Source organism: Vigna umbellata, chromosome 1 (assembly GCF_029865625.1).
Source record: "Vigna umbellata cultivar VRB3 chromosome 1, Vumbellata_1.0, whole genome shotgun sequence".
Taxonomy (NCBI): Eukaryota; Viridiplantae; Streptophyta; class Magnoliopsida; order Fabales; family Fabaceae; genus Vigna; species Vigna umbellata.
The window spans coordinates 23,651,672-23,722,467 of record NC_142165.1 but is presented as its reverse complement, the minus strand read 5'-3'; the positions used below and the strand labels follow the sequence as shown (position 1 = coordinate 23,722,467).

General features: G+C 39.1%; 7 protein-coding genes and 2 pseudogenes across 15 annotated transcripts; 4 read left to right on the top strand and 5 right to left on the bottom strand.

Annotated features, from left to right (window-relative positions):
* Positions 1 to 4,988: 4,988 nt before the first annotated feature.
* On the bottom strand, positions 4,989 to 8,574 carry LOC148204955 (uncharacterized). Its single transcript, XM_088101185.1, has 3 exons — positions 6,362 to 8,574; positions 5,722 to 6,283; positions 4,989 to 5,647 (listed from the first exon to the last, which is right to left on the bottom strand). The coding sequence occupies exon 1, from the start codon at positions 8,200 to 8,202 to the stop codon at positions 7,270 to 7,272; it is 933 nt and encodes a 310-aa protein (XP_087957311.1). The 5' UTR covers positions 8,203 to 8,574; the 3' UTR covers positions 4,989 to 5,647; positions 5,722 to 6,283; positions 6,362 to 7,269.
* Positions 8,575 to 9,254: 680 nt separating this feature from the next.
* LOC124826197 (uncharacterized) lies at positions 9,255 to 10,657 on the top strand. Its single transcript, XM_088101193.1, has one exon. It carries the CDS (start codon positions 10,158 to 10,160, stop codon positions 10,605 to 10,607), a length of 450 nt encoding a protein of 149 aa, XP_087957319.1. The 5' UTR covers positions 9,255 to 10,157; the 3' UTR covers positions 10,608 to 10,657.
* Positions 10,658 to 28,951: 18,294 nt separating this feature from the next.
* On the top strand, positions 28,952 to 34,193 carry LOC148204954 (putative pentatricopeptide repeat-containing protein At2g01510). 8 transcript variants are annotated; one of them, XR_015782737.1, is made up of 4 exons: positions 28,953 to 29,502; positions 29,681 to 32,200; positions 32,512 to 32,837; positions 34,003 to 34,193. XR_015782737.1 is itself a non-coding variant. In XM_088101120.1 (3 exons), the coding sequence occupies exons 2-3, from the start codon at positions 29,775 to 29,777 to the stop codon at positions 34,032 to 34,034; spliced, it is 2,445 nt and encodes an 814-aa protein (XP_087957246.1). In that variant the 5' UTR covers positions 28,952 to 29,502; positions 29,681 to 29,774; the 3' UTR covers positions 34,035 to 34,193. The 8 variants fall into 8 exon arrangements, 6 of the variants coding, with proteins under 6 accessions (XP_087957246.1, XP_087957253.1, XP_087957252.1 ...); XR_015782738.1 differs by having other exon boundaries at positions 33,976 to 34,193; XM_088101120.1 differs by lacking the exon at positions 32,512 to 32,837 and having other exon boundaries at positions 28,952 to 29,502; positions 29,681 to 32,187.
* Positions 34,022 to 37,460, top strand: LOC124846053 (sialyltransferase-like protein 1). The gene is made up of 11 exons (XM_088101131.1): positions 34,022 to 34,379; positions 34,466 to 34,542; positions 34,779 to 34,865; positions 34,983 to 35,060; positions 35,150 to 35,241; positions 35,334 to 35,535; positions 35,792 to 35,882; positions 35,964 to 36,022; positions 36,157 to 36,305; positions 36,479 to 36,560; positions 36,642 to 37,460. Exons 1-11 carry the CDS (start codon positions 34,262 to 34,264, stop codon positions 37,032 to 37,034), a joined length of 1,428 nt encoding a protein of 475 aa, XP_087957257.1. The 5' UTR covers positions 34,022 to 34,261; the 3' UTR covers positions 37,035 to 37,460.
* A 6,007-nt stretch (positions 37,461 to 43,467) lies between these two features.
* Positions 43,468 to 44,545, top strand: LOC148204953 (putative pentatricopeptide repeat-containing protein At2g01510 pseudogene; annotated as a pseudogene).
* LOC148204952 (putative pentatricopeptide repeat-containing protein At2g01510 pseudogene) lies at positions 44,463 to 47,242 on the bottom strand (annotated as a pseudogene).
* An 872-nt stretch (positions 47,243 to 48,114) lies between these two features.
* On the bottom strand, positions 48,115 to 59,170 carry LOC124846054 (sialyltransferase-like protein 1). Of its 2 annotated transcripts, none has more exons than XM_088101152.1 (12): positions 58,823 to 59,170; positions 51,196 to 51,599; positions 51,033 to 51,109; positions 50,710 to 50,796; positions 50,515 to 50,592; positions 50,334 to 50,425; positions 50,040 to 50,241; positions 49,693 to 49,783; positions 49,553 to 49,611; positions 49,270 to 49,418; positions 49,015 to 49,096; positions 48,115 to 48,933 (listed from the first exon to the last, which is right to left on the bottom strand). In XM_088101152.1, the coding sequence occupies exons 2-12, from the start codon at positions 51,311 to 51,313 to the stop codon at positions 48,541 to 48,543; spliced, it is 1,428 nt and encodes a 475-aa protein (XP_087957278.1). In that variant the 5' UTR covers positions 51,314 to 51,599; positions 58,823 to 59,170; the 3' UTR covers positions 48,115 to 48,540. The 2 variants fall into 2 exon arrangements, with proteins under 2 accessions (XP_087957278.1, XP_087957272.1); XM_088101146.1 differs by having other exon boundaries at positions 51,196 to 51,572.
* Positions 55,458 to 58,806, bottom strand: LOC148204951 (uncharacterized). Its single transcript, XM_088101181.1, has 2 exons — positions 55,882 to 58,806; positions 55,458 to 55,645 (listed from the first exon to the last, which is right to left on the bottom strand). Exons 1-2 carry the CDS (start codon positions 56,846 to 56,848, stop codon positions 55,608 to 55,610), a joined length of 1,005 nt encoding a protein of 334 aa, XP_087957307.1. The 5' UTR covers positions 56,849 to 58,806; the 3' UTR covers positions 55,458 to 55,607.
* Positions 59,171 to 60,355: 1,185 nt separating the features above from the next.
* On the bottom strand, positions 60,356 to 70,401 carry LOC124826752 (group 2 truncated hemoglobin 3-2). Its single transcript, XM_088101189.1, has 4 exons — positions 70,213 to 70,401; positions 69,745 to 69,875; positions 60,679 to 60,823; positions 60,356 to 60,610 (listed from the first exon to the last, which is right to left on the bottom strand). Exons 1-4 carry the CDS (start codon positions 70,347 to 70,349, stop codon positions 60,517 to 60,519), a joined length of 507 nt encoding a protein of 168 aa, XP_087957315.1. The 5' UTR covers positions 70,350 to 70,401; the 3' UTR covers positions 60,356 to 60,516.
* Positions 70,402 to 70,796: the final 395 nt, after the last annotated feature.

The following is a 70,796-nucleotide window of genomic DNA, read 5'->3' as shown; positions in this document are numbered from 1 at the left end:
GACTGAGTACCTGTGTTGGACTTTCTGTACAAATTCCAATTTTCTCTCGGGTAATCGTTTACAGTGTCCTTGTAATCGATTACAGTGTCAAAGAAGGTGTAAACTTGATTTCCAAGGCATAATTTGAAAGGTCTTTGAGTCTAGATTCCAACAAAACAAGAATCAACTCATTTGGAGTTCGGTGGAGAAAGATATGAGCAAAAGAACAAGCAAAGGTGAGAGTTGGCAAAAATATATGAAACGCTAACTTGAAACAATAAACTGTACCAACTCAGATGTCCAAAAATTACAAATTAGTAGTCATTGGAAAGATTTTTGAGTCTAGTTTCTAATAAAAAAAGAATCACATCATTTGGAGGTCGGTGGGAAAAGTTATCAGTAAAATAGCCAGCAAAGGTCAAAGTTGACAGCATGTTATCTCACCCAAGTTGCTCACCTCATAAACATTGTTTCTTTCCTCCATCATGGGGTGCCAAAACATCACTTCCCACCACTGAAACACAAGGAACAGCCTAAGACAAGTGCAAAAGTGCCTAAAAGTCACTTCTTTTTCCAATGGTGACCCCTGTTCACCTGATGAGTACCTGTGTTGGACTTTCTGTACAAATTCCAATTTTCTCTCGGGTAATCGTTTACAGTGTCCTTGTAATCGATTACAGTGTCAAAGAAGGTGTAAACTTGATTTCCAAGGCATAATTTGAAAGGTCTTTGAGTCTAGATTCCAACAAAACAAGAATCAACTCATTTGGAGTTCGGTGGAGAAAGATATGAGCAAAAGAACAAGCAAAGGTGAGAGTTGGCAAAAATATATGAAACGCTAACTTGAAACAATAAACTGTACCAACTCAGATGTCCAAAAATTACAAATTAGTAGTCATTGGAAAGACTTTTGAGTCTAGTTTCTAATAAAAAAGAATCACATCATTTGGAGGTCGGTGGGAAAAGTTATCAGTAAAATAGCCAGCAAAGGTCAAAGTTGACAGCATGTTATCTCACCCAAGTTGCTCACCTCATAAACATTGTTTCTTTCCTCCATCATGGGGTGCCAAAACATCACTTCCCACCACTGAAACACAAGGAACAGCCTAAGACAAGTGCAAAAGTGCCTAAAAGTCACTTCTTTTTCCAATGGTGACCCCTGTTCACCTGACTGAGTACCTGTGTTGGACTTTCTGTACAAATTCCAATTTTCTCTCGGGTAATCGTTTACAGTGTCCTTGTAATCGATTACAGTGTCAAAGAAGGTGTAAACTTGATTTCCAAGGCATAATTTGAAAGGTCTTTGAGTCTAGATTCCAACAAAACAAGAATCAACTCATTTGGAGTTCGGTGGAGAAAGATATGAGCAAAAGAACAAGCAAAGGTGAGAGTTGGCAAAAATATATGAAACGCTAACTTGAAACAATAAACTGTACCAACTCAGATGTCCAAAAATTACAAATTAGTAGTCATTGGAAAGATTTTTGAGTCTAGTTTCTAATAAAAAAAGAATCACATCATTTGGAGGTCGGTGGGAAAAGTTATCAGTATAATAGCAAGCAAAGGTCAAAGTTGACAGCATGTTATCTCACCCAAGTTGCTCATCTCATAAACATTGTTTCTTTCTCCATCACGGGGTGCCAAAACATCACTTCTCACCCTATACTCACACTTAAACAACAAAATCAAGTTAAAACCATGGGATTTATGCCAATCATACTGGTTTTCACAATGGTCGCCCACGTTAACCTGACTAACTACCTCTGTTGGACTTTTTGTACAAAACCTTATTTTCTCACGGGTAATCGTTTAGGAGGGAGTTGTAAACGATTACCACAGCCTTTCTTCAGCACTCTCAGTCATCCCTTGCACAAGTTGCTCCCCCCACTCATGAGGGGTCACTCCACACTCCTTGGGGCATAATCACATCACCAACCACCCTCTCCCACCACTGAAACACCAGGACCAGCCTAAGACAAGTGCAAAAGTGCCTAAAAGTCACTTTTTTTGACAATGGTCACCCCTGTGAATCTGACTGATTACCTGTGTTGGACTTTCTGTACAAAACCTTATTTTCTCTCGGGTAATCGTTTACCAGGCACTTGTAAACGATTACCACATCCTTTTTTCAGCACTCTCAGTCATCCCTTGCACAAGTTGCTCCCCCCACTGATGAGGGGTCACTCCACACTCCTTGGGACACAATCACATCACCAACCACCCTCTCCCACCACTGAAACACCAGGACCAGCCTAAGACAAGTGCAAAAGTGCCTAAAAGTCACTTTTTTTGACAATGGTCACCCCTGTGAATCTGACTGACTACCTGTGTTGGACTTTCTGTACAAAACCTTATTTTCTCTCGGGTAATCGTTTACAGGGAGTTGTAAATGATTACCACAGCCTTTCTTCAGCACTCTCAGTCATCCCTTGCACAAGTTGCTCCCCCCACTCATGAGGGGTCACTCAACACTCCTTGGCCTCACAGGACATCACCCCCCACTCAAATTATGATTCAAATGAACTGGTTTTCTCATAAGTCACCCATACCCATAATGACCACTCAAACACCAACATCTTACAAACAAGCCTGCAACTTAGCAAACACAAAACTTTACCACATTCTAAAATCCACAAACCCACAACTCATAATAACAATGGTATTCAAAAAATAAAATGAGACCAACTCAAACAAAAACTCAAATTTTATATCATTCAAATAAATCCGATACATTACACTTTGTTTTCTTAATCTATTTACAATGATTACAATGATCATTTACTTTCCATTAATCAACTAAATACACATATCACTCATTTTTTATTCTAAGCACTACGGTTCCAGTGTATGGAATCCTAAGTGCTCTTCCCTTGTAACGCATTCGGGATCCAACCCTAACATACGTCTTCAAAGGTTGTTCATTTCCGTCGTCGGACAATGGTCACCGGACCTTGCCATTCAGCACGATAACTTGTACGAAAAACACCACCTTTACGAAAATGGAGGGAGACAACACCACGCACACAGAACAATCACATACAAAGCTAAGTCAAGAGGCACGAAACACGTTCAGGAGACGGGACCTTCACGAGACGGGAACTTCGTTTCCAATGAAACAGAGAAAGGGGTATTTTCGAATTTTCAGTTAAAAGAAGGGTTACGGACTTCCATTTCGAAGGTTTTTATAAAATATTTTTTTAAACCAAACCAATGAAAATAGGACACGTGGCGTTGTCAAAAAAGTGTTAAGAAATGGTTGTTGGAATATCGCGGTCCAGTATAATAGGTTGAGGGGTTCACTGAAAATCGTTTGAGAAGTAAAATTCTGATGTAAAAATGGGCATTTGAATCTTGGGGTGGGGTCAGGTGAGTAATTAAAGAACCTTCACTTTGCATGGAAGAGATAAAGTTTGTGTGAGAGAGAGAGAGTTGTAAGTGGTGGGCCCATGAGTGGTTAAATTAAGTAAGATAAATGTATATAGGTGAGAGGTTTACGTAAGGGTAAGTGAAAATGAGTTGTTTTTATTTTGGTGGATTTGGAGTCCACTTGGATAGCTATATAGGATTTATTTTATTTTAATAACGATTCGGTGCTGTAGATGGTACACATTTTATTTTTCATATAATAAATTTAGCAACTCTTCCAAAAAATAATAATAATGGCAGTCATCGTGGTTTATTTGCTCAAACAGTATTTCTGATTAAAGATGGTCAAATAAGAGGTCGAAATACAAATATTAAATTTTTGATTTAATTGATTCAGAGGTCCCTATTTGTGCAGTTTTGCGTTAAGTAGGTCTATATATTTTGAAGTAGTTCAATTTGGTCCCTAATTTTGAAAAATAGAAACAATCAAGTTCGTGTCGTTAAATTTTGTGAATGGCGTTTAATTGTTGCCTGGTGGCTAGGTAGGGTAGCATTTGAAAACACGTGGCACATATATAGTTTACTAGGTGGAGTTAAATTATTTCTTAGTTTCAGAAGCACGTGGGACATAAAGTATGTTTGGATTTCATTAAATCCCTTAAGTGAAACTCAAAATCCCTAATTGAAAAGGGTGCGAAAAGGGTCTTTGTACTCGTTCTTCTTCGAAGGATGTTGGTTCAGTATTATTTGCGAGAGGGGTGGGTCTGGTGATGATCAAGGTTGTAGTCATTCTTCTTGGAAGAGGATGTCGAAGGAGTACTCTTGCTCTTCGTCGACATGCAGGCGGAAGGAAAACCCTATAGTTTCTTCACTGATTTGCTATTGAAGAATCGAACTGCCAAAACTATGAAGAATCGAGGCAAGCAATTTTGGGGATGCTCCAAGTATAAGGTATGTTAGATTGAACCTAATTAATTAGTGATAGTGTTTTTTAGAACACAACATTGTAATTGACAGTTGTGTTTGCAGAATGGTGTTGAAGACGCCGGTTGCAACTTCTTTAAATGATGCACATATGTTGAAAGTGACGAAAGTGGTAGTTACCTGAAGAGCGAAGGGAACAAAGAAACTTTGGTCAATAGTGAAGAAATGGAGAGTACTAGGAAAATGCTAGTTAAGATACATAAATCATTGTTAATTGTTCAAAAGTGGATGAAGTTGTTGATATTGTTGGTTTGTGTTTTATGTGTCATAGAGATGATTTTAGTTTCAATGTTGCTGAGAATGGGATGAAAGTGTATGAGATGAGAACATATGTATTGATAAGAGTAAATGAAAATTGTTCTTTTTAATCTGAAAACTTTGTTGAATGAGAATTTGTCTTTTCTCCAAATATACAACTTGTGAATGAAGTATACATATTAAACTTAATCTAACATATGGCGTCTCTTCCAATGAAGATAATTTAACAACACCCTACCGTTCGGTCCTTCTCTCTCTCCCTTACCGCCTCCGTTCGGTATTATTATAGATACCATTCAGACCCCCATACAAACCGTTCGGACCCCCTCAACTCCTAACAAAGGGTCCACACGAGTAAATATTAAAGTGCTGAAATTGTAAATGGTTCACACGAGTAAGGCTCAAAATACCATTGCATTCAATACAGTAAGTCAAAAGGGTTACAAAAGTCTTCAGAACTGTAAATGGTTCACAAGACAAAATAGTAAAGTGCTGAAATTGTTTAGCAGTACAAAAATATTAAGTAATCCCCTCCTATGCTTCACCCTCATTTGTTGATGCCAGGATTGGTTCATTTGCTGGGTTACTTTGTTGTGTTTGGTTCATCTGGCAAGAAGTCCTATTGTGACCCATTTGCCTACAAATGCCACATCTTTTATGTATACCACCCTTCCTCATTCTTGTATTGTCCCTGATCAACTCCCATTCTGCCAACCTCCTTTTCTTCTTTGGTCTCCCTAGCAATGCTCTCTTTGTTGGACGGAAGACATCATTACTTGGTGTAATCTGCCACATCTCTTTACCATTGATTGGATACACAATTGAAGAGTATATCTCTTAATATGTTTCCTTCCTAAACCAACAAGGTATGAAGTCCCATGCATCTAAATTGAGAAACTTCATAGCAACCAACGCATGACAACATGGAATGTCTGTGATAGCCCATTTCCTGCATGTACATTCATATTTGTCGAGATCAACTACAAACTTGTCCCCAACTCGGGACATAAACCCTAAACCCTAAACATGACGAACTTCAAACAACTTCTCTGCTGACCAGCTGCAAAACCAAAAATTTTATTCAGTAGGTTGAAAATTGAAAACACATGTTACAAATTACAAAATTTAGCATACATAGGAATCCAAAACTTAGTTAACTGGGACTCCTTATTGAGTCTAGTCTTGATTTTAGGACAAATGACCCCCGACAATGATTGACTTTTTGTTCTATTACTTGCCCATCTCTTCATCAAGTAAATCTGGATCTCCTCCATCATGGTTATGATTGGCTTAGACCTTGTATGCACCATAACACTGTTGAATGCCTCTGATATGTTGTTTACCAATGTATCACATTTACATGTGGTGGTAAACCTTGATCTGGACCAGTATCTACATGGTAGATTAATATCAACTTATGAAATATTAGAACTATGCATTGCATCAAACACAACATATATTGCAAAACAAACCTAGGAGGTATTTTAATCAGATATTTATAAGCTTCATTGTTGACCTCTTTTATATTTCTCATTTCGTTTTCTCATGTTTGTGGATGGGTTGTTGTAGCTGCCTTCCACATCAACCGTTTGAGCTGCTTGCCAGGGAATTTTTTTCTGAAATTAGCATATAGGTGCCTAACTCAAAAACGTTGATCAACTCTTGGAACCACTTCTTGAATAGCTTGCAATAGGCCCTGTTATTTCAATAACAATGTAAATAACCATATTGGGGAAATAGTCATATGCATTGTTAGAGGTCTTATTTCAATTACCTTTTGTTGATCTGATATGAATGTATATGATGCACATACTGGCTCCCCACCGAGGTCTTCAACCAAAAGTTCCATAAACCATTTTCACATGGCCTTGTTCTCTACTTCCACAAGGGCATATGCAATAGGTAGCATTTGGTCATTTGCGTCTCTTTCAACAGTAATTAACAATTCACCACCATATTTACCTTTCAAAAATGCACCATCCTGCCCTATAATAGACTTGCAGGACACGAAACTGTCCTTGCAAGCCTTCAGACAAACATAAAACCTCTTGAATATAGGTCCACCCTCATTTGGTTCAACTTCAACCTTTAGAGTAGATCCAAGATTACGAGTTAGGACCTCATTTGCATAATCGTAGATCCTTTTATATTGCTCTTTGAAAGACCCATCAACATGGTCTGAAGCAATGGATTTTGCCCTATAAGCCATGGATCTAAATACACCTACATTCCACTTTCTATTTATCTTGTCAACAATATCCACTCCCTTAACTTTGGGATTTTGTCTAACAGTTTTCTCCAATCTCTTATTCAGCCATTTTGCATTAAGTAATTTCACTTTGTGCTCTCTACTACAAGTGTGGTTGTCAACAATAGTCCTTAATTGCCATGTTTGTATTGCATCCAAGGGCACTTACCTTTAGCACCCATACATTTCGCCCTAATTCTTTTCTTATTATTTTTAACATATCTTATATTTCTACCATTTTCTATTGCATAGGTTTTTATGGCATCCAACAAATCTTGCTTATGAGACAAATCTTATATTTCTACCATTTCGCCCAAATTCCACTTGTAGTCCACCATTGATTTAGGCATAGTAAATGTGACAAACTTGCCATAACTCTCTTCTTCATCATCTTCTCCATCACTTTCTGCTCAACTAACTAATTCTTCAGATTCTCATTCATCATCGAACAAACCTCTTTCATCATCAGTATTTATGTCATCATCAACATCACTATCAAACATGTCAGTAGATGATGCTCCATTATATTCCACATCAACTTCTACATCACCCAACCAATTTACATCTAATACATCTTCTTGTATATCACAGTCAACCAGGTCTTCCATATAGTCATCATTAACATGAAGATTGCCATCAACATTGGTATCCTTACCACTTGAACTCCAACTACGAGTAGTAGCACCATCTCCTTCACATTCACCCACATCAAACTGGGTTTCAATTTCACCTTCAACAACACCATCACCCTCACATCTTTGTTCTTCAACAGGAACACTATTTTCACCTACTATTTTAGTCTGCTGTTCACACTCACCAGCCTTTTCACACTCACTATCTTGTTGTTCACACTGACCACCACCTTCCTTTTCACACTCATCATTTTGTTGTTCACACTGACCACCACCTTCCTTTTCACACTCACCATTACCTTGTTCAAACTGACCATAACCTTCCTTTTCAGACTCACCCTCATCAATACCTACTGCCTCACCACTATCAGGCATCACATTTTCAACTTCTACTTCAACATTTTCTAACAAGTGTAAGATATCAGGTTTAGAGACTACATGAACAACAAATAGATGAACCTCACCATTTAGCCTAGCTAAGTTTATCATGTGCATGGCTCCTCTATCATCACACAAAAGCTCTAACATATTATCTAACACAAAACCACCCCCTACAGAATACCATAACTCCTTAAACTCACCATATCCAAGTCCTTTTACTACACTCACAACAAGGAGGTAGCTCCACATGTCTGGGTCAAAAGACAAAGTTGTACTTTCCCCCTCATACTTAAGTGGCCCATCATTCAAGAACTTCCCTCTATGATGGAAAACAACTTCAAAATGATCCTCCATGTTCAACACAATAACAATATTTATCCTATAAAATATAACAGGGCCAATGACAACTAAAATTATTTCAAATTATATCAATATTTATCCTATAAAACCACAATAGAGAAAGTGTATGACTTATATACAGAAAACCTTTAACAGAACATGCTTTAATTATACACACCAACACCAATGACAACAAAACTTAAACATAATTAAAAGCACGAGAAACAAAGATAGGGGACCACATTGCAACACAACTTTATCAGAACATGCTTCAACAACACACTCTGACAGAACTTCAAACATGGGGGACCACATCACCACTTCAAACATGGGGACCACATTAAAAGTAACAACGATATACTAACCATGCAACATTCTCGAAAAACCACAATATACTAACCTCAGTACATGTGCTTCACCTGCACAAACTTCGCCAAAGCTTTCCACGCAAAAACCACCGATAGATGAAGATAATTTCATAAAACGAAACTTTTTCTAAGCCTAATTTCACACTAAAACCCAATGTTCCCCAATTGCGAACCAGAACAACTAACCCACGAACCCTATTTCCCCAATTTCGCACACACCCAATATCTCAACCTAATACCTTTTAATTTGGTTTCCCCAATTTCCCCTATTTTATAATGTTTACTTTAATTTAAACCGCGTGCTTCTGAAACTAAAAAATAATTTAACTCCACCTAGTAAACTATTTATGTGCCACGTGTTTTCAAATGCCACCTCACCTAGCCACCAGGCAACAATTTAGACGTCGTTCACAGAATTTAACGACACAGACTTTATTGTTTCAATTTTTCAAAATTAGGGACCAAATTGAGCTAGTTCAAAATATAGGGACCTACTTGACGCAAAACTGCACAAATAGGGACCTAATTTTTTTACGTTTTTCTACAACTTTGCAGGAATAGGAAGGGTTGAATTGGGATTTTGGAAAAAGCTTTGTTGTTAATAATTTGCTAGATATTCTATAAGATAATGAATTTGAAAATATTAATAGAAGATATTTTCTAAATATTCTTTTAAAACTAATTAAATCTGTTAAATATTTTAGAGATATTTCATTATCATATAAGAGATTTTATCAATAGAAAAGTCAGAATTCAAGTTCAATCAAGTTCTATATAAAGAGATAAATCATTGTAGAATAATTGTGGCTTATCCTTAAATATATATGATCCAAGTTTAAGGAATCATCCAAATCTGAAATGGTCAAATCAAGAATAACAATTGCAAAATCAGTAACACAAACAACCTTATGTCCCACCTCAAGTAAGACAACAATCTCAACCAGATATCACATTCAAGATTTCATGAAGATAATGGTTGAGAAAAATATGAAAATGAAGAAAGCGATTGAAGAATTGATTCAAAGGATAGACCAAATGGAAGCTAATTTTGCTAAAGAATCAAATCAACTGTCTGCACAAATTGTGATCAACTCACAAAATGTAAGTGTTATTACTTTAAGAACGGATAAGCAAGTACAAGGCCCAGGGAGAATCTAGGAAGATGAAGACAAGGAGAACTAAGATGTGCCTAAAAATAGAGGATCAAGTGAACCAATTACTCCAAGTTAGTATCTCTAATTCTTTTTCTAAAAATATTTATTCATCTTATTCTTCAACTCCTTTATATCTAAAACCGAAAAACAAGAAAATGGAGGAGTTAGAAAAGAAATTTGAATATTTTTCTAAAAGATGGAGATCAACATCTCATTAGATACTTAAAACAAATCCCATACGCCTAGATTTTTAAAGAACTTTATACAGAAAGAAAGCGCATTAGGGATAATGAAGTTGTAAACTTGGAAACAAATATGTTAAGGTTGATTAAGAAGCATATTGAAATATCACAAATACAAGGATTTTGGCGGCAAAACCTACAAGCGCAATAGGGAGCAGCAGTCCCAAACGGATGACGTCATCACCGGAAAATATGGTGTTTCTCTCATGGACACCGACGAGACCGTCCTGCCTCCGGCAAAGAGATCAGCGCTAACGTCGCCGGAGAATCCGGACAAGCATGTATACGGTCATCCGAGCTACGACGTCGTGATTGCCGGGAAGGTATCTGGTCGGAAGTGGAAACATGTGCGACAGAGGAGGGCTTCGGCTACGCAAGTGAGCCGGAAAGGGACGACTTTCGAGCATAGAGAAAGAGAGAAGATGATTAAGAAGGCATACAAAAAAAGAATGATGGAGCTGAAAAAGGAGATTCGGTTGAACAAGATTGAAAAGAGGAAGAAGAGAGAGGAAAGGGAGAAGAAGAAGCAGGAGAATATTCTCAAATCTGGAACCAAGTTCCAGAAGATTACCAACCCTAACACTTTGAAGAAGATTGTCAAATCAAAAAATCGGAAGCAGCTTAGGATGGTTCTTGATGAATTGCTCAAGAAATAAATATATGTATTTGTTTATTGTTTTCAATTTAGTTCTAATATATTGCTTTTTGGCACAAAATATTTAGTATTAAAATTTAAATTAACACGTAGTATGAGGTATATAGTATTTTCATTTGTTATATGTTTTTTTGCTCTTAAGGATTCATTCGGAATGGTCCAATAAGCTCACAAATTAGTCCTTACAAATTGAGGTGTGATGAATTATGAGTGATTAATTATGAATGCAAAGTTTTTGTTTTTATTCTATTGGAATCCCAAAAATAGTCATCTCACTATTTGATATTGGGAAAATTGCGATGGAAACAGTTGATGTGGATAACTGAAGAAAATAGTTTTAATGACCATGGGCATTAATGATGTAGCCTCGCAACATGGTCCCTATTCTAAAAGGATATGGTAATTTATTATCTTTTAAAATATTTAAACAAAGATGCGAAACTTCGGTTGAAATTTTGGGCCATGTTAGTTGTAATGGGAATCTATCCAGTGTGAAATATAGCTTTAATTTTCTATTAAAGATTTGGCATGCAAAACATCACTATGGAACAAAGGATCCAAAGGATGTCTTCAAAGGGCCCAAAGGACTACCCTCAATTCGCACTCATGAACATGGGATAACACTTAAAGTTGGTCAAGAACCGATTGATGCAAGACCTTATTGTTATCCTTATCATCACAAAAATGAGAATGAAAGGCAGGTTCGTGAGTTGATGAAGAATGGACACATTTGGTATAGTTAGAGTGCATATTCTAGCCCGGTAATATAGCAACCAGTGGAGAATGTGTGTGGATTACAAAGCCTTGAATAAAGCCACAATCCTTGATAAATTTCCTATACCGGTTATTGAATAATTCGATGCGCTACACGGAGCAAAGTACTTCTCTAAGCTGGATTTGAAATTTGGGTATCACCAGGTGCATATGAAAGTTGATGATATTCCTAAAACCGCATCTAGAACTCATGAAGGACATTATGAATGCTCCTTCTACATTTTAATCCCCTGATGAATGAAGTTTTTAGATCTTTTATGCAAAAAAGAGTATTCATGCTCCTTCCAAAATTAGTAGTGTGCTTGATTGGCTGTACGAAAAAATGTGAAAAGAATGTGTGGGTTCTTAGGCCTCACAGGGTACTATTTAATGTTTACAAAAGATTATGGGAAAATTGCAAAGCCCCTCAGGGAATTAACAAAGAAGGATGGTTTCATGTGGAATGAAAATGCCCAGAGAACATTTAAAGAGTTGAAAAAAGTTATAATTGAAATAGTATTAAGGCAACCAGATTTTGAGAAAGGATGTGAATTAGATTGTGAAGCATCCGGGACTAGAATTGGAACATCCTAATGCAAAATCGCCAACCAGTGGCTTACTATAGCGAAGTCTTGGGGTCAAGAAACTTATCTAAGTCTGCCTATGAGAAGGAATTAATGGTAGTGGCTCTAGTTATCCAACATTGGAGGCCTTACTTGTTAGGAGGACATTAAAGGTATTTTCCGATCAAAAGAGCTTGAAGCAATTGTTACATCAAAGTAACAAAATTGGGTGGCTAAATTATTGGAGTACAATTTTGAGATTATTTATAAACCAGGACAAGAGAACAAAGGTGCATATGCTCTCAAAAGAAGGATTGAAATTGAATAATATGATTTATATTCTTGTTTGGTTGGATTATTAGGCTTTAATAGCCGAGGTGCATGACGATGTAAAATGGAAAAAATAAGATACAAGCTTAAATTCAATTTTAACGTTGATGGACAATTTTCTTCCTCTCAAATTTTAATTATAAATTTAATTTTTGATCTTTTAAAGTCATGCAATTTTAATTAGCCAATAATTAAATTGTCCATCTATAATATATATATATATATAGAAAGAGATTACTCGAATTAACAACTTGTAAAACTAGTTACAATAAATATCTTAAATAGATGGTTAATTAATATTATCATCAATTAGATATATATAATATTTTTATATAACCAAGAAAATGAAAAATTAACCTTCCATTAAAATTGTTTAATTTTACAAAATCTAAAGATTTACCAGATCGTATAAGAAAATGTTGATGTTTGCGTTTAGAAAATCAAATTAATATTGAAGAAATGTTAACAAATTATGTGGAGAACTAAAAGAATGCACAGTAACTGTTTGCTTTTAGAAAATCAAATTAATATTAAAGAAATGTTAACAAATTATGTGGAGAACTAAAAGAATGCCCAGTAACTGGAAAGCTCCTTCTATTTTATTTAATTTTAAACCAATGAAGAAGAGAGCCAAAGCTATCAAATTTAGTGTATAATTATTGTAAAATTTATACGAAACTCAAAAGAGTTTATAACTATGTCCAACCAAACACATCGATCACTAGAATTTGATATGAAAAGTTAAGTAGGTATGAAAACATGAAGATTTTGTGTTTGGTCTAATACACATTCTTCTAAAACTCGAGCGGACTCAGAGAAAGTTCCTCCAAGATCATCAAAACTGAGAATTGCATAATAGAAGTAGTTAAATGTTAGAGGAATAGGATCAACTTTGAGTAACCCATCCAACAATAGATAACATGTTGCATGAGTCACAAATATTTGAAGAGCTATTGATCTTGAGGCTGACCAATTAGTAAACAAAATGAAAAGATAAATTCAGCAAAACAAGTCACACAGCAATTTGTGGTAACAAACTCAAGATAAGTAGTGGCAAGAGAAGCAAAAGAGAGAAAACATGAATAAAGGGGAAAAAAGCTTAGCAATGAAATAAATACATTGAAAATCTCGTGAAACAAAACAGCTCACCATCCTTTTAAAATTTTATATTTGTTAAGACAATCATCAAGAGCAAGAAATAATATAAATGTCTCAAAATACAAATTCTGAAATAAGAATTTAAGTAGAGGGGACTAATTGTTTCCAACTACCTTGATTTATTGGTTAGAATTAAACTTTAGTACTCTTTTAGAAAAAGAGAGCAACTTTAGACATTAAAACTTTGTTCACTTAGATGAATTTGGGAGAGTGATTGAATAAATTTGAGAGGATTTGAAGATAAATTTTTTGTTATTTATTTAAGTGGATTTGGAGGTAGGTGAGAGTGAATTTAGAAGTAAATTTTTTTAATCTGTCACATCAATCAAATCATACACTAATTCTCACATATATTGCTTCCAAATCCACTCTCACTTACCTTCAAATTCACTCAAATAAAGAACAAAAAAATTTATCTTCAAATTCACTCAATCACTCTCCTCCAAATCTATTCAAGTAAACAAAGGGTAAGGTAGTTCAAACCTAAGAGATAACATCTTTGTTTGTTAGGATGAGAGCCACTGTGTTGTGCACGTCCACCTCCTCAAGACTCCATTAGGTAGGAGCATCTTGTACTGGGTTTCTGTCTTGCTTTATAGATTGATAATAAGATCATTTGTAATGTGCTACCGACCATCCTAATCAAGGGTTAGCATAAACTTTTTTTAATTTGATAACTACGTCTAGAATGGTTGCATGGTAATTCTTTGGTAGAGAGATGCTCAACAGACAATATTGTTATAATTGTAGGATTGTAGCTCCCGAGACCATGATAGTCAAAATTGCATTATGGTAGTCTATTGAGTATTTCCCTCTCATCCTTAAGCGGAACCAAATATTGTTCAAGTCAATTGGTAGCCTCCTAGTATCCTTAGATTTAAACTTCAGAAAATATGTCTTTGTAATTGTAAATAGTTGTTTTCTCCTCCCCAGTTCTGAAGGCTGTTGCCATCTATAGGCACAATCTCCAATGCTTTCTTTTCTGCTAGTGTACTCATTGCTAATATATATATATATATATATATATATATATATATATATATATATATATATATATATATATATATATATTTTAATCATGTACTCTGTTTGTAGAACCTAATATTATTGGAACTCTTTAAACTTTTAAGACTTGTTCTTTTGGAGGAATGCCAAGAACAGATTTGCCAATGATGTTCAATGTCTATATGATGCATCCCAAATATGAAGAGTATGACACAAGCATGGAAAAACATGGAGATGATCTTGGCCATTGATCTAGATCTAGAATTTTTCAAATTTGAATTTTATTTTTGAATTTTCTCTTGTTTCTCCTTTGTAATTCTCGGCCAAAGCTTGGCTTGATTGGCTATATATAGTCCCTCTCTTTGTAAATCACTTTTATGATATGAGAATTTCTGATAGGTTTCTGATAAAGAAACCTTATCTCTCACCCAACTAACACACGCAACAGAGCACAAGTTCTGTATAACCTCTGACTTTATTGATCTCCAAGAAAGAATACAAGAATGAAGTAATCTGAGAGCCTAATCTCCCCCAACAAGACTAACCGTCTGTTTATACACTTCAATTGCCAAAAGTCCCTCTCCTCTCCCCATCTCAACAATTTATACAAAAGTATATTCCCGCTCTTCCTAACTGTTAACACAGTTAGGCAACTAACTCCCTCTAACTGTTAACTAACAGTTAACTAACCTCTCCTCCTCCTTGCATACACTCTCAACTTCCTATCATTACCCTCCCCTCCATTTTCAACCTTGTCCTCAAGGTTGAACTCTGGAAATTGGTCCTTTATTGTTGCTAAATCTTCCCATGTCGCCCCTTCTACACCCCCGGTCTGCCACTCTACCAGCACCTGTTGACACACCTCATCTCCCTGCTGTATTTGTCTGCGCTCCAGGACCTTTGTTGGCCAAAAAGCAGGTCCTGCTGCCTGCAACTCCTCGGGTAAACCTTTTTCCACTATTTGATCTCCCACCGCTTTTTTTAATTGAGAAGCATGGAACACCGAGTGAATTCGCGCTGCCTCGGGAAGCTCCAGCCTGAAAGCCACATTGCCCACCTGTTGTAATACTTTGAAAGGTCCAAAATATCTAGCTGACAACTTGGGATGTAGTCGCACCGGCATGGAAGACTGTCTATGGGGCCTTATTTTCAGATATACCCAATCCCCCACCTTTATATCCACTTCTCTTCTCTTTTTATTAGCTTGGTGTGTCATCAAATCCTGTGCACGGCTTAAATGATATTTCAACTGCTTCAGGGCCTCATCTCGCGTCATGAGATCTTGTGCTACAGCTTCAACCTGTGTTTCTCCTGGAATAAACCGACTGAAAGAGGGAGGGGGCCTTCCATATACGGTCTCAAATGGCGTGCATCTTGCTGCCCCTTGGTAGCTTGTGTTGTACCAAAATTCTGCCCAGGGTAACATTGGATACCAACTCTTGGGCTGTTCAGAACAAAAACACCGCAGGTACCCTTCAACTATGCGGTTCACAACCTCCGTTTGCCCATCCGTTTCCGGATGGTAAGATGTGCTCATTTTGAGCTTAGTCCCTTGCATTTTAAACAGCTCCCTCCAAAAAATGCTCAAGAATAAGGGATCTCTGTCACTCACCACCGACACTGGGATCCCATGCAACCTTATTACCTCCTTAGCAAATACATCAGCTACTGTCTTTGCAGAATACGGATGCTTTAATGCCAAAAAATGAGCATATTTACTCAGCCGGTCAACCACCACCATAATAGCATCATATCCTTGTGACTTAGGTAGTCTCACGATGAAGTCTAAGCTAATTTCCTCCCACACTGCCTGAGGAATTGGTAAAGGCTGTAACAAGCCTTGGGGTGATGCTGTTACGTATTTGTGCTGCTGACACACTGCACAACTCGCCACAAATTCTGTAATCTCCTTCTTCATACCCACCCAATACAAGGATTGGGCTATCCTTCTATAAGTTCTGTAGACTCCCGAATGCCCCCCAGTCTTTGTCACATGGAATTCCTCAAGTAACTTAGGGATCCAAGTTGAGTTTGCAGATATTACCAGTCGGCCTTTATAATGCAATCTTCCGTTCTCTAAAGTGTACGCCCCATGCGAGTTGGGATCACGTGTCAGACCAACAATCACCTTCTGTAGCTCAGAATCCTCCTCTACCTCCTTCAAGATCTCTTGGAAGTCTGGCCAAAATGGCTTAGAGATAGCTTGCAATTCCCTTTCTTCCCGTTCTCCTTCATACTTCCTCGAAAGAGCGTCGGCAGCTTGGTTCATACTACCCTTCTTATACAGAATCTCAAATTCATAACCCATCAACTTCGCTAACCAGTTTTGTTGATTCTGGGTAGTTATTCTCTGCTCCAACAAATATTTCAAGCTACGCTGGTCTGTGTGCACCGTGAATTTTCTTCCCACCAAGTACGGTCTCCAGTGTTGGATGGCTAACACCAAAGCCATTAACTCCTTCTCGTAGACCGATTTACTTAAGGTGTTCTCCGACAAAGCCTTACTGTAGAAGGCGATGGGCCTCTGGTTTTGGGTCAGCACTGCTCCTATTCCTCCTCCTGAGGCATCACATTCAATATGGAACTCCTGGTTGAAATCAGGTAATTCCAACACAGGCCCCGACGTGATAGCTGCCTTTAAAGCATCCATAGCTTGCTTCGCCTGCTCATTCCACGTGAATCTTCCCTTTTTGAGTAACTCTGTCAATGGTTTTGCTATTTTACCATAGCCCGCTACGAACCTCCGATAGTAACCGGTGAGCCCCAGGAACCCTCTCAACGCTTTTAAGTTTCTAGGTTCTTCCCATTCAACCACCGCTCTAATTTTATCACCGTCCATTTCCACCCCTTGTTCGGAAATTTGATGGCCCAAGTAACATATCTTCCTTCTTCCAAAATCACACTTTTTCCGGTTGGCCACCCACCCATTTCGTTCCAGCAGCTGCAGCACCATACCCAGCTGCTTTAAATGATCCATCCAGTTTGGACTATAGACGAGAATATCGTCGAAAAACACCAGCACCCATTTCCTAAGATACGGTTGTAACACCTGGTTCATTGTACTCTGAAAAGTGGCCGGCGCATTCGTAAGTCCGAACGGCATTACGAGAAACTCGAAATGTCCCAGGTGGGTGCGGAAAGCGGTCTTGGCTACATCCTCTTCCTCCATCCTGATCTGGTGGTACCCAGATTTCAAATCGATCTTTGAGAAGTACTTGGCCCCTCTTAATTCGTCCAGCAGTTCCTCTATTACCGGAATAGGAAATCTGTCCGATACAGTGGCCTTGTTCAGAGCTCTGTAATCTACACAGAAGCGCCAACTCCCATCCTTCTTCTTCACGAGGATGACTGGGCTGGAAAACGGACTCGTACTGTGGCGTATGATCCCGGCCTTCAACATATCATCCACCTGTTTTTCGATTTCCCCTTTCAGAATGTGAGGATAGCGGTATGGCCTCACATTTATAGGGTCTACACCATTTTTCAATTTGATTCGGTGCTGTATGTGACGTATTGGAGGCAGCCCCTGCACATCTTGGAATAAGCGATAGTGGGTTTGCAGCAGCTTTTCCAGTTCAGCCTGCTGCGGGCCTGTCACATCTGTTCCCCACTCACAGCTTTCAGCTGTCTCTATTGCACTTAGACCCCACACCAATGCTCCTGACTCAACGTTATCTCCCAGCTTCCACAAAGATCTGGCTTTCACCAGCTGGCGCGATAGGGCTGGATCACCCTTGATCGTGATCGGTTTATTCCCCACCATATATTCCATTGTCATGCTACCCCAATTCGTCCGAACTTCTCCCAATTTAGCCAACCATGCAACCCCCAGAATAACGTCAACACCCCCCAACTCAAAAACATGAAATTCTTCCTCCACATCCACCCCCTCTAGTCGGATAATCACCCCTTCACAGCGTCCTTGGGTGATCCGTCGACATCCGTCACCCAAACTCACTGGATATGGTACCGTATCAATTACCGGCAAGCCCAGCTCCTCCGTGGTTCTCTTACTGATATAATTGTGGCTCGCTCCGCTGTCTATGAGCACCACCACCCTCCGTTCACCAATTTTCCCCGTCAACTTCAAGGTTCCCGGGTTGGTCCACCCCTCTGCCGAGCACGCGGACAGCTCCATCACTTTTTCCTCCTGGTCGCCGTTTACCTCTTCCTCTTCCCCTTCGCCTTCGTCCTCTGCCAGCAATAACACCCGTAGGCTCCTCTCGGCGCATCGATGGCCTGGTGCAAACGGCCCGCCACATCGGAAGCAACGCCCCTCCTCCTTTCTCTTAAGAAACTCGGGGTAGGGTAAGTTTCGAACCATTCGGCCTCGACCTTCGCCCCCAATCGCCGTGCTTCCCCTCGCTGCGGTGTTAACCGCCGCTCCCTCTCTCCTCGCCGGTCCTCCACCCTCGGTTCTTCCAAACGGGCTCGTCGCTGTTTTCGCCGATTCCGATCGCGTCACTATACCCATTGATCGAACACCTAATGGGTTCATCTTGGATCCACTAGCTTGGCTTCCCTGCGCTTTCATCATCGCATCTTCTACGTCGCGCGCAATCCTCATCGCCTCCATCAACGCCGATGGGTTCTGGATCCGCACCTGACCCTTCACGTCCTCCCGCAACCCGGCTAAGAAGTAACCCATCACCTGTTCCTCTGGAATCCCCGTTGTCTGCCCCATCAAGACTTCAAATTGACGCACGAATTCCTCGACTGTTCCTTCCTGACGCAGAGTAGCCAGTCGCTCGAATACGGTCCCCCTGAATCCACCACCGAAGCGATTAATCATGGCTTCTTTCAACCCATTCCACGTTCGGTTTCTCGCCTTCGCTTTCCAGAAAGTGAACCAGTACGCCGCGCTGCCCTCCATGCTTACGTAGGCGACCTCCACCTTTTCTTCATCGTCCGTCACTCTTTGTATATCGAAAAACCTTTCTGCCCGATTGAGCCAACTGAGTGGTTCGTCCCCGTCAAAGGTAGGTAACTCAACCCTTTTCCTCCAAGGCTTTGGCGTTCCACTTCTTTCGCCGTTTCCACCGCCTCGAGTTTCCTCATTCCCTCTGTGTCGGTTATCATTCACGGAGCTATCCTCCGAATTACTCTCCGCGTGATTTCCCTGTCTTTCCAGCATTTTCATAATTTGTTGTAGATCGCGACGTACCGCCGTCGACTCCGCCTTCATTCCCTCCACCGTTATCTCAATCGCTTCTAATCTTGCCTCGTTATCATTCACCATTCTCACGTCGCGTAACTTCTCACCCAATTCGGATCCGGCAGGTCGGACCAAATTGATAGGTTTCTGATAAAGAAACCTTATCTCTCACCCAACTAACACACGCAACAGAGCACAAGTTCTGTATAACCTCTGACTTTATTGATCTCCAAGAAAGAATACAAGAATGAAGTAATCTGAGAGCCTAATCTCCCCCAACAAGACTAACCGTCTGTTTATACACTTCAATTGCCAAAAGTCCCTCTCCTCTCCCCATCTCAACAATTTATACAAAAGTATATTCCCGCTCTTCCTAACTGTTAACACAGTTAGGCAACTAACTCCCTCTAACTGTTAACTAACAGTTAACTAACCTCTCCTCCTCCTTGCATACACTCTCAACTTCCTATCAATTTCAGAGATTTGTAGAAGCTCTTGTGAGAGTGGTTATTTTTCTAGAGTCTTGACTTGGATTTTGGAAGATCACTTTTATGATATGAGAATTTCAGAGATTTGTAGAAGCTCTTGTGAGAGTGGTTATTTTTCTAGAGTCTTGACTTGGATTTTGGAAGTCAAGTAGTGATTCAACCTTTGGTGCTTATCTTGGAGAAGGAACATGAAGACCCACTACAAAAGTGTCACAATCATTCTTTCATTCTCCCAAGTCTTTATTATCATTTTCTCTCTGATTTCGAGTTCTTGTCTTCTGTCCTTAGATCTATTCTATCCACAATTTACTTCATGCTCATGTTATGTTCATCTACTTTGCTTCTTATGTGTGCTCATATGTTTGAATCCCAATTCTATTTTCGCTCTTAGTCCTACTGAAATCTTGTGCCTGGAATCATTGACTCAAGTTTATCATGAGCTAATTCATGATTTGGAATATGGAGGAGATTCAAATTGTCATTTACTTTTGTGTTTCATATGCTTAAATCATTTAATGCATATAATACTCTTATCAATGACAATGCCATGATATCCTTTATTGCAGAAGCTCAAGCAGAAATGAAAGAGTTGATGGTAGGATACTGAGAGTTTATTAGAGAAGAAAAAAGAGGGAATGAGGCTATTAGGAGACTCTGGTAGGTTGTAACTGTAATAACAGTTAGTTGGCAGGGAAAGGAAGCCTATACAAGACGCTGAGGAACTCTTGTAAGAGTTTAGTTTTTGTAAATTCATTGTATAGACAGGGCATCTTTATCCTGTGGAGGGGGAATTGCTCCCTTCTTAGAGTGTACATTGTGACGAGATTATAGAAGAAATACTCAGCTTTCTTTCTTCTATTTTCGGTTAGGCGTGTGTAAGTGAGTAGTTTAGATAGTTTTCCTAACAAGAAACCTATCAATTGGTCTAACCTGCTAGATCACTTAAAGAGGAGTGGGATGGAAGGGAAGATGGATGCGATGGAGAACAGGATGGAAGGGAGGATGGATGCGATAGAGACGACTATGGAAGGGTTGAAGGCGGAAATGGTGGATATGCGTCAAGAAATCAAAGAACTCACATGAATTCTTGGCGGAAAAATAAGGAATCTTGACAATAATTCAAAAGGGAGTCAGATCTCTGAACGAAATCAGGAGGGGAAGGAAGGATTGATCAGAGGAAGAACTTGACGTTGACAGGGACAAATTGCGACCAAGTTGGGTGAAGAGGGTGGAACTACCCACGTTTGAAGGGCTCCCACTGGGATTGGTTTCAAGGGCAAAAAAGTTTTTCAATATTCAGAACGTCACGGGTAGGGAAATGCTTCGGCTGGCCTACATTTGCATGGAGGGAAGCGCCAGTTATTAGTTCCGACTCTGGAAAGCCAAAACCAAGAATCTTTCTTGGGAAGAACTGCAGGAGGAGCTGATTAGGAGATTTGGAGGCCGAGATAGGGCGAACGTGTTTGAAAAGCTGGCAGCAATAAGGCATTAACGGGTGGTGGAAGAGTATATTCAAGAATTCGACATATTGGTGGCGCAAAGTAACGGAGGACCAACTTCTAGGTTACTTTTTCGCGGGTCTTCAAGGCAAAATCCAAAACCAAATTCGCCCCCATAACCCAAAAGAATTGCTGACAGCCATGGAAGTGGTTAGAGATGTGGAGAAGACAGCACAAGTTCGGAACTGCCGTGGATGAAATGGGGGCTTTGCAGGTAATAACACATTGAGGTTCTCTTCACAAAGATTCTTGTTGGTGCACTTCTTTGTCCCCCTACAAGAAGAAAAGGTATTAGCACACATACACTAATTGATAACACATGCAACCCAATAAACAAAATTGAAATAAAGTTTCAAGATCCATACAACTGTGCTATCCTTTGTGGAGCGTAATCCATCCAACCACCAGGTCGAGAATCAAGATACTCTCTGGTCAACACAGTTGTCATGTTCCGATACTGCAACATCTCAACACATCAGCTCAAGTAAATACTCATTCTGAAACTTCAAATTAAACAGGAACAAAAGGAGTGTCACGACAATGCACCTGTTCCCACAACAGGATTGCCTCACACATCATATTTGTACTCCAACGGGTCAAAATAATTTAAACATTGGAAAAAAAAAGAAACTCAACAGTTTAACCATTAATGAAACATTAAATAAAATAAGAGTTCTCAGAACTCAGAATTGAGGAGACAGAAAGACATACCCAAGAGCTGTTGGTACCTTCAGGGTATTTAAGGATCAAGTTACAATGGTCAATAATATGAGCAGTGAGTCCTAGCCCCCTCTTATCCTGTTTCAATTTCCAACGTCAGCACATATCTTAACACAACTATATTCCATCTTTTTGAAAAAATAAAAGCACAAGACTTAGATTCAGATGCTTATATGTTTTTTATGTGCTTCTTCTATCAGAATTGGGAGTGAGTGTAGCCAGTGTTACACATCAATAATATTAAGAAATGATAAGATGAATAAATAAACACATCAGTATTATTCATCAGAGAGAAATGTTTCAGATCAAACAGTTACCACACATTGCTGAACACTGGACTAAATGTTAGACAAGACATGGATAATTTCGGATTTGCAAGTCGAAGAAAGGGATCCTGAACAAGCGAATTTAAATGGAAATTAAGAAAACAGAATTAGAATGATTGATATTTCAAGTGTGGTGAGATTACGGTGAAAATACCTGCGAAGAGAGAGGATTGGATGTAGAAGAGGAGGACGGAGAACAATGCAGGCGCACACACCAGATAAAGGAGGTGGGTCGCCGGTTAAGGGCTGAAACCTGCTTGTGCTGCCTCATTGGTGTTTGAGGAGAGAAAGAGACTGAACAATGTCATCTACAATGGAACGAAAATGTGGCAGAGAATGAACACCTTCAGCTGTCCGAAAAACGAAGACGTTTTAGGCTCTAGCAAACAGCTTCATATTAATTAGTGTATAATATGAAAGTTATATAAATCAGCTTTCTCAATAAATAAGACGTGAAGTATTACTCATATACTGTAATGTCCCAACTTTAGAAGTCACTTAAGCGGATCAAAGTCTAATTTTTCGTAAAGGTCACATTGAAAATTTAAAAATAAAATTAATTTATTCTATCAGACACAATCTTTTATTCATGATTCAGATATTATATCGTGTTCCTACCATCAAACAACATTTCATAAACTATAATTCCATTCAAATATCACAGTTCACGTTCAACATAACTAGATTTAAACTAACATATTTGGACAGAGCATACCAGAAATGAAATGCTAACAGGTTCTTTACACCTTTATACTATAACCATCATACTCTTAATGGTGATATTCATGCATCGTTACACACAACACAATGTGGTATATTACTTATTTATATCCCATCAACATTTATCAACTTATATCTCTTATATACTACTTACCACCCTCACAATTTCAGAACCCACCAAAGACATATATTACTTCAAGCAAAGACAAGATTACAGCTTAAATAAAGTTTAAAACAGAGATACAATGTATCGCAGCTTTATCGCTATTTCATTTATCAGAATACTACTCGTTCAGCACATAATTACATGGCATTTCAATTCACACAAAAAAAATACAACGAAGGTTATCTCCCCATACCATAAAACCATACTTGAGATCTAAAACAGAGAAAAATAGTTCTAAAGGGCTTAAAAGACCCTTCTCAGTTCTATCATTTATATAGATAAAAAACTGATACAATACATAGATGGAAGATGAAGAGATTGTCCTAGACTGCTAGGAACAATCATTATAGATACCCCAACACACAACTGCCTACTTTAGGCCCTGCGATACTAGGTAGACTTAATAATTATTCTAACACTCCCCCTCAAGCTCGAGCATACAGATTGTATGTACCAAGCTTGGAACAAATAAACTCAATCCGAGGTCCCCTTAACGACTTAGTCAACACATCTGCGAGTTGGTCATTTGATCCAACAAACTCAGTACATATTTCTTTTGACAATAATTTTTCCCGAACAAAATGACAAGCAATTTCTATATGTTTGGTTCTCTCGTGAAACACTGGATTTGATGCAATGTGAAGAGCAGCTTGGTTATCACAATACATCTTCATACTCTAGATGTTACAGAAGTTAAGCTCTTGAAGGAACTGCTTCACCCATATAAGTTCACATGTTAATGAAGCCATTGCCCTATATTCAGCTTCAGCTGTTGATCGAGCCACTACATTTTGTTTCTTACTTTTCCATGAGATAATGTTTCCTCCAAGGAAAACACAATATCCAGTAGTAGATCGTCTATCAATAGGAGAACATGCCCAATCAGCATCACAATATCCTGATACTTGAAGGCTTCCTTTTTCTTCATATAACAGCCCTTGCCCGGGAGCCTTTTTCACATACCTTAGAATGCGAATGATAGCATTCCAATGGCCAACACATGGAGCTTGCATAAACTGACTAACCACTCCAACTGCAAAAGATAGATCCGACCTTGTAATAGTGAGATAGATTAGTTTTCCAACTAGCCTCCTATATCTCTCCGGGTCGGAGAATAATTCACCTCCTTCTGTTGTTAATTTCTGATTTGGATCCATAGGGCTATCAACCGGTCTACAATCAATCATGCATGTTTCTTGCAAAATATCCAGAGCATACTTCCTTTGGGAGATTACAACTCCATCTTTTGACTGAGCTACTTCAATGCCTAGGAAGTATTTGAGGCTCCCAAGATCCTTGGTTTGAAAATGTTTACACAAGTACTCCTTCAATTGAGATATTCCAGCAGCATCATTTCCTGTAATAACTATATCATCAACATATACTATCAAGTAAACACATTTCGCGGGAGACGAATGATAATAAAAGACTGAATGATCTGCTTCATTGCGTTTTAGCCCAAATTTTTGAATAATGGAGCTAAACTTTCCAAACCAAGCACGTGGTGATTGCTTGAGCCCATATAGAGATCGGTTCAATTTACAAACCATACCAGACTCCCCCTGAGCAACAAACCCCGGAGGTTGCTCCATATACACTTCTTCCTCAAGATCACCATGGAGAAAGGCATTTTTGATATCCAACTGATGAAGTGGCCAATGACGAATGGCAGCCATGGCAAAGAACAATCGAATGGTAGTCATCTTGGCCACGGGAGAAAAGGTGTCACAATAATCAAGACCATAAACCTGAGTGTACCCTTTTGCAACCAGTCGGGCTTTGAGCCTATCAATGTCACCATTAGGGCCGACTTTAATGGCATATACCCATCGACAACCAACAACCTTTTTGCCCGGGGGAAGTGGCACAAGCTCCCAAGTATGACTGTGGTAAAGAGCCTGCATTTCTTCAATCATGGCTTGTCGCCATCCAGGATGATCAAGTGCTTCTTTCACATTTTTAGGAATAACCACAGGAGATATTGAGGATAAAAGGGAATAAAATGAGGGCGACACTCGGTGATAACTAAGAAAATTATAAATGGGATGAGGGTTGCGAGTGGAACGAGTACCTTTTCTGAGAGCAATGGGCCAACCAGAATCATCTTCACCAGGAGGCGTGACAGGAGATGGTGACGGAGAAGAATCTGAAGGAGGAGATCCACCATTTGCTGGAAGAGGATTACTCACCGGGGTACGGTGTCGAAGGATATCAGTATGGGGAGAGGAAGGTTCTGGAGGACCTTGGGCATGACTTGGACTGACTGAGGGATTGGAGATATTAGACTCAACCACTGGAAGAGGAAGGACCTGGTGGAGGATATGAACATCTTGAACAGAGGGTGAGAAGAAAGGTGTATGTTCAAAGAAGGTAACATGGGCAGACATGTAGTACTTTTTGGTTTCAGGGGAGTAACACCGGTACCCTTTTTGAAGCCGAGAATAGCCCAAAATGACACATTTGATCGCACGAGCAGAGAGCTTGTCGAGCCCCGGAGACATGTCGTGAACAAAACAAACACAACCAAAGACGCGAGGAGAGGTGTGAAAGAGAGGATCATTGGGAAAGAGAATGGAGAAAGGGACTTTATTATTGAGGGAGGAGGATGGCATCCTATTAATAAGAAAACATGCAGTTAAGATGGCATCCCCCAGTGATGAACAGGAATATGAGCACTAAGCAAAAGGGTGCGAGCCGTTTCAACCAAGTGTCTATTTTTTCTTTCGGCTATACCATTTTGCTGGGATGTATGAGGACAAGTGGACTGATGTAAAATACCATGGGAGCTAAGAAGTGAAGAAAAAGTTAATGAGAAATACTCTTTAGCATTATCACTTCTTAAGACTTTAATTACATGACCAAATTGGTTCTTGATTTCATTCAAAAAGGATGTGAAAATGGGTAACAATTCAGAGCGATCTTTCATTAGATAAACCCAAGTACATCTAGAATACTCATCAATAAAAGTAACAAAATACCTAAAACCAAAAGAAGAGACGCGACTAGGTCCCCAGACATCAGAATGAATAATAGAGAAACTAGAAGTACACATTGATTGAGACCTTTTGGGAAAGACAGATCTAACATGTTTTCCTAGTTGACAGGACTCACATTCTAAAGTCTGAAGACCACTAAGTTCAGGACACATCTTTTTTAACTTTGACAAGTGAGGATGGCCAACCCGATCATGTAACACTTTAGGGGGAAGAGCTGCAACACAAGATACCCGTGGGCGAGATCCAAAATGGTATAAACCTCCAGCTTCATATCCTTCTCCAATCTGTCTCCCCGAGCCACGCTCCTGTATAACAAAAGATTTTGAATCGAAAGTTATTGAACAATGTAACATTTTGGTTAACTGACTTAGGGAAATTAAATTGAATGGACAGTTAGGGACAAAAAGAATAGATTTCAGAGTTAGAGAGGGAGACAGGGAGACTTGACCGACTCCCTTTGAACAAGTTTTAGAGCCATTTGCAAGGGTAATGAAATGGGGTTTTTCTTGGAGGGAAAGGGTTGAGAACAATGAGGTATTACCAGAAATGTGATCCGAAGCACCCGAGTCAATTACCCATGAATTTAGACCTTCCATGGATTGAGACATGCAAGCTGTGGACGTACTTGGGGATTGAGATGATTGCGCCAAACTATTAGACTTTAATCGCAGATACTCTTGATACTCTTCCTCAGTGAACTTGGAGTTGGAAGTGGAAGTTTCAGCCTTAGAGATATTGACGGTTTTTTAAGGAAAGCCATGCAAGGAGTAGCAGTTTTCTTGGGTGTGACCCACCCTCTTACAATAAGAGCATTGTGGACGTCCCCGACCTCCACGTCCTCCTCCTCTAGTGCCACGTCCTCCTCTTCCTCGCGTGGCAACCATGACAGATGGTTCCATTGTTTCATAAGCTTCCTGAGACTGAGGCACAGGAACACGAAGAAGACGTGTGGTCAAGGCTTCCAAGGAAGGGACCTCATGACTTGTCAGAAGTTGATCTATGATATGATTCATATCAGGATGCAAAGCACGGAAGATCATCACCATATAATACTTGTCAAGCTTCTTTTTGATATCTTCTGAAGATTTCGCTTCCAAGAACATTCTCAATTCTTCCACAGCTGCTTGGGCCTCAGTCATGAAGGAAACCATATCATGGTCTGTCATTTTGAGACAGGCGAGCTTGTTTGCGGTATCATAGAGACGTTGAATATCATTAGCATAAATGCTTTGAGCTTTCTTCCAAAAAGTGTGACATGTCTTGAAGGCTCTAAGAGATATCAAAAGTCGGGGTTCCACAGATTGCCACAATAGGGCACACAATTGGAAATCAGCTTGTTTCCATTGTTCACCTTTGTCAGAAGGTACTTGGCTCTCATCCTGCTCAAGGTGGTCATAATGTCCTTGACCAAGGAACCACATTTCCACAGCAGCAGACCAAGACAGATAATTCTTTCCGTTTAACTTTTCGGAAGTGATGGAGGGACTTCCAGAGAAAGAAAGAGCACTTCCAGACGCCATTCTGTGATAAAAGCAGGAGAAAGAACCAGAAAAACCTAGGGTTGCTCACGGTTTTCTTTAAGGGGGAGCTTCTGGACACACCAAAGTGAGATTTTGAGGGGCAGAACGGACAGAGGAGCAGAGGGCGACAGCTACGGAGGTGGCGCGGCGACTTTCCGGTGAGCGGAGGGCGGCGCGTGGACAACACGCGCCTGATCGCAGCGCACAAAGAGGCGGCGCGTGGCGGAGCGTGGAGGAGAATCAGGCGAGCCCACCGGTGGGGTTGGCCGTCGCGTGAAGAGGCGAACCAGATCCAGTGGTCGTCGGACGGAACTGTGACGGCGGACGGCGGCGGACGGCGGAGAACGGCGGCGGACGGCGGTGAACGGTGGTGGACAGCAGCAGACATATGTTGTATGGCGGACAATCAAGTTGGAGAGCTTCAAACTGCAGTTGACAGCTGCAGATAATTGCGAGACAGCCGCGGACAACGGCGAACGGCACCAGACAGGTGCAAACAGCAGTGACAGTGCTGGTGGACAGGAAACCAGAGCAGGATGAACCTGCTCTGATACCAACTTGAGATCTAAAACAGAGAAAAATAGTTCTAAAGGTCTTAAAAGACCCTTCTCAGTTCTATCATTTATTTAGATAAAAATCTGATACAATACATAGATGGAAGATGAAGAGATTGTCCTAGACTGCTATGAACAATCATTATAGATACCCCAACACACAACTGCCTACTTTAGGCCCTGCTATACTAGATAGACTTAATAATTATTCTAACAGAGGGTTTGGGTATTAACTTATAATTGGCTTGGAAAGTTAAACTTAAGGATATAGTGCCTAGGGAAATTTTTCTGGTTATGTTGCTGTTTGGTGCAGTTGTAATGTCAGCGAAATGAGCTTGGCTTATTGGTTATGTGTAGTGTGCTTGTTTGTGATTGGTGTACCTGTGTTCAACTTGGCTAAGAACAAACTTGGTTTTATTTCTTTTATTGCTGCGTTTTTTATTTTATTTTGCATCATATTTTTGTTTTGGGCCAGATTAAGGGGCCCATAGGCCGTGAGAGTTAGACAGGGTCAGTTTTACAGGAGCTCATTTCTTTCTTTCTCCTTTTTCGTCAGTTTCTCTTTTTGCTTCTCTTTCTTCTTCTTTTTCAAAAAACCCTAGGGTTAGGGTAATTGGTTGCGAAAGGGAGAGCGGCGTGAGGAAGAAATAATTGTTCCGAGGAGGTAATGGAAAAAAGAATTAATGGAGAAAGGGAATCCGAGGTTAGGAGTTTCACTTCTAGGGTTTGAGACTTTATTTTGGGATGATGGAGAGAGCCTATAAATATGGCGAGGAATTGAGGGTTTGAGGACACGAAAGCAAGTGAGCTTTAGAAACCAAGAGTGGGAGAGAGAGATTTCGAGAAGACAAGTGCGAAATTCAAGCAGTGGGTGGAGTGTGAGATGTGTGAGGTGTAGAGGTTTGGTAGAAACGTTTTTTTGAAGAAGACGAACACACTGCAGGTATGGGGAACTATTATGTTCATGTTGGGGTTAATGAATTTGGTTAAGTGGCGTTCTTGTTTAGGTTTTATTTCGTTCTCTTTAGATTTTATGTCCTGGAAATTTCATGACTTGAATAAATTGGTAATTAGGCTTAAATGCTTATAACCTTTCCATTCAACTGTGTTTGCCTCATTAGAGAACGCCTCGAGGAGCTTCGAATCCAACTCCGACCGGTCTACTCAGTCATTTCCTCGGAGTGTCTTTCATTTTCAATTTTCCGTTTATGTTCCATGAATTACATCAAAGCATGTTCGAGGAAAAACGGAATTTTGACATTGCAAAAACGACACTTTCAGGTCGATGCTTCCATCATCAAGACAGGCTTCGATCCCAACACGTATCGTTTCAACTTTCAAGTAAAGAATCATCTCCTACATGGGGATTTGGGTGCAGCACGCAAACTGTTTGACAAAATGCCTCACAAGAACATCATCTCCACCAACACTATGATCATGGGTTACTTAAACTCTGGCAATCTTTCCACTGCTAGGAGCTTGTTTGATGGCATGGTTGAACGCTCGGTTGTTACCTGGACAATGCTCATTGGTGGCTACGCTCAGAACAATAAGTTCCGTGATGCTTTCGGTCTCTTCACTGATATGTGTAGGCACGGCTTGGTTCCGGATCATGTCACCTTGACGACTCTCTTATCTGGGTTCACTGAGTTTGAAAGTGTCAATGAAGTCGCACAAGTGCAAACCCATGTTGTCAAATTGGGGTATGATTCCACCCTCACGGTTTGCAACTCGTTGCTTGATTCTTACTGTAAGACGCGTAGCCTAGGTTTGGCTTGTCACCTCTTCAAGCATATGCCGGAGAGAGATAATGTAACTTTCAATGTGTTGTTGACGGGGTACTCCAAAGAGGGCTTCAATCATGATGCTATCAATCTGTTTTTCAAGATGCAGAATTTGGGGTTCAATCCCACTGAGTTTACTTTTGCTGCGGTTTTAACTGCAGGCATACAGTTGGATGATATAGAATTTGGGCAACAAGTTCACAGTTTTGTGGTGAAGTGTATGTTTGTGTGGAATGTGTTTGTGGCTAATGCTTTGCTTGATTTCTACTCCAAGCATGACCGTGTTGCTGAAGTGAGGAAGCTTTTTTATGAAATGCCAGAGGTGGATGGTATCTCTTACAATGTGATCATCACTTGTTGTGCATGGAATGAAAGAGTGGAGGAATCGCTTGAACTTTTCAGGGAATTACAGTTTACAAGATTTGACAGGCGGCAATTCCCATTTGCAACCTTTTTGAGCATTGCCGCAAATGCTTTGAACCTGGAAATGGGTAGGCAAATCCATTCCCAGGCAATTGTAACAGATGCCATTTCAGAAATTCTGGTTGGGAATTCTTTGGTTGACATGTATGCTAAATGTGACAAATTTGGGGAAGCAAATAGGATTTTTGTTGATTTGGCTCATCAAAGTTCAGTTCCATGGACAGCCCTGATCTCGGGTTATGTTCAGAAGGGGCTCCATGAAGACGGCCTAAAGCTATTTGTTGATATGCAAAAAGCCAAAATACGTGCTGACTCGGCCACTTACGCCAGTATCTTAAGAGCTTGCGCAAATCTAGCTTCACTAACACTGGGAAAACAGTTACACTTACATATAATCAGGTCTGGATGCATTTCAAATGTATTTTCTGGGAGTGCACTGGTTGACATGTATGCAAAATGTGGATCCATAAAAGAAGCACTTCATATGTTTCAAGAGATGCCTACGAGGAACTGTGTTTCCTGGAATGCACTGATTTCAGCTTATGCACAAAACGGAGACGGTGGCCATGCTATTAGATCATTTGAACAAATGGTTCATTCAGGTCTGCAACCAAATTCTGTCAGCTTCCTTAGCATTTTGTGTGCCTGCAGCCACTGTGGTCTAGTTGAAGAAGGATTACAATACTTCAACTCCATGACTCAAGTGTATAAATTTGTACCCAAAAAAGAGCATTACGCATCAATGGTTGATATGCTATGTCGCAGTGGGCGATTTGATGATGCTGAGATATTGATGGCTCGGATGCCGTTTGAACCAGATGAGGTAATGTGGACATCGATTCTCAACTCATGCAAGATCCATAAGAATCAAGAGATGGCAAAGAGAGCAGCAGATCAACTATTCAATATGAAGATCCTTAGAGATGCTGCTCCATATGTTAGCCTTTCCAATATTTATGCAGCAGCTGGTGAATGGGAGAATGTAGGAAAGGTGAAGAAGGCCATGAGAGAGCGAGGGATCAGAAAGGTCCCAGCATACAGTTGGGTTGAAATCAAACAGAAGACTCATGTTTTCTCAGCCAATGACATGTCTCACCCACAGATGAAAGAGATAACAAGGATGCTTCATGAGTTGGAAGAGCAAATGGAGAAACAAGGGTATAAACCTGACTCAAGTTGTGCCCTGCACAATGTGGATGAGGAAGTCAAGGTAGAGTCCCTAAAGTATCACAGTGAACGCATTGCCATTGCGTTTGCACTTATTAGCACCCCAAAAGGGTCACCCATATTGGTGCTGAAGAACCTACGAGCTTGTAACGATTGCCACGCTGCCATCAAGATAATCTCCAAGATTGTAAACCGGGAAATCACAGTCAGGGATTCAAGTAGATTCCATCATTTCAGAGATGGATCTTGCTCTTGTAAGGACTACTGGTAATTTGCTTTTGTTTCATCAACAAATTCATCAATTTTACTTACAAAGAAAAGGCGTTAACCCTGACAAAGATTTAGTCTCCATTGACAAATATACCCTTGGTTATTAATACCAATTTTCTACACTACTGGTCAGGAGAAAACATATTATTCCTTCCCAGCAAGAAAAAGAAATCCTTGACAGAGTTTGCTTCCACTGTCATATCACACATTTTTCTATTTTTATTTGTATAACTTTTTATACCAATGATCTATAGATCAAGACAATCTTATTCATAGCTTTCTAACAAGGATTTAAACAATGATCCCAGGATGAAACTTCCACTTCAATGTCAAGAATTGTAAGTCGTCACAGGGTAGACCAAAAACAGTCTCATCGACTGAATTTGTCTGCAAATTTTCGTTAGGAGTTTCATTTCTAGGGTTCGAGACTTTATTTTGGGGTGATGGAGAGAGCCTATAAATATGGCGAGAAATTGAGGGTTTGGGGACACGAAAGCAAGTGAGCTTTAGAAACCAAGAGTGGGAGCGAGAGATTCTGAGAAGAGAAGTGTGAAATTCAAGCAGTGGGTGAAGTGTGAGACGTAGAGGTTTGGTAGAAACGCTTTTTTTTTTGAAGACGACGAACACACTGCAGGTATGGGGAACTATTATCTTCATATTGGGCTTAATGAATTTGGTTAAGTGGCATTCTTGTTAGGTTTTATTTCGTTCTCTTTAGATTTTATATCCTGGAAATTTCATGACTTGAATCAGAGGGGTCATGGGTTGTACAATTTCAATTGGGTTTCATCGCGATTGATTTTGAATGGTCTTGTTATAATAGGAGAAATTGTATGTTCTGAAGAATGAGAATAAAGTTTGGTAAATGACTTATAAGGAATTTGTTAAATGTTTTTTGAGTTATATTGGTGTTATATAAATGAAGAGGAGGTTATAATGTAGGGTTCTGTTTTATTAAAATGGTGAATAGGTACGATTAATGGAATAAGAAAGGTATGATGCAGGTACTGTTTCTGTCAAGTTGATTTGAAAAGGGATTTTGGGGTAGGAAATTATGGTATTATGAATGTATACACGTATTTGAAATGATTATTAGAGTATGCTTTGTGAAGGTTTTATATGATTGATGGATGATGTAGGTGGTTTTTAACAAGGCCAGGATAGTTATGCAGTATGAGTCTCTTTTAAATTTCGATTTCTAAGTTTAAGCATTGATTCTGAAACAGTATGGTTGGTCAAGTAAACTTTCTTTGATTGGAATATATATGTATATGTTAGTGCGGAATATAGTTGGATGAATTAAGGAAGTTTATAGTATGTTTGACGGGTCTCATTAGAGTGCATCTCTCGTTATTAAATTTTGATTAATTTGTTTAGTATAATGAATGTTTGTTACCTAGTTGCATCTTTGGATTATGGAAAAATGGTTTAAGGTTGGGTAACACTTGTTTGGTGGAAATTGGATATTTATATAAATTGTGTGACAACGATTGGTCTTGTGTGACAACAATTGGTCTGTGTGATAGAACGTTAAAGGTATTGGTTCTAATTAATCATAGTCTCTGTGACAGGGATCACTAAGGCTAAGCCTGAGTGAGTGTTAATGGGTGTACTGCTTTAATTGTTATATTTTGATTAATTCTTTGTATTTATTCAATATAATTGTTATATTTTGATTAATGCTTTGTGTTTATTAATTATTATATTCTGATTAATGCTTTGTGTTTATTCAATAGCTCACCTATATTTCCGTGTGTTTGTTGCAATAATAGTATAACATGTGTTTTATACGGGAGCAGATAGGAATGCAGATGATTCTGGAGTTGTGTAATTGACGAGAGAGGGGCTAGCATTCGGAAGCATTAAAGAATTATTAAAGATTTATTTGAGAAATAAATTTTTATCAAATGTACTTGACGCTTTATTTGAACTTGAGTTGTGGATATGTACATTGGAATAAATTAATTTTATTTTTAAATTTTCAACGTGACCTTTACGAAAAATTAGACTTTGATACACTTAAGTGACTCTCAAAGTTGGGACGTTACACAAACACCAATGAGGCAGCACAAGCAGGTTTCAGCCCTTAACCGACGACCCACCATCCTTTATCTGGTGTGCGCGGCTGCATTGTTCTCCTTCCTCCTCTTCTACATCCAATCCTCTTTCTTCTCAGGTATATTCACCGTAAACGCACCACACTTGTAATATCAATCATTCTATTTCTGTTTTCTTAATTTCCGTTTAATTTCGCATGTTCAGGGTCCCTTTCTTCGGCTCGCAAATCCAAAATTATCCGCATCTTATCTAACTTTCAGTCCAGTGTTCAGCAATGTGTGGTAACTGTTCGATCTGAAACATTTCTCTCTGATGAATAATACTGATGTGGTTATTTATTCATCTTATCATTTCTTAATATTATTGATGTGTAACTCCGGCTACACTCACTTCCAATTCTGATAGAAGCACAGAAAAAACATATAAGCATCATAATCTATGTCTTGTGATTTTATTTTTTTAAAAGGATAGAATATAGTTGTGTTAAGATATGTGCTGACGTTGGAAATTGAAACAGGATAAGAGGGGGCTAGGACTCACTGCTCATATAATTGACCATTGCAATTTGATCCTTAAATACCCTGAAGGTACCAACAGCTCTTGGGTATGTCTTTCTGTCTCCTCAATTCTGAGTTCTGAGAACTCTTATTTTTTTTAATGTTTCGTTAGTGGTTAAACTGTTGAGTTTCTTTTTTCTTTTTCAATGTTTAAATTATTGCAGTACAACGCACAGTTTAAGCACTTTGAGCCGTTGGAGTACAAATATGATGTGTGTGAGGCAATCCTGTTGTGGGAACAGGTGCATTGTCATGACACTCCTTTTGTTCCTGTTTCATTTGAAGTTTTAGAATGAGTATTTACTTGGGCTGATGTGTTGAGATGTTGCAGTATCGGAACATGACAACTGTGTTGACCAGAGAGTATCTTGATTCTCGACCTGGTGGTTGGATGGATTACGCTCCACAAAGGATAGCACAGTTGTATGGATCTTGAAACTTTATTTCAATTTTGTTTATTGGGTTGCATGTGTTATCAGTTAGTGTATGTGTGCGAATGCCTTTTCTTCTTGTAGGGGGACAAAGAAGTGCACCAACAAGACTCTTTGTGAAGAGAACCTCAATGTGTTATTACCTGCAAAGCCCCCATTTCACCCACGGCAGTTCCGAACTTGTGCTGTTGTTGGTAATTCTGGGGACCTTCTGAAGACTACATTCGGGAAAGAAATTGACAGCCATGATGCTGTTATTCGGGACAATGAGGCCCCTGTTAATGAGGTAAACATGTCAACCCATCATAATGGGGACAAAGTTTTAACAATTTCTTCTTTCATTTCCGTTTTCTTGAAATCCTATTAGTTTATCCAAAGCATAGATGAAACAACAACCTGCTTCTGCAATATCCAACAATTATATTATTACTTCTGAACAAGATCCCAAAAAGTGATATAGTATTAGAGTTTGTAGTGTATTTATCCGATAGGCTATTAAAAGAGTCGCGGATACTTATTTTGTCCCTATATGGATTGTGTAGGAATATGCCAAATATGTTGGTCTTAAGAGGGATTTCCGTCTAGTTGTCAGAGGTGCTGCGCGTAACATGGTCCCTATTCTAAAAGGATCTGGTAAGTTATGATTATTTTTTCGTTTGTCTGTTAGTTCATGGTATCTATATAATGAAAGGGTTAAAACTTGTTCTTTTGCAGACACTGAGGTTCTCATAATCAAAAGTCTGACACACAGAGAAATCAATGCAGTTATAAAGGTGAGAATCTGTTATTTATAACCGGTTCATTGAATGCTTTTAGGTGTATATCAGTACGGATGGGAGCAACTGGATACCTAGCTACTTACTATAATAGGTTTATCTACATTTTTTCAAACTACCTTTTATGGCAGACCATACCCAACCCAGTCTATCTCTTCCAAGGAATTGTACTACGTCGAGGTGCCAAAGGAACTGGAATGAAATCTATTGAGTTAGCGCTCTCCATGTGTGATATCATTGATATATATGGATTCACTGTTGATCCAGGATACACTGAATGGTTAGTTTATCTATTTTGATATTGATTATTTCTCAAATTCTTGGTCTTTCCTCCATTGATACACAAAATCTTTATTTTTAAATTATTTGTTTATTTATTTTTGTAAATGTAAGGTTGTGATACTAAGACTTTCGAACATTTCATCTTCCCTTTTTATCATTTTTTTCTTATAGGACAAGATACTTCTCTAAGCCTAGAAAAGGACACAATCCACTTCAAGGAAGAGCGTATTACCAACTTCTAGAATGTCTTGGGGTATACATTAATTATAAATTTCTATACACAATATATTTAGTGTGTATATTTTATAATGATTTCGATTTGTTTTATTGTCAGGTAATCAGGATTCACTCGCCCATGAGATCTAAGAGGAGGGAAGACTGGTCAGATATACCTAGTAGAGAAATGATAAGGCAAGCACATGCAGCAGCTTTGCACTTGAAAAGGAATGAAGACGGTCATGGAGGTGATTTAGGACAGTTTGGCAATTGTAAGGTGTGGGGCAATGTGGATCCAGAGAACAGTGGACCTGTCTCAGGATCACCAGACATGAGTGATATAAGGAAATATTCAAATTATAGTAAATGGGAAGTGATGCCTTTTGAGAGTTTGAGGAGGGAAGCACAGGATCATTATAACCAGATGCAAGGGGTCTCTCTATATAAAATGGACGGCAATAGGTTGGATGATCTAGTCTGTGTGAGACATTCCTTAAAATCTGAGGCGTAAATGGTGCCTTTGCTTTCTATTGATATTATTTGATCGTGCCCAACCTTCTATAGAAGCTGGGATGAAGTTACTTTCTGAGGGCTGCTGGCATAGCTTCCCAACAGCGTTCTGTTTCTTCACTTATTCAGCCAGAGCGTAGCACCAATCTCAACTCCAAGTGAAAAAAATGGAATGAATATGCATAATTCCACCAACCCAAGTGATTCATGTTAGGGCCTAGAAATCACACTACAGGAATTCTGACCCCAGAAGTTTGTTGTACCATTTTTTTTTTCAGTTCTGGAATGGACAGTCCTTAGTCCGTGGCATGATAGGTATCTAACTTCTATAATGTATTAATTGTCTAAAGAAGTATCTGCAAAAAAAAAAAAAAACATTTTTTTATGATGATGGATAAAGAAAAGGATAGTGAGCTGTTTTGTTTTACGAGATTTTCAATGTATTTATTTCGTTGTTAAGCTTTTTTCCCCCTTTATTAATGTTTTTTCTCTTTTGTTCCTCTTTCCACTACATTTCTTGAGTTTGTTACCACATATTGTTGCGCGAATTATTTGGCTGAATTTACCTTTTCATTTTGTTTACTAATTGGTCAGCCCAAGATCAATAGCTCTTCAAATATTTGTGACTCATGCAACATGTTATCTATGGTTGGATGAGTTACTCAAAGTTGATCCTATTTCTCAATTTAACTAGTTCTATTAAGCAATTCTCAATTGTGATGATCTTGGAGGAACTTTCTGTGAGCCCAGAGTTTCACAAGAATGTGTATTACACAAACACAAAATCTTCATGTTTTCATGCCTACTTAACTTTTCATACCAACTTCTAGTGATCGATGTGTTTGGTAGTACATAGTTATAGACTCTTTTGAGTTTCGTATAAATTTTACAATAATTATACACTAAATTTGATAGCTTTGGCTCTCTCTTCTTCATTTGTTTAAAATTAAATAAAATAGAAGGAGCTTTCCAGTTACAGGCATTCTTTTATTTCTCCACATAATTTGTTAACATTTCTTTAATATTAATTTGATTTTCTAAAAGCAAACATCAACATTTTCTAGAAGGTTAATTTTTCATTTAGTTGGTTATATAAAAATATTACATATATCTAATTGATGATAATATTAATAACTCATTGTAACTAGTTTTACAATTTGTTAATCCGAGTAATCTCTTTCTCTCTATCTATATATTTAGATTGACAACTTAATTATTGGTTAATTAAAATTGCATAACTTTAAAAGATTAAAAGATTAAATTTGTAATTAAAATTTGAGGGGAACAAAATTGTCCATCAGTTAACTTATATAGATTAAAATTGAATTTAAGCTCGTATCTTATTTTTGAAAAAATAAATTTAAATAAAATGTTGTATTTGGACAACCGATACTAGAGGATTTAGTAAAGGGGGGTTTTGTTTTTTTTTGTTTTTTTTTTCTATGCGGCGTGATGAAGAAATCCAATGCTACGGGAGAGTAATGAAAGCATAGAAATTAAGAGAAAGTGAGGTGCCTTATGGGGAAGAAGAATTGGAGGGATTAAATTTCTAGGGTTCGCGACATTCATTTTGGAGTGGTGAGCGAGTCTCTAAATTGGGCGAATAGTTGAGAGTTTGGGGGGACCAAAACAAATATTCTGGAAAGTCTAAGAGTGAGAGAGAGAATTTACGAGGCACGGGTAGCAAGTTGGGGAGGTTGTTCGAGTGGAGTGCTGAACGCATGAGGCTGCGGAAATTGGTGGAAAGAGTTGAGCAGTGAGGAAAAGCTAATTTTCCAGATATGGGGAGCTAACTTGTATGTATTGTTGTTGACGGTTTGAATGCCCAATTCTTGACGGAATACGACCTTGATGGATAACTTGTGATCTGAAATTGGTTTGTTGGTGTCGCAACCGGAATCGCGACGGGACGACGATCCAAATAAGAAACGGGTTTTGAAAAGAGATTTGGAGTCGCCACCATAGTTTATTATGGAAAACTATGGAAAAACCTCAAAATGATAAAGCACGGTCCACGAAAACCATATTCTGGGTTCGGGAGTCGGTTACGTGTAGGGAAGGTGTTAGCACCCTACAACGCCTGCCCTAAGGCAGTACCTTTAACTAAATGCGCGAATATGATGTGGTTTTCAAAATGTTTAACTATCCCCTAAAATAAAATTATAAATAAACAAAATATATTTTTTAGTTTTTTGGGCCCGACAAGGATTGACCTTGCTCCTACGTATTCTCATTCAAAATGAGAAATCAGGGTTACGTAGTTCTAGCTTGAAAGACTGTTTGTTGTTTGGAAAAGCAGATGTTTTTAATTTTTGGAGATTTTATGTTTTTTAATATTTTTGAGAAAAAGAAGGTAATGAGTACTAGGCCAACGCGAACGGTCGCACGAGTACTCATACCTTTAAAATGATATTTAAATATTTTTAATTATTTTCGAAAAGAGAGATAACGATATTAAGCACTAGGCCGATGCGAACGATCACACGAGCACTCATACCGTTATCTACTTATTTAGGAAAACTTAAGGGTATTGAGTGCTAGGCTGATGCGGACGATCGCACGAGCACACATACCATTATTTACTTATTTAGGAAAACTTGAGAGTATTGAGTGCTAGGCTGATGCGGACGATCGCACGAGCACTCATACCCTCGTTTAATATTACGTAAATAAGAGAGAAAAGTATTGAACACTAGGACGATGCGAACGATCACACGAGTGTTCAACCTTTAAACGTATTTTTGAAATTTTATTTAAGGAAGAAGAAGAGGTTTTTAGCACAAGGACGACGCGAGCGGTCACACGTGTACTTAACCTTCAAAACTTATTTTTTATGTAAATTTATTTAAGGAAGAAGAAAAAAAGTTTTTAGCACAAGGAAGACGCGAGCGGTCACACGTGTGCTTAAACCTTTAAAACATATTTTTGAAATTTTATTTAAGGAAGAAGAAGAGGTTTTTAGCACAAGGACGACGCGAGCGGTCACACGTGTGCTTAAACCTTTAAAACGTATTTTTGAAATTTTATTTAAGAAAAGAAGAAGAGGTTTTTAGTACAAGGACGACGCGAGCGGTCACACGTGTGCTTAAACCTTTAAAACTTTTCTTGTAAATTTATTTATTTAAAATATTGTATGATTACATATATATTTAAGGCTAAATAGATGTTTAAAATAAATAGAACAAAATAAGAGAAAAAAGATAAATAAATAAATAGAAATAAAAAAATAAAATAAATAAACAAAAGAAATGAAAATGACTGAACGGACGTTAAGGACAGATTCAGAATAACGAGCATTCGAACGTTCGTTGGGGAATATAAAGGACGAACGTTGGTAACTAAGGCTGAATGACGAACGCTCGTTGATAGAGGATGAACGAACGCTATGAATGTAGGCTGAATAACGAGCGTTCGTTGGGTGATACGACGAACGTACGTTGAGTACAGGAAGGTAGATGACGAGCGTTCAATGGATGATGTGACTAACGGACGCTGAGAAGAGGGGGCTAGTCTACGAGCGCTCGCTGGGGATGAGCGTTCGTTGGGTAGATGAGGTGAGTGGAGGCCAAATGACGAGCGCTCGTTTGGGACGAGCGTTCGTTAGGAAAATGAGGTTGGATGGCGCATACTCGTTATGGACGAGCGTTCGTTGGGATGATGAGGCGGGATGACGAACGACGAGCGCTCGTTTGGACGAGCGTTCGTTGGGAAGATGAGGCTGGATGATGAACGACGAGCGCTCGTTTGGACTAGCGTTCGTTGGGAAGATGAGGCTGGATGATGAACGCTCGTTATTAACGAGCGTTCGTTGGGAGGATATGGGCTGGATGGCGAACGAATGACGAGCGCTCGTTTGGGACGAGCGTTCGTTGGGAAGATGAGGAGGGATGACGAACGAATGACGAGCGCTCGTTTGGGACGAGCGTTCGTTGGGCAGATTAGGCTGGATGACGAACGCTCGTTATGGACGAGCGTTCGTTGGGAAGATGAGGAGGGATGACGAACGAATGACGAGCGCTCGTTTGGGACGAGTGTTCGTTGGGCAGATTAGGCTGGATGACGAACGCTCGTTATGGACGAGCGTTCGTTGGGAATGATGAGGAGGGATGACGAACGTTCGAAAAACAAAGGTTCCTGGACGTACGCTCAATTTTGGGCCTGGCCCAATTGAATGGTTTCTAACCTAGAATTTTCTAGGGGTTTAGGAGGTTCACTCTCATTCACTCCTTCACGCCGGCTCGTGCCTTCTCCAGAGATCCAAGATCTCCTACTCAGCACCACGACTCCCCGCCATCTCCGTCATAACCGGCCACCATCACCTCGCCCAGAACAACCTTGGCCTCGCCGGCGGCAACTCGCGCCACCAGAACCACCACCAGCCACGACGCCACTGTCTCCACCTTTCTCACTTCGAAAACGGCGATTCTCAGGGAGGGTCTTCCTCCGCGTTCATCTCTGATCCCCTCAGCACCATTATCCTAATTTAGTATTCTACAACGAGACGGTGAGCCTGAAGGTGGTGGTGTGTGGTTGCGTGGTTGAAGGCGACGGTGAACGACACAATGACCAATCACCGCTTTGGCTCAGTGAAGGTAAAATATGTACTGGTGTTTGAGGGCTGGAAATTGGTCATTGCTCTAGGCTGTGGCTTTGTATAATGCAGGTTGAGGATGATGGTGTTATGCGTGGGTTGGAATGGAGGTTCCAATGGAGGAATAAGGCGGTGACCGTGAGGCGTTGGTAGTGGCCGTGGGCGAATATGGATGATGGTTTATGAGTGGATGAGGGAATGAGGTTTGATTGAGTAAATGGAGGAATACAAAGCTTGCGTATGTGCCCGTGATGATGGGTGGGAGTTTCAGCAGGTAATGGAGATGAACACGGGTATGGGGAAATCAAGTGTTGGACGTGAAGATTGATGATGGCCGTGGGTGTTAATATGTCTTGTGGCAGTGGGTGAATATGGATGAAGGAAGTTGGAGGTTCAGTGTTAAGAAAAGATGAAGATGGATGCTCAGAGGAAGAGGATAAACAAATGCTATAAGATTATAAAATGGGGAATGTAGCAGACTTACCATAGCATAAACAAAATGGAATACGCATCAAAGGCAGTTATACAGTAAGCATACATGACCACACAGGGGAGCAAGAGGCTTACCTCTCGGAGCTCTAAGGCTACTGCTAGCTACGAATATCCGGTGATCTCTTCTCGCCGGTGCCGGTGCCAATGCTATATGATTTCAGATGAATCGTTACTCGTGTGCCTCCCCCTTTCTTTTTCTCTCTGATCCCCACAAAATCCCCTCCCAAAATCTTGGGAAATATTCCTTTCTAACCCCCTGGTCCCCCTCACCCCAGACACGTCTCACATACCCATTTCCCACGTTTTCTATTTTCCCCCTTTTTTTTTAATTTTTTTTTTATTTTATTTATTATTTATTTTCAGTTTTAATTTCATTTTTTAATTTTTTAATTATTAACTCTATTAAAACAAAATTGAAGATAAGAAAAGTAGAAATTGAATTAAAAGCAAAAATCTAAATACATAAAAATAGAATAAAACAAAAAGGTAAAATAAAATAAAAACAAACCAATAAAAACACTTCTTTTTTCAACCCGGACAAAATTGAGTGTTGACAGCTGGTTTCAAAACGGATTGGTTTGGTTATTGTTTTTTTCGCTCTTTGTGTATTATGAGAATAAATTGGTAATTAGGCTTAAATGCTTATAACCTTTCCATTCAACTGTGTTTGCCTCATTAGAGAACGCCTCGAGGAGCTTCGAATCCAACTCCGACTGGTCTACTCAGTCATTTCCTCGGAGTGTCTTCCATTTTCAATTTTCCGTTTATGTTCCATGAATTACATCAAAGCATGTTCGAGGAAAAACGGAATTTTGACATTGCAAAAACGACACTTTCAGGTCGATGCTTCCATCATCAAGACAGGCTTCGATCCCAACATGTATCGTTTCAACTTTCAAGTAAAGAATCATCTCCTACATGGGGATTTGGGTGCAGCACGCAAACTGTTTGACAAAATGCCTCACAAGAACATCATATCCACCAACACTATGATCATGGGTTACTTAAACTCTGGCAATCTTTCCACTGCTAGGAGCTTGTTGGATGGCATGGTTGAACGCTCGGTTGTTACCTGGACAATGCTCATTGGTGGCTACGCTCAGAACAATAAGTTCTGCGATGCTTTCGGTCTCTTCGCTGATATGTATAGGCACGGCTTGGTTCCGGATCATGTCACCTTGACGACTCTCTTATCTGGGTTCACTGAGTTTGAAAGTGTCAATGAAGTCGCACAAGTGCAAACCCATGTTTCAAATTGGGGTATGATTCCACCCTCACGGTTTGCAACTCGTTGCTTGATTCTTACTGTAAGACGCGTAGCCTAGGTTTGGCTTGTCACCTCTTCAAGCATATGCCGGAGAGAGATAATGTAACTTTCAATGTGTTGTTGACGGGGTACTCCAAAGAGGGCTTCAATCATGATGCTATCAACCTGTTTTTCAAGATGCAGAATTTGGGGTTCAATCCCACTGAGTTTACTTTTGCTGCGGTTTTAACTGCAGGCATACAGTTGGATGATATAGAATTTGGGCAACAAGTTCACAGTTTTGTGGTGAAGTGTATGTTTGTGTGGAATGTGTTTGTGGCTAATGCTTTGCTTGATTTCTACTCCAAGCATGACCGTGTTGCTGAAGTGAGGAAGCTTTTTTATGAAATGTCAGAGGTGGATGGTATCTCTTACAATGTGATCATCACTTGTTGTGCATGGAATGAAAGAGTGGAGGAATCGCTTGAACTTTTCAGGGAGTTACAGTTTACAAGATTTGACAGGCGGCAATTCCCATTTGCAACCTTTTTGAGCATTGCCGCAAATGCTTTGAACCTGGAAATGGGTAGGCAAATCCATTCCCAGGCAATTGTAACAGATGCCATTTCAGAAATTCTGGTTGGGAATTCTTTGGTTGACATGTATGCTAAATGTGACAAATTTGGGGAAGCAAATAGGATTTTTGTTGATTTGGCTCATCAAAGTTCAGTTCCATGGACAGCCCTGATCTCGGGTTATGTTCAGAAGGGGCTCCATGAAGACGGCCTAAAGCTATTTGTTGATATGCAAAAAGCCAAAATACGTGCTGACTCGGCCACTTACGCCAGTATCTTAAGAGCTTGCGCAAATCTAGCTTCACTAACACTGGGAAAACAGTTACACTTACATATAATCAGGTCTGGATGCATTTCAAATGTATTTTCTGGGAGTGCACTGGTTGACATGTATGCAAAATGTGGATCCATAAAAGAAGCACTTCATATGTTTCAAGAGATGCCTACGAGGAACTGTGTTTCCTGGAATGCACTGATTTCAGCTTATGCACAAAACGGAGACGGTGGCCATGCTATTAGATCAGTTGAACAAATGGTTCATTCAGGTCTGCAACCAAATTCTGTCAGCTTCCTTAGCATTTTGTGTGCCTGCAGCCACTGTGGTCTAGTTGAAGAAGGATTACAATACTTCAACTCCATGACTCAAGTGTATAAATTTGTACCCAAAAAAGAGCATCGATGTCCACATTACCTCATCTGGTTCAAACGGCATCCGAGCCATCAATATCTCAGCATCATCAAATCGCCCACTGCGACATAGCATATCAACCATTGATGCGTAATGCTCTTTTTTGGGTACAAATTTATACACTTGAGTCATGGAGTTGAAGTATTGTAATCCTTCTTCAACTAGACCACAGTGGCTGCAGGCACACAAAATGCTAAGGAAGCTGACAGAATTTGGTTGCAGACCTGAATGAACCATTTGTTCAAATGATCTAATAGCATGGCCACCGTCTCCGTTTTGTGCATAAGCTGAAATCAGTGCATTCCAGGAAACACAGTTCCTCGTAGGCATCTCTTGAAACATATGAAGTGCTTCTTTTATGGATCCACATTTTGCATACATGTCAACCAGTGCACTCCCAGAAAATACATTTGAAATGCATCCAGACCTGATTATATGTAAGTGTAACTGTTTTCCCAGTGTTAGTGAAGCTAGATTTGCGCAAGCTCTTAAGATACTGGCGTAAGTGGCCGAGTCAAGCACGTATTTTGGCTTTTTGCATATCAACAAATAGCTTTAGGCCGTCTTCATGGATCCCCTTCTGAACATAACCCGAGATCAGGGCTGTCCATGGAACTGAACCTTGATGAGCCAAATCAACAAAAATCCTATTTGCTTCCCCAAATTTGTCACATTTAGCATACATGTCAACCAAAGAATTCCCAACCAGAATTTCTGAAATGGCATCTGTTACAATTGCCTGGGAATGGATTTGCCTACCCATTTCCAGGTTCAAAGCATTTGCGGCAATGCTAAAAAAGGTTGCAAATGAGAATTGCCGCCTGTCAAATCTTGTAAACTGTAATTCCCTGAAAAGTTCAAGCGATTCCTCCACTCTTTCATTCCATGCACAACAAGTGATGATCACATTGTAAGAGATACCATCCACCTCTGGCATTTCATAAAAAAGCTTCCTCACTTCAGCAACACGGTCATGCTTGGAGTAGAAATCAAGCAAAGCATTAGCCACAAACACATTCCACACAAACATACACTTCACCACAAAACTGTGAACTTGTTGCCCAAATTCTATATCATCCAACTGTATGCCTGCAGTTAAAACCGCAGCAAAAGTAAACTCAGTGGGATTGAACCCCAAATTCTGCATCTTGAAAAACAGGTTGATAGCATCATGATTGAAGCCCTCTTTGGAGTACCCCGTCAACAACGCATTGAAAGTTACATTATCTCTCTCCGGCATATGCTTGAAGAGGTGACAAGCCAAACCTAGGCTACGCGTCTTACAGTAAGAATCAAGCAACGAGTTGCAAACCGTGAGGGTGGAATCATACCCCAATTTGACAACATGGGTTTGCACTTGTGCGACTTCATTGACACTTTCAAACTCAGTGAACCCAGATAAGAGAGTCGTCAAGGTGACATGATCCGGAACCAAGCCGTGCCTACACATATCAGCGAAGAGACCGAAAGCATCGCGGAACTTATTGTTCTGAGCGTAGCCACCAATGAGCATTGTCCAGGTAACAACCGAGCGTTCAACCATGCCATCAAACAAGCTCCTAGCAGTGGAAAGATTGCCAGAGTTTAAGTAACCCATGATCATAGTGTTGGTGGAGATGATGTTCTTGTGAGGCATTTTGTCAAACAGTTTGCGTGCTGCACCCAAATCCCCATGTAGGAGATGATTCTTTACTTGAAAGTTGAAACGATACGTGTTGGGATCGAAGCCTGTCTTGATGATGGAAGCATCGACCTGAAAGTGTCGTTTTTGCAATGTCAAAATTCCGTTTTTCCTCGAACATGCTTTGATGTAATTCATGGAACATAAACGGAAAATTGAAAATGGAAGACACTCCGAGGAAATGACTGAGTAGACCGGTCGGAGTTGGATTCGAAGCTCCTCGAGGGGTTCTCTAATGAGGCAAACACAGTTGAATGGAAAGGTTATAAGCATTTAAGCCTAATTACCAATTTATTCTCATAATACACAAAGAGCGAAAAAAAACAATAACCAAACCAATCCGTTTTGAAACCAACAAACCAATTTCAGATCACAAGTTATCCATCAAGGTCGTATTCCGTCAAGAATTGGGCATTCAAACCGTCAACAACAATACATACAAGTTAGCTCCCCATATCTGGAAAATTAGCTTTTCCTCACTGCTCAACTCTTTCCACCAATTTCCGCAGCCTCATGCGTTCGGCACTCCACTCGAACAACCTCCCCAACTTGCTACCCGTGCCTCGTAAATTCTCTCTCTCACTCTTAGACTTTCCAGAATATTTGTTTTGGTCCCCCCAAACTCTCAACTATTCGCCCAATTTAGAGACTCGCTCACCACTCCAAAATGAATGTCGCGAACCCTAGAAATTTAATCCCTCCAATTCTTCTTCTCCATAAGGCACCTCACTTTCTCTTAATTTCTATGCTTTCGTTACTCTCCCGTAGCATTGGATTTCTTCATCACGCCGCATAGAAAAAAAAAACAAAAAAAACAAAACCCCCCTTTACTAAATCCTCTAGTATCGGTTGTCCAAATACAACATTTTATTTAAATTTATTTTTTCAAAAATAAGATACGAGCTTAAATTCAATTTTAATCTATATAAGTTAACTGATGGACAATTTTGTTCCCCTCAAATTTTAATTACAAATTTAATCTTTTAATCTTTTAAAGTTATGCAATTTTAATTAACCAATAATTAAGTTGTCAATCTAAATATATAGATAGAGAGAAAGAGATTACTCGGATTAACAAATTGTAAAACTAGTTACAATGAGTTATTAATATTATCATCAATTAGATATATGTAATATTTTTATATAACCAACTAAATGAAAAATTAACCTTCTAGAAAATGTTGATGTTTGCTTTTAGAAAATCAAATTAATATTAAAGAAATGTTAACAAATTATGTGGAGAAATAAAAGAATGCCTGTAACTGGAAAGCTCCTTCTATTTTATTTAATTTTAAACAAATGAAGAAGAGAGAGCCAAAGCTATCAAATTTAGTGTATAATTATTGTAAAATTTATACGAAACTCAAAAGAGTCTATAACTATGTACTACCAAACACATCGATCACTAGAAGTTGGTATGAAAAGTTAAGTAGGCATGAAAACATGAAGATTTTGTGTTTGTGTAATACACATTCTTGTGAAACTCTGGGCTCACAGAAAGTTCCTCCAAGATCATCACAATTGAGAATTGCTTAATAGAACTAGTTAAATTGAGAAATAGGATCAACTTTGAGTAACTCATCCAACAATAGATAACATGTTGCATGAGTCACAAATATTTGAAGAGCTATTGATCTTGGGCTGACCAATTAGTAAACAAAATGAAAAGGTAAATTCAGCCAAATAATTCGCGCAACAATATGTGGTAACAAACTCAAGAAATGTAGTGGAAAGAGGAACAAAAGAGAAAAAACATTAATAAAGGGGGAAAAAAGCTTAACAACGAAATAAATACATTGAAAATCTCGTAAAACAAAACAGCTCACTATCCTTTTCTTTATCCATCATCATAAAAAAATGTTTTTTTTTTTTTTTGCAGATACTTCTTTAGACAATTAATACATTATAGAAGTTAGATACCTATCATGCCACGGACTAAGGACTGTCCATTCCAGAACTGAAAAAAAAAATGGTACAACAAACTTCTGGGGTCAGAATTCCTGTAGTGTGATTTCTAGGCCCTAACATGAATCACTTGGGTTGGTGGAATTATGCATATTCATTCCATTTTTTTCACTTGGAGTTGAGATTGGTGCTACGCTCTGGCTGAATAAGTGAAGAAACAGAACGCTGTTGGGAAGCTATGCCAGCAGCCCTCAGAAAGTAACTTCATCCCAGCTTCTATAGAAGGTTGGGCACGATCAAATAATATCAATAGAAAGCAAAGGCACCATTTACGCCTCAGATTTTAAGGAATGTCTCACACAGACTAGATCATCCAACCTATTGCCGTCCATTTTATATAGAGAGACCCCTTGCATCTGGTTATAATGATCCTGTGCTTCCCTCCTCAAACTCTCAAAAGGCATCACTTCCCATTTACTATAATTTGAATATTTCCTTATATCACTCATGTCTGGTGATCCTGAGACAGGTCCACTGTTCTCTGGATCCACATTGCCCCACACCTTACAATTGCCAAACTGTCCTAAATCACCTCCATGACCGTCTTCATTCCTTTTCAAGTGCAAAGCTGCTGCATGTGCTTGCCTTATCATTTCTCTACTAGGTATATCTGACCAGTCTTCCCTCCTCTTAGATCTCATGGGCGAGTGAATCCTGATTACCTGACAATAAAACAAATCGAAATCATTATAAAATATACACACTAAATATATTGTGTATAGAAATTTATAATTAATGTATACCCCAAGACATTCTAGAAGTTGGTAATACGCTCTTCCTTGAAGTGGATTGTGTCCTTTTCTAGGCTTAGAGAAGTATCTTGTCCTATAAGAAAAAAATGATAAAAAGGGAAGATGAAATGTTCGAAAGTCTTAGTATCACAACCTTACATTTACAAAAATAAATAAACAAATAATTTAAAAATAAAGATTTTGTGTATCAATGGAGGAAAGACCAAGAATTTGAGAAATAATCAATATCAAAATAGATAAACTAACCATTCAGTGTATCCTGGATCAACAGTGAATCCATATATATCAATGATATCACACATGGAGAGCGCTAACTCAATAGATTTCATTCCAGTTCCTTTGGCACCTCGACGTAGTACAATTCCTTGGAAGAGATAGACTGGGTTGGGTATGGTCTGCCATAAAAGGTAGTTTGAAAAAATGTAGATAAACCTATTATAGTAAGTAGCTAGGTATCCAGTTGCTCCCATCCGTACTGATATACACCTAAAAGCATTCAATGAACCGGTTATAAATAACAGATTCTCACCTTTATAACTGCATTGATTTCTCTGTGTGTCAGACTTTTGATTATGAGAACCTCAGTGTCTGCAAAAGAACAAGTTTTAACCCTTTCATTATATAGATACCATGAACTAACAGACAAACGAAAAAATAATCATAACTTACCAGATCCTTTTAGAATAGGGACCATGTTACGCGCAGCACCTCTGACAACTAGACGGAAATCCCTCTTAAGACCAACATATTTGGCATATTCCTACACAATCCATATAGGGACAAAATAAGTATCCGCGACTCTTTTAATAGCCTATCGGATAAATACACTACAAACTCTAATACTATATCACTTTTTGGGATCTTGTTCAGAAGTAATAATATAATTGTTGGATATTGCAGAAGCAGGTTGTTGTTTCATCTATGCTTTGGATAAACTAATAGGATTTCAAGAAAACGGAAATGAAAGAAGAAATTGTTAAAACTTTGTCCCCATTATGATGGGTTGACATGTTTACCTCATTAACAGGGGCCTCATTGTCCCGAATAACAGCATCATGGCTGTCAATTTCTTTCCCGAATGTAGTCTTCAGAAGGTCCCCAGAATTACCAACAACAGCACAAGTTCGGAACTGCCGTGGGTGAAATGGGGGCTTTGCAGGTAATAACACATTGAGGTTCTCTTCACAAAGAGTCTTGTTGGTGCACTTCTTTGTCCCCCTACAAGAAGAAAAGGCATTCGCACACATACACTAACTGATAACACATGCAACCCAATAAACAAAATTGAAATAAAGTTTCAAGATCCATACAACTGTGCTATCCTTTGTGGAGCGTAATCCATCCAACCACCAGGTCGAGAATCAAGATACTCTCTGGTCAACACAGTTGTCATGTTCCGATACTGCAACATCTCAACACATCAGCCCAAGTAAATACTCATTCTAAAACTTCAAATGAAACAGGAACAAAAGGAGTGTCATGACAATGCACCTGTTCCCACAACAGGATTGCCTCACACACATCATATTTGTACTCCAACGGCTCAAAGTGCTTAAACTGTGCGTTGTACTGCAATAATTTAAACATTGAAAAAGAAAAAAGAAACTCAACAGTTTAACCACTAACGAAACATTAAAAAAAATAAGAGTTCTCAGAACTCAGAATTGAGGAGACAGAAAGACATACCCAAGAGCTGTTGGTACCTTCAGGGTATTTAAGGATCAAATTGCAATGGTCAATTATATGAGCAGTGAGTCCTAGCCCCCTCTTATCCTGTTTCAATTTCCAACGTCAGCACATATCTTAACACAACTATATTCTATCCTTTTAAAAAAATAAAATCACAAGACATAGATTATGATGCTTATATGTTTTTTCTGTGCTTCTATCAGAATTGGAAGTGAGTGTAGCCGGAGTTACACATCAATAATATTAAGAAATGATAAGATGAATAAATAACCACATCAGTATTATTCATCAGAGAGAAATGTTTCAGATCGAACAGTTACCACACATTGCTGAACACTGGACTGAAAGTTAGATAAGATGCGGATAATTTTGGATTTGCGAGCCGAAGAAAGGGACCCTGAACATGCGAAATTAAACGGAAATTAAGAAAACAGAAATAGAATGATTGATATTACAAGTGTGGTGCGTTTACGGTGAATATACCTGAGAAGAAAGAGGATTGGATGTAGAAGAGGAGGAAGGAGAACAATGCAGCCGCGCACACCAGATAAAGGATGGTGGGTCGTCGGTTAAGGGCTGAAACCTGCTTGTGCTGCCTCATTGGTGTTTGTGTAACGTCCCAACTTTGAGAGTCACTTAAGTGTATCAAAGTCTAATTTTTCGTAAAGGTCACGTTGAAAATTTAAAAATAAAATTAATTTATTCCAATGTACATATCCACAACTCAAGTTCAAATAAAGCGTCAAGTACATTTGATAAAAATTTATTTCTCAAATAAATCTTTAATAATTCTTTAATGCTTCCGAATGCTAGCCCCTCTCTCGTCAATTACACAACTCCAGAATCATCTGCATTCCTATCTGCTCCCGTATAAAACACATGTTATACTATTATTGCAACAAACACACGGAAATATAGGTGAGCTATTGAATAAACACAAAGCATTAATCAGAATATAATAATTAATAAACACAAAGCATTAATCAAAATATAACAATTATATTGAATAAATACAAAGAATTAATCAAAATATAACAATTAAAGCAGTACACCCATTAACACTCACTCAGGCTTAGCCTTAGTGATCCCTGTCACAGAGACTATGATTAATTAGAACCAATACCTTTAACGTTCTATCACACAGACCAATTGTTGTCACACAAGACCAATCGTTGTCACACAATTTATATAAATATCCAATTTCCACCAAACAAGTGTTACCCAACCTTAAACCATTTTTCCATAATCCAAAGATGCAACTAGGTAACAAACATTCATTATACTAAACAAATTAATCAAAATTTAATAACGAGAGATGCACTCTAATGAGACCCGTCAAACATACTATAAACTTCCTTAATTCATCCAACTATATTCCGCACTAACATATACATATATATTCCAATCAAAGAAAGTTTACTTGACCAACCATACTGTTTCAGAATCAATGCTTAAACTTAGAAATCGAAATTTAAAAGAGACTCATACTGCATAACTATCCTGGCCTTGTTAAAAACCACCTACATCATCCATCAATCATATAAAACCTTCACAAAGCATACTCTAATAATCATTTCAAATACGTGTAATCCATTCATAATACCATAATTTCCAACCCCAAAATCCCTTTTCAAATCAACTTGAAAGAAACAGTACCTGCATCATACCTTTCTTATTCCATTAATTCTACCTATTCACCATTTTAATAAAACAGAACCCTACATTATAACCTCGTCATCATTTATATAACACCAATATAACTCAAACAACATTTAACAAATTCCTTATAAGTAATTTACCAAACTTTATTCTCATTCTTCAGAACATACAATTTCCCCATTTATAATGAGACCATTCAAAATCAATCGCGATGAAACCCAATTAAAATTATACAATCCATGACCCCTCTAATTCAAGTCATGAAATTTCCAGGACATAAAATCTAAAGAGAACGAAATAAAACCTAAACAAGAACGCCACTTAACCAAATTCATTAACCCCAACATGAACATAATAGTTCCCCATACCTGCAGTGTGTTCGTCTTCTTCAAAAAAACGTTTCTACCAAATCTTTACACCTCACACCCCTCAAGCTGGAGCATACAAATTGTATGTATCAAGCTTGGAACCAATAAATTCAATTCTAGGTCCTCTTAAGGACTTAGTTAACATATCTGCAAGTTGATCATTTGACCCAACAAACTCAGTACAAATTTCTTTGGACAACAATTTTTCCCTAACAAAATGGCAGTCAATTTCTATATGTTTGGTCCTCTCGTGAAACACTAGGTTTGATGCAATGTGGAGAGCAGCTTGATTATCGCAATACATCTTCATGGTTTGAATGTTACAGAAGTTGAGCTCTTGAAGAAATTGTTTCACCCATATAAGTTCACTTGTTAGTGATGCCATAGCCCTATATTCAGCTTCAGCTGTTGATCGGGCTACTACATTTTGTTTCTTACTCTTCCATGAAATGATATTTCCCCCAAGGAGAACACAATATCCAGTAGTAGACCGTCTATCAATAGGTGAGTCTGCCCAATCTGCATCACAGTATCCAGAGACTTGAATGCTTCCTTTATCTTCATATAACAACCCTTGTCCAGGAGCCTTTTTTAGGTATCTTAGAATACGAATGATAGCATTCCAATGGCCAAGACATGGAGCCTGCATGAATTGACTGACCACTCCAACTGCAAAAGATAGATCCGGTCTTGTAATAGTGAGATAAATCAGTTTTCCAACAAGTCTTCTGTACCTTTCTGGGTCGGAGAACAATTCACCTTCGCTTGAAGCTAATTTTTGATTTGGGTCCATAGGACTGTCTATTGGTCTACAATCAATCATTCCTGTCTCATGTAATATATCAAGAGCATATTTCCTCTGAGAGACTACAATTCCATCTTTTGACCGAGCTACTTCAATGCCCAAGAAGTATTTGAGGCTTCCAAGATCTTTGGTTTGGAAATGTTTGCATAAGTGTTTCTTCAGTTGAGATATTCCAACAACATCATTTCCTGTGATGACTATATCATCAACATATACTATTAGATAAACACATTTCCCAAGAGATGTAGTACAATAAAAAACTGAATGATCTGCTTCACTTCGTTTCAAGCCAAATTGTTGAACAATAGAGCTGAATTTTCCAAACCAAGCACGTGGTGATTGCTTGAGACCATATAGAGAGCGATGCAATTTGCATACCATTCCACACTCCCCCTGAGCAACAAACCCTGGAGGTTGCTCCATATAAACTTCGTCCTCAAGATCACCATGAAGGAAGGCATTTTTTATATCGAGTTGATGAAGTGGCCAGTGACGAATGGCTGCCATTGCAAAGAATAAACGAATAGTAGTCATCTTGGCCACAGGAGAGAAAGTCTCACAATAATCAATGCCATAAACTTGAGTGTATCCTTTGGCAACTAAATGAGCTTTGAGACGATTAATGTTGCCGTTTGAATCAACTTTAACTGTATACACCCATCGACAACCAACTGCCTTTTTACCCTGTGGAAGAGGTACTAACTCCCAAGTTTTATTTTGTTCGAGAGCTTGGATTTCTTCAATCATTGCCTCTCGCCAACCAGGATGAGCAAGTGCTTCTTCCATATTTTTAGGTATATCAACTGAAGACACTGAAGATATAAGTGCACAATAGGAAGGAGATAATCTATGATAACTAAGAAAGTTATAGATTGGGTGTGGGTTGCAAGTGGAACGAGTACCTTTCCGAAGAGCAATGGGCCAACCTGAATCATCTTCGGGAGTCGTGGGAGTAAGTGACGGTGAGGAAGAATCTGAAGGAGAGGATTCACCATTTTCTGGATGTTCTACCTGTGTAACATTGGGAGATGATGGTTCAGGGGAACTGGGACGCTGAGTTGTAGACACAGGAGGAATATTTGACGCAATCATTGGAAGAGGAAGGACCTGTTGGATACCCTCAATCTCTTGTCCAGATGAAGTGAAGTAGGGAGTTTGTTCAAAAAAGGTAACATTTGCAGACATAAAGTACTTTTTAGTTTCAGGAGAGTAACACCTATAACCTTTTTGAAGCCGTGAATATCCCAAGAAGACACATTTGATTGCACGAGCAGAAAGCTTATCTAGTCCAGGAGACATGTCATGAACAAAACATACGCAACCAAAGATTCGAGGAGAGGTGTGAAAGAGAGGTTGGTTGGGAAATAAAATGGAAAAAGGAGTTTTATGATTAAGAGAAGAAGAGGGCATCCTATTAATAAGATAACATGTAGTTAAGATGGCATCGCCCCAGTAATGAGTGGGAATATGGGCACTAAGCAAAAGAGTCCGGGGCAGTTTCAATCAAGTGTCGGTTTTTTCTTTCTGCTATACCATTTTGTTGTGGTGTATGAGGACAAGTAGACTGATGTAGTATACCATGAGAGCTTAAAACTGCAGAAAAATTGTAAGAGAAGTATTCTTTGGCATTGTCACTTCTTAGAATTTTGATAACTTGGCCAAATTGATTTTTGATTTCATTTAAAAAGGAGGTAAAGATGGATAACAATTCAGAACGATCTTTCATAAGATAAACCCAAGTACATCTTGAATATTCATCAATGAAAGTAACAAAATACCGAAAACCAAAGGACGAGACACGACTAGGTCCCCAAATATCAGAATGGATAATGGAAAAACTAGAATCACACGTTGTTTGTGACCTTTTAGGAAAGGAAGACCGAACGTGTTTTCCGAGTTGACATGACTCACATTCTAAACTATTGACATTACCAAGTTCAGGGAACATTTTTTTTAATTTTAACAAATGAGGATGACCAAACCTATCGTGTAACAGTTTAGGAGTAGGAGCTGCAATACATGACACATGGGGATGAGATCCAAAATGGTATAATCCTCCCGATTCATATCCTTCTCCAATCCGTTTCCCTGTCCCACGCTCCTGTATAACAAAGGAGTTGTTATCAAAGGTTATTGAACAATTTAATGATTTGGTTAACTGACTCAATAAAATCAAATTGAAAGGACAATTAGGAACAAATAAAACAGATTGGAGATTTAAGGAGGGAGACAGGGAGACATGACCAATGCCCTTTGATGAGACTTTTGAACCATTTGCAAGGGTTATTAAATGAGATTTTTCTTGAAAAGAAAGGGTTGAGAACAAAGAGGGATTACCGGAGATATGATCAGAAGCACCTGAATCAATTACCCATGAAGTTTGATCGTTGGGAGATTGAGAAATGCACGCTGTACTTGAAGATGTTTGTGCCATGCTATTGGATTTTAACCGTAGGTACTCCTGATATTCATCTTCAGTAAATTTTGAATATGAAGGGTTAGACTGAGAGATATTGGCGGTTTTTGGAGGAAAACCATGCAATAAGTAGCAATTCTCTTGGGTATGACCCATCCTATTGCAGTATGTGCACGGACCTCGCCCTCGACCTCCACGTCCTCCACGTCCTCCTCCTCTAGTACCACGTCCTCTTCCGCGTGCGATAATCATGGCAGATTGCTCTACTGCCCCAAAAGTTTCTTGAGGGTGTGGCATTGGAACCCGAAGAAGACGTGTGGTCAAAGATTCCATGGAGGGAACTTCATGACTGGTTAGAAGTTGATCTCGGATATGAGCAAGGTCAGGATGTAGAGCTCGTAGAATCATTACCATATAATACTTGTCTAACCTTGTTTTGATATCTTCAGAAGATCCTACTTCTAAAAACATCCGTAATTCTTCAGTAGCTGATTGGGCTTGAGCCATAAAAGCTACCATATCATGATTCTCCATTTTAAGGGATGCAAGTTTATTCGCTGTGTCATACAGACGTTGAATGTCATTGGCATAAATGCTTTGAGCTTTCTTCCAAAAAGAGTGACATGTCTTGAAAGCTCTAAGGGATATGAAGATTTGTGGTTCTACGGATTGCCACAACAAAGCACACAATTGGAAATCTGCTTGTGTCCATTGATCTGCCTTTTCAGCTGGTACGTGTGTTCCATCTTGCTCAAGATGATCATAACATCCGTGGCCAAGAAACCACATTTCAACAGCAGCGGACCAAGATAAATAATTTTTCCCATTCAATTTTTCAGAAGTGATATTGGGACTTCCTGACAATGAGATAATGCTGCCAGTTGCCATTGCACGTTGTATATGAATCTGAACTCTAAGAAAAAGCGGCAGTGTATTGAGAAACAGGAAATGAAGCCTTCTTAATACCCCAAAATTCAGAAATGGCTGCAATGGCTGCAAGCGTGGGACAGAACAGAGAGAGGAAGGTCCGGCGAGTCGACCACAAGGACCGCGAAGTGATTCCGACGTCGGAACGGCGGCGCGTGAACAGTACGCGCCCGAGGTCAGCTGGAGAACGGTGGCGCATGGAGGCGCGTGGCGAAGGTTCTTGGACTGATTCCGGCGGGGTTATCTGTCGCTCGGAGAGGCGCTCCAGATCTGCTGGTCGCCGGACAAAACTGGGTTGACCGGCGGCGGACGGCGGCGGACGGCGGCGGACGGCGGTGGACGGCGGCGGACGACAGCGGCGGAAGATGGCAATATGTGGTGATGGGTGTGCGTGAATAACGTTTGAAAAACAAAAAAAGCATTGATATATGATTATGGTAGATGATGAGTGATAATGGTGGAGCTATATCTGATAGCTCAACTTAGTAAAAAAACCAGAGCGGGATCGATCCGCTCTGATACCATATTAAAAGAACATAGAAATATATTATTGAATGAGAGGGCTTACCTCTCAATTTACATTAGCATTACATTTATAGGGAAAGAAAGTAACTATCCATTTCCTTTCCAACTCACTTTGGTTGGAACACAACACTCACACACAGAGCTCATACTTGACAGCACACACACAGCTCACACTAATCATTCTAACAATAATTCTAACAATACCCAAACCCCCAATTGACTAAAGCACATTCCATTCTTCTTCGTCAGAACCCAGTTATTCCATTACTATTAATATATATCAACCACCCATAATATTTTTTTAAAGCCTTATTTAACATATACTGATACTAAACCAGCAAACAATTGGATTTTACATCATTACAGTTTCTATCAACAAGGTGCAAGCACATAATACTTATTATCATTCATTCTAATTCATACAACTAATCAAGGCCAAGTTAAATAATACTTGAATCACCTAACCAACATTCTATAAGCAGGTAATTATCTCATCCACATCGCAGCCCCATGTTTTAAAACTCATTCATACAAGACAGAGCATTCTTAATAAACCTTCTTCAGTAATACTTTCTCACAAATAAAGTCAGCACACCACTAGTCCACAACCAATTTACTAGCCTGACATCAATCATGGTCACCCAAGAGTATACCAGGAAAACATATATAGTTAGTCTTACCCCTTAAAACAGAGCAGCAATATTAAACAAAGCATGAATTTCCTCCCCTTTCAAATCACAGTTAGTATAATTCATAATATGCATCCCAACCATCAATCTCATCTTCATTTACTTAACAGATTCGTATTTCAGCCCTAATTTACATATGGACAGTAGTTTAGAATTAAAACAGCCACACATCATCACAAATGATACCCACAATCACCCAAGTTTATTATCACTATTTCTACAAATTTTCCTTCTACTAACATGTTCATTCTAGTGTCCAGATTATTCATTCATTGTAAAAAAAAAAATTACTTTACAAAAAAATGGCAGTAGACTAACAAGGTTCACACATGGTTACATTCATTCACTCATCCAATTCAACACACATATATGTGCATTACACGTTGACAACAATGAAAATTCAATTAACATCATCAATATCACCCATTTCCATGTTCAAATCTGATAGCATCATAGTCCAAACACCACACAACATCTATTCATCTTTCATGCATAATTCTAACTCCAACATGAAACACATTATGCAAAGGTTATAAGCATTTAAGCCTAATTACCAATTTATTCTCATAATACCCGGAGCGAAAAAAATAATAACCAAACCAATCCATTATGAAAACAACAAACCAATTTCAGATCACAAGTTATCCACCAAGGTCGTATTGCGTCAAAAATCGGGCATTCAAACCGTCAACAACAATACATACAAGTTAGCTCCCTGTACCTGAAAAATTAGCTTTTCCTCACTGCTCAACTCTTTCCACCAATTTCCGCAGCCTCATGCGTTCGGCACTCCACTCGAACAACCTCCCCAACTTGCTACCCGTGCCTCGTAAATTCTCTCTCACTCTTAGACTTTCCAGAATATTTGTTTTGGTCCCCCCAAACTCTCAACTATTCGCCCAATTTAGAGACTCGCTCACCACTCCAAAATAAATGTCGCGAACCCTAGAAATTTAATCCCTCCAATTCTTCTTCCCCATAAGGCACCTCACTTTCTCTTAATTTCTATACTTTCGTTACTCTCCGAAGCATTGGATTTCTTTCATCACGCCGCATAGAAAAAAAAAAAAACAAAACCCCCCTTATACTAAATCCTCTAGCATTGCTTTTCCGAGTACAACATTTTATTTAAATTTATTTTTTCAAAAATAAGATACAAGCTTAAATTCAATTTTAATCTATACAAGTGAATGGATGGACAATTTTGTTCTTCTCAAATTTTAATACAAATTTAATCTTTTAAAGTTATGCAATTTTAATTAACCAATAATTAAATTGTCAATCTATATATATATAGAGAAAGATATTACTGGGATTAACAAATTGTAAAACTAGTTACAATAAATATCCTAAATAGATGAGTAATTAATATTATCATCAATTAGATATATGTAATATTTTTATATAACTAACTAAATGAAAAATTAACCTTCTATTAAAATTGTTTAATTTTACAAAATCTAAAGATTTACCAGATCGTATAAGAAAATGTTGATGTTTGCTTTTAGAAAATCAAATTAATATTAAAAAACTGTTAACAAATTATGTGGAGAAATAAAAGAATGCCGGTAACTGGAAAGCTCCTTCTATTTTATTTAATTTTAAACAAATGAAGAAGAGAGAGCCAAAGCTATCAAATTTAGCGTATAATTATTGGTGTATAATTATTGGTGTCAGAATTCCTGTAGTGTGATTTCTAGGCCCTAACATGAATCACTGGATTGGTGGAATTATGCATATTCACTCCATTTTTTCACTAGGAGTTGAGATTGGTGCTAAACTCTGGCTGAATGAGTGAAGAAACAGAACGCTGTTGGGAAGCTATGTAAGCATAATATGTACTTAAAGATTTTCCATACCCTTTTCGTTTAAAACCAATAATTGCCATAAAATATTAAGAATTAAGAATAAAAATAATAATTTATAATTTTAAAGGATGAAAAACATTTTTGCCTAAAACTAAACTTAATACTAAAATAATATAATATTAAGACATTAACATAATACTGATAAAATTTTGCTTTTATTTATGTAAAAGTCTTTAAAGTGACCTTTTAAAACATCAAGAAATATTTGTACAAACCGATTCTGGATCAACTTTTAAGAATTTATATCAGCTTTTCACCATGAAAAATACCAGTTCTTTTTCTAATAGCTAACAGGGTCACCAAACTGATCCAATTCAGTTTTGAAAAAAATTATAGCAACCAATCAAAAACACAAATTTGAAAAGCAAAAAATATACCAGAATAAATTCAAGGAAAAAATCATAAAACTTCTGAGTAAGGATTAGACCTGCCAGAGTTTAGTGAGTACAACTTAAAGGCAATTCAATACTGTTTTTTGTATTCAACTATTTTTTACACAAAGTTTTGGGAAAAATGCAATAAATAAAAAGGAAATTGAAATAAAGATTTATGAATCATCTCTTTTGGCTGCATGTTTGCAGGGAATCTGTTGGTTTTGATTCTTTAGCTCATCTCCAGCGACCAAAAAATATGCAGTGTGCCTGAAAAATAATACGTTAGCAAGGATAATCATTTGCCAGGAAGTGGGACTTTGGTTCAGAACATAAACCTGAAAAAGTTCATCATTTTGGTCTTTGAGTCATCATCTATATCTGGAGTACTGTCTAATGCTTGTTTCATGTGATGTAACCATCTCTCTGCAGCTTGATGCGTTACAGGAAATGGGCGATGTCGACCAATTAGAGCGGGATGTCCTGCCAAATATCAAGAGAAACCAAGATTCAATTTTCAAACTGCAGAGTTGCTAGGTAAGTCGAAGAATCAATTTCACTCTTCCCCAAGATTAGTGCAGAAAGTATATAGCCTTTTATATATTATGAATTGACCTTATTTGTAGTCGACGTTGGACTTTTAACACACTTTATCACGACAAGGCATATACATTTCTAACATAAGATTAAACATTAATAGATAGTACGATAGTGATCCAATAACAAATGGAATAATAAACCTAATAAACAACAAATTCTACTTAGACTCTAACTCATGACTTTGATATTATGATAAGAAGTGAATTTTAAGTATAACTCAACTTTACAATGTGATAGAGAATGGAGAGTTTATAGAAACCTAACACAATGTGAGTAAGGTAAAATTTGTTTCCACTTATATATTGTATATTAGTCATTTCTCTAGTAAATGTGTTAGGGTATAATGTGGGAGGTAATGAGAAGGAGAAGAAAGGTACGAGGGAAGTGAGGCCGAACGGTATTGACCCTAAAGGTCGAAAGGTGGAAGGCATGGAGAGGTATGGTCGAACGGTCGACAAGGGGGAGCGACTAGGCCGAGCGGTAGACAAGAGGGAGCAACCAGGACGAACGATAGAAGAGGGGGAGCAAGTTCGTCGAACGGTAGACAAGGGGGAGCGACCAGGCCGAGCGTGGATGAGAGGGAGCGGTAGACGAGAGGGAGCGACCAGGACGAGCGGTAGAAGAGGGGGAGCGACCAGGCCGAACGGTAGACAAGGGGGAGCGACCAGGCCGAGCGGTAGAAGAGGGGGAGCGACCAGGCCGAACGGTAGAAGGCGGGAAGCGAGTTGGCCGAACGGTAGATGAGGGGGGAGCGACTAGGACGAGCGGTAGACGAGGGGGAGCGACCAGGTCGAACGGTGGAAGCAGCGAGGAAGCATCCTAATTGCCGCAGCAGTTAGAATGGGCGGGAAATTAATTAGAGTAATAAGAGAGATATTCTGAGAAGATATTCAGCAAAGGATAATTAGAGTAACAAAGTCATATCTTAATATACTATTCCGTATAAGTTAAATATAGTAAATAAGGCTAAATATATTCGTATCTGTGTAAAATAAGACTGATTTATTATTCTTAATCATAAAAAATACATTATGATACTCTTTATTTGTAATAATCTAATTCTCCTAAAAAGAGAAATAGGGAAACTAGAAAAGTAAAATAAAGGAAAATAGGGATACTAAGAAAGTAAAATAAAGGGAAATAGGAAAACTAGGAAAGTAAAATAAAATAAAAGATTATATATTTATTTCCTCTAATTAGGAAGATTCTAAAGATATTATCTCAAATTACAACACTCCCCCTCAAGCAGGATCATACAAGATTGTATGAACCAAGCTTGGAATAGTCAAACTCAATTGTAGAGAACATCAATAAACCAAATTTGACAACAATGGACGAGGACGAACTAGCACCATGAAACTTCAACTTGGACAGCAATGGACGAGGGCGAACTAGCACCATGAAACTTCAACTTGGACAGCAATGGACGAGGGAGATTTCTATAAAAAATGGATGATGACTTGCAGCAGCAAACAGCAACAAACTATAAGGACTGGATTGTCATCAATAGTGGCGAACAACAACAAAACTTCAAGAACATGATTTCCATGAGTAACATATGGGAGGCCTTCAAAGGCTAACAACCACAAATCTGTAGGGACTTAACCACCCTGAACAATAATGAACCTTTAGGGACTTAATTGCCCTGACAACAACGAACCTTTAGGGACTTAACTGCCCTAACAACAAACCTTCAAGGATTTCACTATCCTAACCTTTAGGGACTTAATTGCCCTAACAACAACGAACCTTCAAGGACTTCATTGTCCTAACCTTTAGGGACTTAACTGCCCTAACAACAACAAGCCTTCAAGGACTTTATTGTCTTGAACAACAACAAACCTTCAGGGACTTGACTGTCCTAAACAGCAACAGAACTGCAAGGATTACACTACCCTGCAGCGGCACTAAACTTTTCTTTCCCTCACGACTGCATATGCACGTCAATGACAGAACGTGAAGCGGGAAGAACTGGTGAGAACTGATCCGTACTTGAGGACAAATATGAAACCCCTAACATCGAACGAGCCAAATCAGCAGCGGGCGGTCTCATGGAACAACTCTCAGTGAGCTGTTACAACAAGGCATTAGAACAACTCTCAGTGAGCTGTTATAACAAGGCATGGACGATGAAGAGAGCCTTGGTAGGAACCAAAAAAAAACACCAAATATCAAAGACACTTTGGAGGTCCAAGAAGAAAGTTATCGGCAGGGGCTGAAAAAATATTTTCCCTAACGGAAAACAGCGAAAACTCTTGATAAAAGAAAATGCGGCAGCAGCGACAAACTGCAGAGGTTGCAACAATTGACTGCGGTAACGACGACTGACTGCGCCGACGGCTGACTTCCCCTACACCGACTGTGGTAGGGGCGGAACGAAGCACTGTTGCTTGAGAACACAAGAGGTATGATCTTTTGAAGGGAAACAACAGAAGAAGCACTTGAGATCTAAAACAGAGAAAAATAGTTCTAAAGGGCTTGAAAGACCCTTCTCAGTTCTATCATTTATATAGATAAAAAACTGATACAATACATAGATGGAAGATGAAGAGATTGTCCTAGACTGCTAGGAACAATCATTATAGATACCCCAACACACAACTGCCTACTTTAGGCCCTGCTATACTAGGTAGACTTAATAATTATTCTAACACTCCCCCTCAAGCTGGAGCATACAGATTGTATGTACCAAGCTTGGAACAAATAAACTCAATCCGAGGTCCCCTTAACGACTTAGTCAACACATCTGCGAGTTGGTCATTTGATCCAACAAACTCAGTACATATTTCTTTTGACAATAATTTTTCCCGAACAAAATGACAATCAATTTCTATATGTTTGGTTCTCTCGTGAAACACTGGATTTGATGCAATGTGAAGAGCAGCTTGGTTATCACAATACATCTTCATACTCTGGATGTTACAGAAGTTAAGCTCTTGAAGGAACTGCTTCACCCATATAAGTTCACATGTTAATGAAGCCATTGCCCTATATTCAGCTTCAGCTGTTGATCGAGCCACTACATTTTGTTTCTTACTTTTCCATGAGATAATGTTTCCTCCAAGGAAAACACAATATCTAGTAGTAGATCGTCTATCAATAGGAGAACCTGCCCAATCAGCATCACAATATCCTGATACTTGAAGGCTTCCTTTTTCTTCATATAACAGCCCTTGCCCGGGAGCCTTTTTCACATACCTTAGAATGCGAATGATAGCATTCCAATGGCCAACACATGGAGCTTGCATAAACTGACTAACCACTCCAACTGCAAAAGATAGATCCGGCCTTGTAATAGTGAGATAGATTAGTTTTCCAACTAGCCTCCTATATCTCTCCGGGTCGGAGAATAATTCACCTCCTTCTGTTGTTAATTTCTGATTTGGATCCATAGGGCTATCAACCGGTCTACAATCAATCATGCCTGTTTCTTGCAAAATATCCAGAGCATACTTCCTTTGGGAGATTACAACTCCATCTTTTGACTGAGCTACTTCAATGCCTAGGAAGTATTTGAGGCTCCCAAGATCCTTGGTTTGAAAATGTTTACACAAGTACTCCTTCAATTGAGATATTCCAGCAGCATCATTTCCTGTAATAACTATATCATCAACATATACTATCAAGTAAACACATTTCGCGGGAGACGAATGATAATAAAAGACTGAATGATCTGCTTCACTGTGTTTTAGCCCAAATTTTTGAATAATGGAGCTAAACTTTCCAAACCAAGCACGTGGTGATTGCTTGAGCCCATATAGAGATCGGTTCAATTTACAAACCATACCAGACTCCCCCTGAGCAACAAACCCCGGAGGTTGCTCCATATACACTTTTTCCTCAAGATCACCATGGAGAAAGGCATTTTTGATATCCAATTGATGAAGTGGCCAATGACAAATGGCGGCCATTGCAAAGAACAATCGAATGGTAGTCATCTAGGCCACGGGAGAAAAGGTGTCACAATAATCAAGACCATAAACCTGAGTGTACCCTTTTGCAACCAGTCGGGCTTTGAGCCTATCAATGTCACCATTAGGGCCAACTTTAATGGCATATACCCATCGACAACCAACAGCCTTTTTGCCCGGGGGAAGTGGCACAAGCTCCCAAGTATGACTGTGGTCAAGAGCCTGCATTTCTTCAATCATGGCTTGTCGCCATCCAGGATGATCAAGTGCTTCTTTCACATTTTTAGGAATAACCACAGGAGATATTGAGGATAAAAGGGAATAAAAGGAGGGTGACACTCGGTGATAACTAAGAAAATTATAAATGGGATGAGGGTTGCGAGTGGAACGAGTACCTTTCCTGAGAGCAATGGGCCAACCAGAATCATCTTCACCAGGAGGCGTGACTGGAGATGGTGACGGAGAAGAATCTGAAGGAGGAGATCCACCATTTGCTGGAAGAGGATTACTCACCGGGGTACTGTGTCGAAGGATATCAGTATGGGGAGAGGAAGGTTCGGGAGGACCTTGGGCATGACTTGGACTGACTGAGGGATTGGAGATATTAGACTCAACCACTGGAAGAGGAAGGACCTGGGGGAGGATATGAACATCTTGAACAGAGGGCGAGAAGAAAGGTGTCTGTTCAAAGAAGGTAACATGAGCAGACATGTAGTACTTTTTGGTTTCAGGGGAGTAACACCTGTACCCTTTTTGAAGCCGAGAATAGCCCAAAAAGACACATTTGATCGCACGAGCAGAGAGCTTGTCGAGCCCCGGAGACATGTCGTGAACAAAACAAACACAACCAAAGACGCGAGGAGAGGTGTGAAAGAGAGGATCATTGGGAAAGAGAATGGAGAAAGGGACTTTATTATTGAGGGAGGAGGAGGGCATCCTATTAATAAGAAAACATGCAGTCAAGATGGCATCCCCCCGTGATGAACAGGAATATGAGCACTAAGCAAAAGGGTACGAGCCGTTTCAACCAAGTGTTTATTTTTTCTTTCGGCTATACCATTTTGCTGGGGTGTATGAGGACAAGTGGACTGATGTAAAATACCATGGGAGCTAAGAAGTGAAGAAAAAGTTAATGAGAAATACTCTTTAGCATTATCACTTCTTAAGACTTTAATTACATGACCAAATTGGTTCTTGATTTCATTCAAAAAGGATGTGAAAATGGGTAACAATTCAGAACGATCTTTCATTAGATAAACCCAAGTACATCTAGAATACTCATCAATAAAAGTAACAAAATACCTAAAACCAAAAGAAGAGACGCGACTAGGTCCCCAGACATCAGAATGAATAATAGAGAAACTAGAAGTACACATTGATTGAGACCTTTTGGGAAAGACAGATCTAACATGTTTTCCTAGTTGACAGGACTCACATTCTAAAGTCTGAAGTCCACTAAGTTCAGGACACATCTTTTTTAACTTTGACAAGTGAGGATGACCAAACCGATCATGTAACACTTTAGGGGGAAGAGCTGCAACACAAGATACCCGTGGGCGAGATCCAAAATGGTATAAACCTCCAGCTTCATATCCTTCTCCAATTTGTCTCCCCGAGCCACGCTCCTGTATAACAAAAGAATTTGAATCGAAAGTTATTGAACAATGTAACATTTTGGTTAACTGACTTAGGGAAATTAAATTGAATGGACAGTTAGGGACAAAAAGAACAGATTTCAGAGTTAGAGAGGGAGACAGGGAGACTTGACCGACTCCCTTTGAACAAGTTTTAGAGCCATTTGCAAGGGTAATGAAATGGGGTTTTTCTTGGAGGGAAAGGGTTGAGAACAATGAGGTATTACCAGAAATGTGATCCGAAGCACCTGAGTCAATTACCCATGAATTTAGACCTTCCATGGATTGAGACATGCAAGCTGTGGACGTACTTGGGGATTGAGATGATTGCGCCAAACTATTAGACTTTAATCGCAGATACTCTTGATATTCTTCCTCAGTGAACTTGGAGTTGGAAGTGGAAGTTTCAGCCTTAGAGATATTGACGGTTTTTGAAGGAAAGTCATGCAAGGAGTAGCAGTTTTCTTGGGTGTGACCCACCCTCTTACAGTAAGAGCATTGTGGACGTCCCCGACCTCCACGTCCTCCTCCTCTAGTGCCACGTCCTCCTCTTCCTCGCGTGGCAACCATGACAGATGGTTCCATTGTTTCATAAGCTTCCTGAGACTGAGGCACAGGAACACGACAGAGGAGCAGAACGGACAGAGGAGCTTCTGGACACACCAAAGTGAGATTTTGAGAGGCAGAATGGACAGAGGAGCAGAGGGCGACAGCTACGGAGGTGGCGCGGCGACTTTCCGGTGAGCAGAGGGCGGCGCGTGGACAGCACGCGCCTGATCGCAGCGCACAAAGAGGCGGCGCGTGGCGGAGCGTGGAGGAGAATCAGGCGAGCCCACCGGTGGGGTTGGCCGTCGCGTGAAGAGGCGAACCAGATCTGGTGGTCGCCGGACGGAACTGTGACGGCGGACGGCGGAGAACGGCGGCGGACGGCGGAGAACGGCGGCGGACGGCGGCGAACGGTGGTGGACAGCAGCGGACAGATGTTGTATGGCGGACAACCAAGTTGGAGAGCTCCAAACTGCAGTTGACAGTTGCAGATGGTGGCGAGACAGCCGCGGACAACGGCGAACGGCACCGGACAGGTGCAAACAGCAGTGACAGTGCTGGTGGACAGGAAACCAGAGCAGGATGAACCTGCTCTGATACCATGTTAGAAGTGGACTTGAGGCCTAACTCATCCCCACAAAACCGGCTTGTAGGGTGAGGTTTGCACCTCACTTATATATTTTAATTTGGCCTTATCTCTAGTCAATGTGGGACTTCCAACACACCCCCTTCACACCGAGGTATAGACATCTCGTGCGTGACAGTAGAAATTGGATGGTCCGATAACGGCCCGATAGCAGGTGGAATAGAAGAATAGAATGCCCACTTAGAACTCGCTAGGATAGGCTCTAACCATGGCTCTGATACCAACTTGAGATCTAAAACAGAGAAAAATAGTTCTAAAGGGCTTGAAAGACCCTTCCCAGTTCTATCATTTATATAGATAAAAAACTGATACAATACATAGATGGAAGATGAAGAGATTGTCCTAGACTGCTAGGAACAATCATTATAGATACCCCAACACACAACTGCCTACTTTAGGCCCTGCTATACTAGGTAGACTTAATAATTATTCTAACAGAAGCCATATGACAAACTGCAGGCATTCAAAACATTTCTTCTCCCTAGACTTCATTCTAAAGGAATGAGAACAATTTTTCCTGAAGTGTCTCCACACTCATAACACTTTAGACCTTCTTGATTAGTCTGTTGCAACCAATCATATGGCTTATTCTAGAGTTTCAATTTAGAAGATCATCCATCTTCTATTCTGATCACATAACTTGGATCAACCTTCAGTTGCTCTACAACTTTGGCTTTCTCTATTAGAGTTGGAAACTCTTGAATTCACATAGGAATGGTAACCTTCTTCAGTTGATCCCTCATACCTCTCTCAAACATCCGACATTTCTACACTTCAGTAGCATTCTGAGTACAAAATCTTGCTATATAATCAAACCTAGCCTCATAGTCGTGCATGGAGATTCTTCCTTGTTGCAAGGTTATGAACTTTGCATCCCTTTCAAATTTATCGAGAAAATAATTCTCCTAGAACCTCTCTTTGAGGTTTTCCTAATTTGCATTCTCTCTTTGAGCTTCCATCATTTGTTGTTTGCCAACCCACCAGTACTCAACTTCTTCATTCAAAAGGTAGGATGTGAACCCCAACTTCCTTTCTTCAAGACAAGAGATGGCCATAAAGATCTTCTCTATCTCTTAGATCCAGGAATCAACCTGGTTTGGAGTATCCTTCCTAGTAAACTTAGGGGGATTGTGTCTCATAAACTCGCCTAAGTTAGGCTGATCTTGGGGTCCAGCGGTTGCTTGCTGCTGCTGGATAACATTAGCCATTATTTTGGGATTTTCCATCTCTAGTAGAGAAAGCCAAAACTGTAGAGCAACTGAAGTTGGATCCAAGTCGTGTGGTTAGAACAGAAGAGGGAGGGTCTTCTAAAGGGAAATTGCAGAAAAATCCATATGACAAGTCACAGTAGACTAATGAAGGAGGTCTAAAGTGTTACGAGTGTGGAGACCCACACTTCAAGAGAGATTGTTCTCAATTAATCTTGATGACATGATGTGAAACTGAGGAAACAATTTAATGGTTTTAGCGTATTGGGAGGCCCTTCATGAAGAATACAAAATCCCCTTGGAATAGGTGTTAGAGAAATTATAATTCAGAAGAGCACGGAGAAGGAGAAGGATAAAATGAGAATCTCATTAAGCATTCCCTACTTTATGTTCTCCCTTGCGCATAATAACCACGTAACCCATCCTCCATTTGGGCTCCAACCATTTCCTCATGGATCAAATTATAGAATATGAATAGATGCAAAACTGAAGTTACATACAAACTAATTTCAAGGAGTACTTAAAGTCCACTTTTAAGATAGTAAGAGAGTCTAGTTTAACAAAAATTGTTGACCTTATCACGTTCTATCGGAACACCATCAAATATTCTAAGGGAAATAATGAGTTAACAATTTTTTCAAAGTCTACTGAAAACTGTTCTACTAGCTGGCTACATGAGTCAGTAGATTTCAAATAATCAAATCAAATGCACTTTTTTCCTAAGTAACGTACGAACCAAACTCGATAATTCAGTTCATTTTACAAGAATAATAATAATTTAACATTGCAGGCACAAATATAACTGAAGTTATATTGGAATCAGCAGCAAATGGTAGGTTCCTAGAAAGCAAAACAATACCTCTTCTTTGGGAAAAGAGAGGAGGTCCACCCATTCGTTGCACGAAGAACTCGTATTGGTTTTGAATAGCGTCTTCTTTCTTAGAATTAGCGAATATTGAACGAAACCACTCTTCCTCTTCGGCGTATACCCTGTCCCAAGTCAAACCCCGACAAAAAATACATCATTCAAGAACTGAATAAAACACGGTTTGTTAAAAAGTGAACTTTCTCACCATGAGAACATATCTTGAGCCTAAAACTAGATATTAACAGACAAATAGATAGTAAGATAAGAAATAAAACCAACAAACAATAAATCTTAGTAAGATATACTCTACTTGATAGATAGACTCTACCTGATATTCAGATACTAATTATAATTTTTAAACCTAATTCAACTTTACAAAACCTAATTCAACTCAGGTATACTCTAAAATAGCCTTATCTACGTTACATTCAACATGATTAATTGAAGAAAACGAAGCACCTGTTGTAGAAATTGGTGGAGAGGTTGATGAAGGTTTGAAGGCCGAGCTTGTTAAAGAGGTTGGTGTTGTCGATGGAAAAAGCGTCGTCTATGGCAACCCCACTCCATTCGGAAGCCTTTTCTTGCAGACTCTGCATTTTTTTTTCGATTCAACGACAGTTATTCCCGTGAAAAACACGCATTGGCACTGAGATATTTATACTGAACTAGCGGGGAAATAATTATTGGAGAAAATTTTTAGATTTTTTTTCAATAGTTAATATTTGTTTCGTGAAAAAATTATCAAAAAATACTTAATAATCATTTGCTTTTTTGCCTATAAACGTTTTATGATTTTGTTTTCAGTCTGTAATCAAAGTTATAATGATCACAGTTTCAAAAACGTTTTTAGGATAAATAAGGATTTCAGTCTTGGTATTCTTATAACATTTTCAATTTCATTACAATATTTTGAATTTTTTCAATTTGATCCATTTTTTTAAAAATGAAATCAGCATACTCATGACGAATTTCATTTTTTAAAAATTAAATCAATAAAACAATAACATATAATATGAACAATAAATTATCATAATTCAATAGTT

Bases quoted from the DNA above. Each gene is read 5' to 3' on its own strand.
- LOC148204955 (XM_088101185.1), bottom strand. From the start codon at position 8,202: ATGGAGGATCATTTTGAAGTTGTTTTCCATCATAGAGGGAAGTTCTTG.
- LOC124826197 (XM_088101193.1), top strand. From the start codon at position 10,158: ATGGACACCGACGAGACCGTCCTGCCTCCGGCAAAGAGATCAGCGCTA.
- LOC148204954 (XM_088101110.1), top strand. From the start codon at position 29,775: ATGAATTACATCAAAGCATGTTCGAGGAAAAACGGAATTTTGACATTG. The intron at 32,201-32,511 runs GTAATTTGCTTT...CAATGATCCCAG, and splicing joins TGCTCTTGTAAGGACTACTG to GATGAAACTTCCACTTCAAT.
- LOC124846053 (XM_088101131.1), top strand. From the start codon at position 34,262: ATGAGGCAGCACAAGCAGGTTTCAGCCCTTAACCGACGACCCACCATC. The intron at 34,380-34,465 runs GTATATTCACCG...TCGCATGTTCAG, and splicing joins CCAATCCTCTTTCTTCTCAG to GGTCCCTTTCTTCGGCTCGC. The intron at 35,536-35,791 runs GTAAACATGTCA...TGGATTGTGTAG, and splicing joins ATGAGGCCCCTGTTAATGAG to GAATATGCCAAATATGTTGG.
- LOC124846054 (XM_088101152.1), bottom strand. From the start codon at position 51,313: ATGAGGCAGCACAAGCAGGTTTCAGCCCTTAACCGACGACCCACCATC. The intron at 50,242-50,333 runs GTATGGATCTTG...TTCTTCTTGTAG, and splicing joins CCACAAAGGATAGCACAGTT to GGGGACAAAGAAGTGCACCA. The intron at 49,419-49,552 runs GTGAGAATCTGT...CTTTTATGGCAG, and splicing joins AAATCAATGCAGTTATAAAG to ACCATACCCAACCCAGTCTA.
- LOC148204951 (XM_088101181.1), bottom strand. From the start codon at position 56,848: ATGGCAACTGGCAGCATTATCTCATTGTCAGGAAGTCCCAATATCACT. The intron at 55,646-55,881 runs GTAATCCCTCTT...TTTGTTATACAG, and splicing joins TGCTTCTGATCATATCTCCG to GAGCGTGGGACAGGGAAACG.
- LOC124826752 (XM_088101189.1), bottom strand. From the start codon at position 70,349: ATGCAGAGTCTGCAAGAAAAGGCTTCCGAATGGAGTGGGGTTGCCATA. The intron at 69,876-70,212 runs GTGCTTCGTTTT...GACTTGGGACAG, and splicing joins TCCACCAATTTCTACAACAG to GGTATACGCCGAAGAGGAAG. The intron at 60,824-69,744 runs GTATTGTTTTGC...GATATTTGGCAG, and splicing joins TCTCTTTTCCCAAAGAAGAG to GACATCCCGCTCTAATTGGT.